Source organism: Cylas formicarius, unplaced genomic scaffold (assembly GCF_029955315.1).
Source record: "Cylas formicarius isolate icCylForm1 unplaced genomic scaffold, icCylForm1.1 PGA_scaffold_7__23_contigs__length_41026272, whole genome shotgun sequence".
NCBI classification, from domain to species: Eukaryota; Metazoa; Arthropoda; class Insecta; order Coleoptera; family Brentidae; genus Cylas; species Cylas formicarius.
In genome coordinates, this window is record NW_026844352.1 from 1,676,505 (window position 1) to 1,748,593 (window position 72,089).

Below are 72,089 nucleotides of genomic sequence, written 5' to 3' on the forward strand. Positions count from 1 at the left end.
GTACTCAGCAAGGCGGTATCGTCCGCAAACTGTAAAAGTCTTATGTTCTCAGGAATTGTTTCTTTGATTGAATTGATGTAAATATTAAATAGTAATGGAGAAAGAGGGGAACCTTGGGGAACTCCCTTGCTAGTGGTTCTGCCTGACACGAATGTATTAGTAGATGGATCTTTAACTTGTATCTTCCTGTTCATGAGAAAATCTTTAATGAGCAAAGTCAAATCTCTGGCGATTCCAATTTTGGCCAACACCGAGGTCAATAAGTCAACATTTATATTATCGTAGGCATTGGATATGTCCAAAGTCACCATTGCTGCTATTTGATTGAGAGCCAAACGGCAGAGGACCTCTGAGGAGATAACTGCAAGATTGTCGAAAGTTCCCTTACCCTTTCTGAAACCGGTTTGGCGAACGTCTATTAAACCTTGGTTCTCTACGAACCATTCCAGTCGGTTTTTGATCATAATCTCAAAAGTTTTGCTTATGCAAGAAGCTAGGTTGATGGGCCTGTAGGACGATAACGCTGAGGGGTCTCTCCCCGGTTTAGGAATTGCGATCACCATTTGGGTTTTCCACGTCTCTGGAATGGTGGTTTCCCTCCGAAGTATTTTGTTGAAAAATTTGATAAGAAAGACTGCTCCTTCAACAGGGAGATGGCTGAGCACACTGAAAGGTACTTTATCCACACCGGGACTCTTGCTCTTCCGACCTTTAACGGCCGCGACAAATTCTGAGATATGGAAGTCTTCTGTATATTCTGATGAGAAGCGACATTCGGGGATATTAGGCAACATAGAGGGAGGTTGCGTCAAAAGATCAAACATATCTTGTGGGATTGAGAAATTCAAGGGAAAATGATAATTTTGGTACCTGATACCTTTAGCAAACCTTCTAATACTGCTCCAAACTTCTTTTGCACTAGTATTTGGAGATAGATTCTCACAAAAGTTGACAAAGCCTTCCTTTTTCTTCTTACGTAGCAGCTGTCTTGTTTGTGCCCGGGTTCTTAATGATTCCAGGAAGTTGGTCTCAGAGGGGTTGTTTTTATAGTCTCTGAATGCTTGTCTTTTCCTTTTAATAGCGTTGGTGCACTCATTATCCCACCAAGGTAACCCGTAGTTTAATGAGTGTTTATGCATTGGAACAGATTCTGCAATAGATAGGAAAATTATATTCATAAAATCCTCATAATTTATAGGAGGTGAAGTTCTAAATTTCGTGGAGATTAAATCAGAAAATTTCTCCCAGTCTGCCTTGTTGAAATTATATTTGCTAGTGTAGTTTCTTGTCGAACCTGAGTTGCAACGGTTATTTCCGATGATACACAAAATAGGAAAATGATCGCTATTCACTCTATCCTGGAGAACCCTGCAGTCGGTAAGTCCAGACAGTCTCTGGGAGCAAAAAGCTACATCTGGAGCGCTGTGTACGCCTGGGCGTGTGAGCCGAGTAGCTGATCCATCATTTAGTACCCACAAATCGTGATCCTTAATGAAATCATAAAGAATGTTCCCACTTCTAATTCCCCGTGAGTAACTGACCTGGGAACCCCATATTGGATTATGGGCATTAAAGTCTCCCATAACGAGGACGGGTTTATTACGGGTTAGATCGAAAATTGAATTGAGGCTTGCCCTGACCAAACAAATATCTGGAAGGTTGTAAACACAACAAATAAAAAAATCGACAAGCTCTACAAGAATAACCTGACACCTCTCTGGTATATTAATTCTGCTTAAGATGATATTATATTTTATTTTGTTTTTCAAGAAAATTGCTATACCATCTGCACCATTAGGTTTATCTGCTCTTACAGAAGAGAACCCTGATATTTTAAAGTTAGTGTTGGGTTTGAGCAAGGTTTCATTGAGCAATAAGATCTGTAGCTTAAAATCCCTTATAACTCTAATGATAGCATCTTTATTTTTTTCAGCCCCGCAAATGTTCCAGTGAACGATATTCATTATAGCTCAACTATAAAACGCTTGTGACTAAAACTTAAACTTAGTTTTGTTACGTAAAAACTACTGTTAGATTAAAACTAGTGATAAGATTACCTTTTCTTTTTCTAACCCCTGTAGGTCAACCGCTGCCATCGCAGCCGCCCCCCCTCCGTAGGTCAAATGAACCAAAATATTGTTTGATATTGTTGACACAATTTTCATCCATACCCTTTATTGACATAACGTCTTTTTTGAAAGCTTCAAACTTGTTGCATACTTCTTCCCAGCCATTTCCTACAGGAGTTACTTCCATTTCCGACTCTGATGTCGAGTTTTCAACTACTTGTATAGATGAGACTTTTCTTCTTGCACTTGAGGGTAACAAAGTTAGTTCATGGGCTACTTTATCATACCCTTTGGTAAATTGGGTGTCAGGCCGTTTTCTTTTAAGTACTGATGTATATGAGGAACAGCCCTGAGGACTTGTTGGATGCGGAGGTTTATTCTGAGTTTTTTTATTTAAACTAGGAAAATCTTCTGGTTTTCGGGTAAAGCCTTGGTTTGCATTAATTAGCCGTGGATGCAGTTTAGCTGCTTCATAAAAAGAAAGGTTGTAGAAGCTCATGGTTTCGTTAATTTGTTTTTGCCGTTTGTATTCGGGACATCCCCAGTCAGTAGCAGTGTGGTGTCCCTTGCAATTTACGCAGCTTGGTTTTGGATTTACCTCACAATTTGGAATTTTACACGTTTTAGTCAGATTGTTAAGATGATCTGCAGGGCATTTCATTTTTTTCATTGCTTGCTCTCTTTTTTCACAAACAAACATAAGATGATCTTCTGTACAAAAACCGCAACGAGGCTTGCCTCTACAATTATTTTTGACATGTCCAAATCTGCAACAATTGACGCACATTATAACCGGGTTAACATATTTTTCCACTTCTCTTTCATTATTAAAAATATTTACAGTTTGGGGTAATGATTTGCCTTCAAATGTTACAATATAATCGTTTGTGGGGATGGTTTTCATTACTGTTTCACCAGAAATAGCAAGTATTTTCTTCCTTCTTAAGACTCTTTTTACATTTAATATCTTAATCAACCTGGCCCGGGATCCTTCTCCTGTATAAGCTACCGCTTCTGAGTAAAAATCCTCTTCCGTAATTTGGTCCCCTACATCCTTGATTAGTCCTCTACAAGTGACAAGACGTTGTGGAATGTACCTATTATAGCCTCTAGCAGAACTGAAACTTTCATTTGACAAAATCTGATTAGCATACTCTGATGTTCTGAATTCAATTCCAATTTTATTAGCCCCTTTTCTATTGATTTTTGTTATACCTTGTACTCCAGCTCTGTGCAAAATTTTTCCAATATTCATCGGGTGAATGTTTCCAACTTGAGAAGTTATTCCCTCCATTATGATAAAAAATGGTCCCTGGTCTGTAAGTTCATACTTATACTTTCGGTTAAGTGTTCTCCTTATGTTGACTGAAATTCTTGCAATTTCGTTTAGGGCATCCTGATCTTCCACGAAGACAGATTTAAGCTTTTGTAACTCTGTCTCCAATAAATCTATTTCCTCCTTAGTGGGTACTAAGAAGTATTGATGCTGAGCGATAGCATGTGCTGTTTTCTTAGCTAAAGGCGAAAGCGTCAAGGCTGATGAATAACCACTGCTAGAGGAGGTAGAAGCTTGGGACAAGTTTAGTTGAGCTTGAAAGGAATCAAAATCATTTGCAAACACTATCGGATTATTAACTACGATACGATCGTTTCTATCAGGGGGGTCTTTACCCCCCGAAGCACATGCCATGATATGAAAAGCGCTAAATTATTGCGAACTGCGACACCAAACCAAAGCAAATATTAACGGCTGACTAAATATAAAACTCACCCAGACCGAAAAATTCAGTTGAAGACTAGAATTACGTCAAAAAAATGAAAATTTTCTCGGACCGAGGTAAAATTGTGCACACCACTTCACCTGGTTGACCGAAAAAAAAAAAGAAAAAGAAAAAAAAAAAAATTTGGAGAGGTTATATTTCAATCCTCTGTCAACGCGAATGCACTCGGAGATTAGTACAGTAAAGCACTCGACCTTTGGCACACGTTCGTCTTCAATTTCGTAAGACGTTACTGTGTAATCTCATTCATGTGTGTGTAATAATTGATTATTATTGGTAATAGCGGGTAGTAGTTAGGTAATATTTAGTCTCCTTGCGTTGATTAAATTCTGTCATTATTGGTCTATTCACCCTAGTGGTGTTGGAACCGTATATTGAATTGCTTGCACCATAGTATAGGTTGGGGTTTTGTCATAGCTGGCGTCCCGGTTTCCAACCTTTGATTTATTTACTTTCTTTTTTATACCCCGCCCATATTTTGAGAAACTGAGCTGCTTGGGCCCTATACTTACTGCTTCCAATCGGTAGCAAAGTGAGCAAAGTATAGTAGGATTGCTTCGGTCTCCCCTCCACCTTCAGTGGAAAAGAGACGTGGCAATTTTTCTGGCGCCCAACGTGTAATTTTTTTTTAACGCCCAATGTGTAAATTTTCTGGGAATTTTTTAGCACCCAACGTGTAAAATTTATTATTTTTTAGGTTCGTTGTTTTTATAGGTTTTTAAATATTTCTGTCAATTTTTTATAGTTTATTGAGTTTTAAGTTAATAGGCCGTCAGTTTGGATTTGTATATTGGTTCGAACTGCAAAAAAATACTTGGCTATATTTTTGAATTTGAATTTTGAATCAATGCGGGGTCACTCACATATTTTTGCCAGCGAGTAATTTTGAATATTAGTTATTGGAGATTTTGAGTACTTAGCACTAATTATTTAATTTGTTTTTGTTTTTTTTTTCTTCATTGCTCCCTATTGGTGTATTGTCATTGACCTTTTTCTTTTTTTTTGAAGGGGGATGGGTTCGAATTTGTCTTAGAACTTATTGAGTTTGCATTTGCTGTATTTAATTTTGGGATTTTCATTTTTTTTTCTTTTATCCTTAAAAAAACAATACAACTAACAATGGTTTTTGAAAATGCAATTCTTATAAAAGAAACTATAATTAAATATTATTATAATAACAAAATCTATATTAATGAACCTATTTAACTGCAGTATTAGTTTCACACTTTTAGCAATTTTACTACAATATCTGTGAGTATTATCAAAGGCAGGACAAAAAGTATTATTGTAGGAATATAAGGATTTTTTGTTTTGCCAGTCCTAAGAAGGTTGATGTAAATAAAAGCAAATACAATGGATATTAACATTAGTAGGATGATGATGATGTCAGCATTAGGTGGTTGACCTGCTGGTTCTATCTCATTGTCTGAAACCATTTCAGCAATTTTAGATTTCTTTAATAAGGTTTGAAGGGTTTCCTTTGCAATGCAGTTATAGCAGTTTATCAAGGTTCCTTGATTCCAACATGTAAGTAGTGAGGGATTTACATTGAATCTTTCTAAAAAGTTACAAAGGTGCTCAAGTTGTTCGAAACCTCGGAATATCTGTTGTTCACTCTCATCACGAATGGTGAAATCAAGGTTTCCATTTGTTGTAAGGCAATTCTTGTTTTTCTTTAGAAAACAATTGTCCATAGTGTATTTCAACTTTTGCTTGAGTCTTGGTTTCTTTTTTGTTGTGTTCTGAGTTGGCTATCCCTTCTTTTAGAAGATTTAGAGATACTTTGTCTAACACAGTCAATGAGTCAAAGGTTTATGGGCTTGTTTTTGCTGTGTAGGAAAACCCAACTTCACCCCAAATCGCATAGCAGGTTACTTGTTTTTTTTTTCTTTCTTCAGATTTTCCTTTAACGGGGTTGGGATTTTCTTTGGTTTTCCGCCCTTTGAGCATATTCAATTGGTACGAGTGCCGGTGGATTTTGGCGGGTTTGATGCTGCATTTGGTTACAGTCTGTAGGGGGCCAGTAAACGAGGTTCCCCCGTCTTGGTTGGTGGTAACGCAATGCTGGCTAACATCCATTTTTCATCAAGAGTTGTAAGTCATTTTACTCTTTGGATGTTGCTCCCTTCTGGGTGTGCCCAGATGTCTCATTGGACTGGTCTTCTTTATTTCGGGTTTTTACTAGTATTGTTTTAGTGATTCTTGGGGAGTCATTGTTCACATCTGGTTTTGAGTTTTGCGTCCTAGTTTGGCCTGGTTTGCTTTACGGTTGTCGTCGGTTTACTTTTCTATGAAATTAAACCTCCTTCCGAAGAAGAGGGGGAGTGTAACGGGTTCAATTTGTCATTGGCTACTTCGACTTATGTTTCTCACATGTAGATTAATAATGCTCGAAGACTACCTATTAAATGTTTTATTCTCACAATTACACACTGTCTTAATCCTCAAAACTACTGGTATTGCTACTTTATTCTGTTCGAACACACGGTAACTGTTTAATTGCTTGGTGTGGTTTGCATGTCCTAAAATAAATGTAAATAAGTGTAAGTCCTTGCATTTTTGCTGCAATTTAAGATGTTACTGCGGAATGCGGTTGGATTGCACGAGACGATCGTCCTGTATTCCTTCTTATTTCCGAACTAACGACAATTTCTATTCTTGTCCCTTGCTTTCATTTATTTACACTTGTTGCTTTTTGGAGAGGTTATATTTCAATCCTCTGTCAACCCGAATGCAATCTGCCATTAGTACAGATAAGCACTCGACCTTTGGCACACGTTCGTCTTCAATTTCGTAAGACGTTACTGTGTAATCTCATTCATGTGTGTGTAATAATTGATTATTATTGGTAATAGCGGGTAGTAGTTAGGTAATATTTAGTCTCCTTGCGTTGATTAAATTCTGTCATTATTGGCCCATTGACCCTAGTGGTGTTGGAACCGTACATTGAATTGCCTGCACCATAGTATAGGTTGGGGTTTTGTCCTAGCTGGCGTCCCGGTTTCCAACCTTTGATTTATTTACTTTCTTTTTTATACCCCGCCCATATTTTGAGAAACTGAGCTGCTTGGGCCCTATACTTACTGCTTCCAATCGGTAGCAAAGTGAGCAAAGTATAGTAGGATTGCTTCGGTCTCCCCTCCACCTTTAGTGGAAAAGAGACGTGGCAATTTTTCTGGCGCCCAACGTGTAATTTTTTTTTAACGCCCAATGTGTAAATTTTCTGGGAATTTTTTAGCACCCAACGTGTAAAATTTATTATTTTTTAGGTTCGTTGTTTTTATAGGTTTTTAAATATTTCTGTCAATTTTTTATAGTTTATTGAGTTTTAAGTTAATAGGCCGTCAGTTTGGATTTGTATATTGGTTCGAACTGCAAAAAAATACTTGGCTATATTTTTGAATTTGAATTTTGAATCAATGCGGGGTCACTCACATATTTTTGCCAGCGAGTAATTTTGAATATTAGTTATTGAAGATTTTGAGTACTTAACACTAATTATTTAATTTGTTTTTGTTTTCTTCATTGCTCCCTATTGGTGTATTGCCATTGACACTTTTTCTTTTTTTTTGAAGGGGGATGGGTTCGAATTTGTCTTAGACCTTATTGAGTTTGCATTTGCTGTATTTAATTTTGGGATTTTCATTTTTTTTTCTTTTATCCTTAAAACAACACAATACAACTAACAATGGTTTTTGAAAATGCAATTCTTATAAAAGAAACTATAATTAAATATTATTATAATAACAAAATCTATATTGATGAACCTATTTAATTATTGGTTTGACACTTTTAGCAATTTTACTACAATATCTGTGAGTATTATCAAAGGCAGGACAAAAAGTATTATTGTAGGAATATAAGGATTTTTTGTTTTGCCAGTCCTAAGAAGGTTGATGTAAATAAAAGCAAATACAATGGATATTAACATTAGTACAATGATGATGATGTCAGCATTAGGTGGTTGACCTGCTGGTTCTATCTCATTGTCTGAAACCATTTCAGCAATTTTAGATTTCTTTAATAAGGTTTGAAAGGTTTCCTTTGCAATGCAGTTATAGCAGTATATCAAGGTTCCTTGATTCCAACATGTAAGTAGTGAGGGATTTACATTGGATCTTTCTAAAAAGTTACAAAGGTGCTCAAGTTGTTCGAAACCTCGGAATATCTGTTGTTCACTCTCATCACGAATGGTGAAATCAAGGTTTCCATTTGTTGTAAGGCAATTCTTGTTTTTCTTTAGAAAACAATTGTCCATAGTGTATTTCAACTTTTGCTTGAGTCTTGGTTTCTTTTTTGCTGTGTTCTGAGTTGGCTATCCCTTCTTTTAGAAGATTTAGAGATACTTTGTCTAACACAGTCAATGAGTCAAAGGTTTATGGGCTTGTTTTTGCTGTGTAGGAAAACCCAACTTCGCCCCAAATCGCAGAGCGGGTTACTTGTTTTTTTTTTCTTTCTTCAGATTTTCCTTTAACGGGGTTGGGATTTTCTTTGGTTTTCCGCCCTTTGAGCATATTCAATTGGTACGAGTGCCGGTGGATTTTGGCGGGTTTGATGCTGCATTTGGTTACAGTCTGTAGGGGGCCAGTAAACGAGGTTCCCCCGTCTTGGTTGGTGGTAACGCAATGCTGGCTAACATCCATTTTTCATCAAGAGTTTTAAGTCATTTTACTCTTTGGATGTTGCTCCCTTCTGGGTGTGCCCAGATGTCTCATTGGACTGGTCTTCTTTATTTCGGGTTTTTACTAGTATTGTTTTAGTGATTCTTGGGGAGTCATTGTTCACATCTGGTTTTGAGTTTTGCGTCCTAGTTTGGCCTGGTTTGCTTTACGGTTGTCGTCGGTTTACTTTTCTATGAAATTAAACCTCCTTCCGAAGAAGAGGGGGAGTGTAACGGGTTCAATTTGTCATTGGCTACTTCGACTTATGTTTCTCACATGTAGGTTAATAATACTCGGAGACTACCTATTAAATGTTTTATTCTCACAATTACACACTGTCTTAATCCTCAAAACTACTGGTATTGCTACTTTATTCTGTTCGAACACACGGTAACTGTTTAATTGCTTGGTGTGGTTTGCATGTCCTAAAATAAATGTAAATAAGTGTAAGTCCTTGCATTTTTGCTGCAATTTAAGATGTTACTGCGGAATGCGGTTGGATTGCACGAGACGATCGTCCTGTATTCCTTCTTATTTCCGAACTAACGACAATTTCTATTCTTGTCCCTTGCTTTCATTTATTTACACTTGTTGCTTTTTGGAGAGGTTATATCTCAATCCTCTGTCAACGCGAAAGCACTCTGCCATTAGTACAGTTAAGCACTCGACCTTTGGCACACGTTCGTCTTCAATTTCGTAAGACGTTACTGTGTAATCTCATTCATGTGTGTGTAATAATTGATTATTATTGGTAATAGCGGGTAGTAGTTAGGTAATATTTAGTCTCCTTGTGTTGAGTAAATGCTGTCATTATTGGCCTATTGACCTTTGTGAAGTCGGAACCGAACATGGTATTGCCAGCACCATAGTATAGGTTGGGGTTATGTCCTAGCTGGCGTTTGGGCGAATGATCCTGGTAGTCTTGCCCAACAGTTTTCTGCCAAACGCATTATTGAATTGAATTGAATTCTAGCTGGCGTCCCGGTTTCCAACCTTTGATTTATTTACTTTGTTTTTTATACCCCGCCCATATTTTGAGAAACTGAGCTGCTTGGGCCCTATACTTACTGCTTCCAATCGGTAGCAAAGTGAGCAAAGTATAGTAGGATTGCTTCGGTCTCCCCTCCACCTTTAGTGGAAAAGAGACGTGGCAATTTTTCTGTCGCCCAACGTGTAATTTTTTTTTTAACGCCCAATGTGTAAATTTTCTGGAAATTTTTTAGCACCCAACGTGTAAAATTTATTATTTTTTAGGTTCGTTGTTTTTATAGCTTTTTAAATAAATTTTTTATAGTTTATTGAGTTTTAAGTTAATATCCCGTCAGTTTGGATTTGTATATTGGTTCGAACTGCAAAAAAATACTTGGCTATATTTTTGAATTTGAATTTTGAATCAATGCGGGGTCACTCACATATTTTCGCCAGCGAGTAATTTTGAATATTAGTTATTGAAGATTTTGAGTACTTAGCACTAATTATTTAATTTGTTTTTTTTTTCTTCATTGCTCCCTCTTGGTGTATTGCCATTGACTCTTTTTCTTTTTTTTTAAGGGGGATGGGTTCGAATTTGTCTTAGAACTTATTGAGTTTGCATTTGCTGTATTTAATTTTGGGATTTTCATTTTTTTTTTCTTTTATCCTTAAAACAACACAATACAACTAACAATGGTTTTTGAAAATGCAATTCTTATAAAAGAAACTATAATTAAATATTATAATTGTTGCAGGGCGATAAGCACAAGCGGAATTCGTTACTTGTATCAACGTTTGCCAATAAAATAAGTACGTACAAAATAACCGGCCGTTTATTATACAGAAGTTACAACACACAATTTTTGCATGACGCGCACACGACAGTCAAGTACAGAGACAAGAGAATCAAAATATCTACGGTACTGAGAGGCAAAGATAAAGAGACGTAAACGCAATATGTATTGCATATTACTTATACAAATAAATGTACCTAACACGCAAAGTATTGTATTCCAACATTCTCCCTCAATATTTGCGTTACATAGGCGAGTACAATAAGATGCCACATTTTAGTCCCATTTTAAGCTAAATCATTGCAAGCTTAGTTTACCACATAAATATAAGTGTTTATTACTAGCCAGACCTTTTGTAAGTAAGTCGGCGGCTACCACTACCATCTCTAACTTTTTCTCGTAAGAAATGGTATTTAACATGTATATGTTTTGTACGCTTGTGAAATATTTGATTTTGGGCTAATTTTATGGCACTTTGATTGTCATTATATACTTCTACATGCCTGTGATACATTTAAAAATTGACACTCACTATTAGTAGTGAAGAGCTCATGAATCAAAGATTTTAAATACAATGCCTCTTTTGTAGCTTCACACATACCTATATATTCTGCCTCTGTTGAGCTGAGAGCTAAAGTCTTTTGTTTCCTGCTTTACCACGATATTGGGCCACTGGTTAAACAAAATACATAACCATAGTATGACTTACGATCTAGACTATTGTTGGCCCAATCAGAATCAACAAATCCTAACAAACCTGTGTGGCTTTGTCTAAACACGATACCAACATTTTTTGTGCCTTTCAAATACCTAAGTACCCTCTTAGCTGCTAGCCAATGTTCCTTAGTGTGATTTATATTAAATTGACTCAGATAAGACACAGGAAAACAAATATCTGGTCGAGTACAAACAGCCAGATACATAATAGAACCGATTAACTGTTGATAGGGAGCATGATAGTAGTCTCTACAATTAGAGAATTTTTTATTTTTCTCCAAAGGAGTGCTCACAGTACTACAGTCAGTCATTTGAAAACGTTCAAGCAATTTAGTTATATATTGCTCCTGACTTAATTTTAATTCATTTTTGGTACGATTTCTTTCTATTTTCATGCCTAGACAGTAAGATATAGGCCCCAAGTCTTTGATTTCAAAGTTTTTATGCAATTCCGATTTTAGCACTTTAATTTCTTCGAAATTATTATAGAACAAGAAAAAATCGTCAACATACAGAGCCACGATGACAATGGAGTTATCTGTAACTTTAAAATACAAACAGGGTTCAATCTCAGACTGCACAAAGTTTAATTTTTTCAAAACTCTACTGGCTTTTTCATACCACAAACGAGATGATTGCTTGAGTCCATAAATAGCTTTCTTTAACAAGCAAACTTTATTTTCTAAACCAGGCTCCTCGAAGCCATCAGGTTGACACATATATATTGTTTCATTCAGGTGACCATTAAGGAATGCAGTTTCAACGTCAAGATGATCAGCTTCAAGATTCAATTCAGCTGCCATTGCAAACAAAAGTCTCAAACTAGAAAAACGGACAACAGGGGAAAAGGTTTCAGTATAATCAACTCCATATTTTTGAGTAAACCCCTTTGCCACCAAACGAGCTCTATATGTTGCAATTTGGCCGCTCTGATCTCTTTTGATTTTAAACACCCACTTATTTCTAACAATATTGGTGTTAGCAGGCCTGTCAACTAATTCCCAAGCATTATTCTGTCTAAAAGCATTAAGCTCCCTTTGGATAGCTAGAATCCATTGATCTTTATTTGGTGCAGACAATGCTCCGGAAACAGTCTCTGGCTCTGACTCTACATTTAAAGATAACATAGCAAAATCAATATCTGAATCAGATGAGTCGGTCAAAACATATTCGTTAAAAAACGTCGGTTTACGAGAGATTCTTTTTGGGTACCTTCGGTCCTCAGTAGCATTCACATCACTATCAGGAACCTGTTGCACATCACTCATTCGCCGTTCCATAGCACCTGCCTGTCCAATTACAGCAACTGTCCCGTCATCATACGGTACACCATTTTCCTCCAATTTTTCTGGGGAACTTGCTGAAGAACTGTCTTCTTTGTCAACTAGAGTTCTCTCTGCATCTTCAAAAAGTTCGCTCTCGGAAACATCACTTGCCGCATCATTAGTCTGCCGAAGAAGTTCTACATTACCATTTTTGCGGTCCATTCCAACTTCTGCACCCTCCGGTGGCATGGTAATAACGCCGATGTTCTGAGAACTTGCTTGATATTCTAAACTCACAGTTTTCTGTTCCAAAAATATCACATCTCTTGCAATTCGAAGTTTGTGAGTAATGGGGTCAATTAATCTATATCCTGCAGTTACATCAGAATAGCCAACAAATATATATTTCTTGCTTTTCTGTTCCAGTTTCCCTCGTTTTCCATCAGGGACACGAACAAAGGCTGTACAGCCAAACACTTTAAGGTGACCAAGATCAACCTTCTTGCCTGTCCATCTTTCTTCTGGAGTTTCTCCCTTGATCCTTTTAGTTGGTGATCTATTTATAAGATAGACAGCCGTGTTCGCCGCCTCCGCCCACATCTGGCTTGGACAATTTGTATCAAACATCATTGAGCGCACCTTATCCATTATTGTGCGGTAGTAACGTTCGGCTACACCATTTTGTTCCGGTGTATAAGGAAACGTCAGCTCATGTTTTATACCTCTTTATTTTAAAAACTTGTCCAAATTCTGATTGCAGTATTCACCACCATTATCAGTTCGTAATATTTTTATTTTTCTTTCTGTTTCATTTTCGACTTGAACACAAAACTCTTTAAAGCAATCTGCAACTTCATCTTTACTTTTAAGAAAATAACAGAAAACTTTTCTTGTGTTATCGTCAATTAGTGTAAAAATATATCTAGCACCACTCCAGGACTTTATTTCTATAGGTCCCATTACATCTGAGTGGATTAAGTCTAATTTATTCGCAGCAACCCCATTATTTCTATTTTTGGGGAACGGTTTCTTCCAATGCTTACCTTTAATGCAACTTTCACACAAGGATGGAGGTTGAGTATCACAATAGCTAATTCCTGAGGCCAAACCTTCTTTCAACAACTTCATGCTAAAATGATTAAGATGACCTAACCTTTTGTGCCACAGCATTTGCGATTCCATGACTTCTGCAGTATTTGCACAGATGTCACTTTCTGGTATTGTATCAAGTCTGTACAAACCATCCACATTACTTGCTGTTGCTATCAACTCTTCCCTGTTGGTGAATTCTTTGCAATTAAATATTCGGCAACCCTGCGAATCAAAAGATACACTAAAACCCTTTGAAATTAGTGAATTAACACTTAATAGATTCACAGCCAGGTTAGGAACATATTTTATATCCGAAATGCGTCTTTCGCTACATCGGCAGCCATTTTGAATAAACGACACAAACGACAAAAAAAAAATTGGCAACGCAATAGTTCAAAGCCCTGGGCCCATAACCTGTTGCAGGGCGATAAGCACAAGCGGAATTCGTTACTTGTATCAACGTTTGCCAATAAAATAAGTACGTACAAAATAACCGGCCGTTTATTATACAGAAGTTACAACACACAATTTTTGCATGACGCGCACACGACAGTCAAGTACAGAGACAAGAGAATCAAAATATCTACGGTACTGAGAGGCAAAGATAAAGAGACGTAAACGCAATATGTATTGCATATTACTTATACAAATAAATGTACCTAACACGCAAAGTATTGTATTCCAACAATAATAACAAAATCTATATTGATGAACCTATTTAACTGCAGTATTAGTTTCACACTTTTAGCAATTTTACTACAATATCTGTGAGTATTATCAAAGGCAGGACAAAAAGTATTATTGTAGGAATATAAAGATTTTTTGTTTTGCCAGTCCTAAGAAGGTTGATGTAAATAAAAGCAAATACAATGGATTACATTACATTAGTTACGATTAGTACGATGATGATGATGTCAGCATTAGGTGGTTGACCTGCTGGTTCTACCTCATTGTCTGAAACCATTTCAGCAATTTTAGATTTCTTTAATAAGGTTTGAAGGGTTTCCTTTGCAATGCAGTTATAGCAGTTTATCAAGGTTCCTTGATTCCAACATGTAAGTAGTGAGGGATTTACATTGGATCTTTCTAAAAAGTTACAAAGGTGCTCAAGTTGTTCGAAACCTCGGAATATCTGTTGTTCACTCTCATCACGAATGGTGAAATCAAGGTTTCCATTTGTTGTAAGGCAATTCTTGTTTTTCTTTAGAACACAATTGCCCATAGTGTATTTCAATTTTTGCTTGAGTCTTGGTTTCTTTTTTGTTGTGTTCTGAGTTGGCTATCCCTTCTTTTAGAAGATTTAGAGATACTTTGTCTAACACAGTCAATGAGTCAAAGGTTTATGGGCTTGTTTTTGCTGTGTAGGAAAACCCAACTTCGCCCCAAATCGCAGAGCGGGTTACTTGTTTTTTTTTTTCTTTCTTCAGATTTTTCTTTAATGGGGTTGGGATTTTCTTTGGTTTTCCGCCCTTTGAGCATATTCAATTGGTACGAGTGCCGGTGGATTTTGGCGGGTTTGATGCTGCATTTGGTTACAGTCTGTAGGGGGCCAGTAAACGAGGTTCCCCCGTCTTGGTTGGTGGTAACGCAATGCTGGCTAACATCCATTTTTCATCAAGAGTTTTAAGTCATTTTACTCTTTGGATGTTGCTCCCTTCTGGGTGTGCCCAGATGTCTCATTGGACTGGTCTTCTTTATTTCGGGTTTTTACTAGTATTGTTTTAGTGATTCTTGGGGAGTCATTGTTCACATCTGGTTTTGAGTTTTGCGTCCTAGTTTGGCCTGGTTTGCTTTACGGTTGTCGTCGGTTTACTTTTCTATGAAATTAAACCTCCTTCCGAAGAAGAGGGGGAGTGTAACGGGTTCAATTTGTCATTGGCTACTTCGACTTATGTTTCTCACATGTAGGTTAATAATACTCGGAGACTACCTATTAAATGTTTTATTCTCACAATTACACACTGTCTTAATCCTCAAAACTACTGGTATTGCTACTTTATTCTGTTCGAACACACGGTAACTGTTTAATTGCTTGGTGTGGTTTGCATGTCCTAAAATAAATGTAAATAAGTGTAAGTCCTTGCATTTTTGCTGCAATTTAAGATGTTACTGCGGAATGCGGTTGGATTGCACGAGACGATCGTCCTGTATTCCTTCTTATTTCCGAACTAACGACAATTTCTATTCTTGTCCCTTGCTTTCATTTATTTACACTTGTTGCTTTTTGGAGAGGTTATATCTCAATCCTCTGTCAACGCGAAAGCACTCTGCCATTAGTACAGTTAAGCACTCGACCTTTGGCACACGTTCGTCTTCAATTTCGTAAGACGTTACTGTGTAATCTCATTCATGTGTGTGTAATAATTGATTATTATTGGTAATAGCGGGTAGTAGTTAGGTAATATTTAGTCTCCTTGTGTTGAGTAAATGCTGTCATTATTGGCCTATTGACCTTTGTGAAGTCGGAACCGAACATGGTATTGCCAGCACCATAGTATAGGTTGGGGTTATGTCCTAGCTGGCGTTTGGGCGAATGATCCTGGTAGTCTTGCCCAACAGTTTTCTGCCAAACGCATTATTGAATTGAATTGAATTCTAGCTGGCGTCCCGGTTTCCAACCTTTGATTTATTTACTTTGTTTTTTATACCCCGCCCATATTTTGAGAAACTGAGCTGCTTGGGCCCTATACTTACTGCTTCCAATCGGTAGCAAAGTGAGCAAAGTATAGTAGGATTGCTTCGGTCTCCCCTCCACCTTTAGTGGAAAAGAGACGTGGCAATTTTTCTGTCGCCCAACGTGTAATTTTTTTTTTAACGCCCAATGTGTAAATTTTCTGGAAATTTTTTAGCACCCAACGTGTAAAATTTATTATTTTTTAGGTTCGTTGTTTTTATAGCTTTTTAAATAAATTTTTTATAGTTTATTGAGTTTTAAGTTAATATCCCGTCAGTTTGGATTTGTATATTGGTTCGAACTGCAAAAAAATACTTGGCTATATTTTTGAATTTGAATTTTGAATCAATGCGGGGTCACTCACATATTTTCGCCAGCGAGTAATTTTGAATATTAGTTATTGAAGATTTTGAGTACTTAGCACTAATTATTTAATTTGTTTTTTTTTTCTTCATTGCTCCCTCTTGGTGTATTGCCATTGACTCTTTTTCTTTTTTTTTAAGGGGGATGGGTTCGAATTTGTCTTAGAACTTATTGAGTTTGCATTTGCTGTATTTAATTTTGGGATTTTCATTTTTTTTTTCTTTTATCCTTAAAACAACACAATACAACTAACAATGGTTTTTGAAAATGCAATTCTTATAAAAGAAACTATAATTAAATATTATAATTGTTGCAGGGCGATAAGCACAAGCGGAATTCGTTACTTGTATCAACGTTTGCCAATAAAATAAGTACGTACAAAATAACCGGCCGTTTATTATACAGAAGTTACAACACACAATTTTTGCATGACGCGCACACGACAGTCAAGTACAGAGACAAGAGAATCAAAATATCTACGGTACTGAGAGGCAAAGATAAAGAGACGTAAACGCAATATGTATTGCATATTACTTATACAAATAAATGTACCTAACACGCAAAGTATTGTATTCCAACATTCTCCCTCAATATTTGCGTTACATAGGCGAGTACAATAAGATGCCACATTTTAGTCCCATTTTAAGCTAAATCATTGCAAGCTTAGTTTACCACATAAATATAAGTGTTTATTACTAGCCAGACCTTTTGTAAGTAAGTCGGCGGCTACCACTACCATCTCTAACTTTTTCTCGTAAGAAATGGTATTTAACATGTATATGTTTTGTACGCTTGTGAAATATTTGATTTTGGGCTAATTTTATGGCACTTTGATTGTCATTATATACTTCTACATGCCTGTGATACATTTAAAAATTGACACTCACTATTAGTAGTGAAGAGCTCATGAATCAAAGATTTTAAATACAATGCCTCTTTTGTAGCTTCACACATACCTATATATTCTGCCTCTGTTGAGCTGAGAGCTAAAGTCTTTTGTTTCCTGCTTTACCACGATATTGGGCCACTGGTTAAACAAAATACATAACCATAGTATGACTTACGATCTAGACTATTGTTGGCCCAATCAGAATCAACAAATCCTAACAAACCTGTGTGGCTTTGTCTAAACACGATACCAACATTTTTTGTGCCTTTCAAATACCTAAGTACCCTCTTAGCTGCTAGCCAATGTTCCTTAGTGTGATTTATATTAAATTGACTCAGATAAGACACAGGAAAACAAATATCTGGTCGAGTACAAACAGCCAGATACATAATAGAACCGATTAACTGTTGATAGGGAGCATGATAGTAGTCTCTACAATTAGAGAATTTTTTATTTTTCTCCAAAGGAGTGCTCACAGTACTACAGTCAGTCATTTGAAAACGTTCAAGCAATTTAGTTATATATTGCTCCTGACTTAATTTTAATTCATTTTTGGTACGATTTCTTTCTATTTTCATGCCTAGACAGTAAGATATAGGCCCCAAGTCTTTGATTTCAAAGTTTTTATGCAATTCCGATTTTAGCACTTTAATTTCTTCGAAATTATTATAGAACAAGAAAAAATCGTCAACATACAGAGCCACGATGACAATGGAGTTATCTGTAACTTTAAAATACAAACAGGGTTCAATCTCAGACTGCACAAAGTTTAATTTTTTCAAAACTCTACTGGCTTTTTCATACCACAAACGAGATGATTGCTTGAGTCCATAAATAGCTTTCTTTAACAAGCAAACTTTATTTTCTAAACCAGGCTCCTCGAAGCCATCAGGTTGACACATATATATTGTTTCATTCAGGTGACCATTAAGGAATGCAGTTTCAACGTCAAGATGATCAGCTTCAAGATTCAATTCAGCTGCCATTGCAAACAAAAGTCTCAAACTAGAAAAACGGACAACAGGGGAAAAGGTTTCAGTATAATCAACTCCATATTTTTGAGTAAACCCCTTTGCCACCAAACGAGCTCTATATGTTGCAATTTGGCCGCTCTGATCTCTTTTGATTTTAAACACCCACTTATTTCTAACAATATTGGTGTTAGCAGGCCTGTCAACTAATTCCCAAGCATTATTCTGTCTAAAAGCATTAAGCTCCCTTTGGATAGCTAGAATCCATTGATCTTTATTTGGTGCAGACAATGCTCCGGAAACAGTCTCTGGCTCTGACTCTACATTTAAAGATAACATAGCAAAATCAATATCTGAATCAGATGAGTCGGTCAAAACATATTCGTTAAAAAACGTCGGTTTACGAGAGATTCTTTTTGGGTACCTTCGGTCCTCAGTAGCATTCACATCACTATCAGGAACCTGTTGCACATCACTCATTCGCCGTTCCATAGCACCTGCCTGTCCAATTACAGCAACTGTCCCGTCATCATACGGTACACCATTTTCCTCCAATTTTTCTGGGGAACTTGCTGAAGAACTGTCTTCTTTGTCAACTAGAGTTCTCTCTGCATCTTCAAAAAGTTCGCTCTCGGAAACATCACTTGCCGCATCATTAGTCTGCCGAAGAAGTTCTACATTACCATTTTTGCGGTCCATTCCAACTTCTGCACCCTCCGGTGGCATGGTAATAACGCCGATGTTCTGAGAACTTGCTTGATATTCTAAACTCACAGTTTTCTGTTCCAAAAATATCACATCTCTTGCAATTCGAAGTTTGTGAGTAATGGGGTCAATTAATCTATATCCTGCAGTTACATCAGAATAGCCAACAAATATATATTTCTTGCTTTTCTGTTCCAGTTTCCCTCGTTTTCCATCAGGGACACGAACAAAGGCTGTACAGCCAAACACTTTAAGGTGACCAAGATCAACCTTCTTGCCTGTCCATCTTTCTTCTGGAGTTTCTCCCTTGATCCTTTTAGTTGGTGATCTATTTATAAGATAGACAGCCGTGTTCGCCGCCTCCGCCCACATCTGGCTTGGACAATTTGTATCAAACATCATTGAGCGCACCTTATCCATTATTGTGCGGTAGTAACGTTCGGCTACACCATTTTGTTCCGGTGTATAAGGAAACGTCAGCTCATGTTTTATACCTCTTTATTTTAAAAACTTGTCCAAATTCTGATTGCAGTATTCACCACCATTATCAGTTCGTAATATTTTTATTTTTCTTTCTGTTTCATTTTCGACTTGAACACAAAACTCTTTAAAGCAATCTGCAACTTCATCTTTACTTTTAAGAAAATAACAGAAAACTTTTCTTGTGTTATCGTCAATTAGTGTAAAAATATATCTAGCACCACTCCAGGACTTTATTTCTATAGGTCCCATTACATCTGAGTGGATTAAGTCTAATTTATTCGCAGCAACCCCATTATTTCTATTTTTGGGGAACGGTTTCTTCCAATGCTTACCTTTAATGCAACTTTCACACAAGGATGGAGGTTGAGTATCACAATAGCTAATTCCTGAGGCCAAACCTTCTTTCAACAACTTCATGCTAAAATGATTAAGATGACCTAACCTTTTGTGCCACAGCATTTGCGATTCCATGACTTCTGCAGTATTTGCACAGATGTCACTTTCTGGTATTGTATCAAGTCTGTACAAACCATCCACATTACTTGCTGTTGCTATCAACTCTTCCCTGTTGGTGAATTCTTTGCAATTAAATATTCGGCAACCCTGCGAATCAAAAGATACACTAAAACCCTTTGAAATTAGTGAATTAACACTTAATAGATTCACAGCCAGGTTAGGAACATATTTTATATCCGAAATGCGTCTTTCGCTGCCATTTTGCTGCAACTTGACAACTGCATCTCCCGTTCCGGCAACAGACAACCTAGCATTGTCAGCAACTATAATTTCCTGTCCTTTATTTTTGTCAGACAGCACAGGTAACAATGCACTATTACCAGTCATATGAGAAGTAGCTCCACTATCAATATACCATACATTTGGTAAAATATGTCTTTCACTTATATTAAAAGCTGCAAACAAAGCTTTGTCGCTATTCATGTTTTTAACTTTTGCATGATGAAAGTTATTTTGATGGTTATATTGTTTTTGGGTACACTGATTTTTATAGTGCCCCTTAGAGTGACATCTCCAGCACCAAGGAGTCCTTTTACCTGTTTTTGATATCAGTGCTGTGTCTCCATTTGAGCATTTACCATTCTGCCATTTTTTATCTTGCAGGAGCTTGGTCTTTACAAAATCTGAGGTTATGTCAGTTCCAGAACTTTCAAGTGCCATCACCATCGGGTCACAATCTTCAGTGAGCCCTTGGAGCATAACAACACCTAAAAACTCATCATCAATAGGTCTACCCATCGAATTAAGTTGTTGCGAGAGAGACATAATTTCATTAACATAACCCTCCATTGTATCATAATTACTCAACTTAATGGAACACAGATTCCTTAAAAGGCGCAGACGTCGATGAAGTCCCTTGTCTTCAAAGGCTTTTTCGAGAGCCTTCCAAGCTTCTATCGATGTTTTCGCCTGCATCACGTGCGGGTACGTTGACTTGTCCAAGGAAAGAATTATTTTGGATAACGCTTTTTCTTCCTTACGTGCTGCCTCCCGGCGTGCTGCAACCGCTGCTGGAGCTTCGTCAGTAGTCGCGAAAGTAACCATCTGCCCCATCACACATTTCCAAAGACCATCATATTTCAACAGAGCAGTGATTTGAAATCGCCAGTCGCTATAATTTTCTCGACCTTTCAATTTTTCGATCGCAGAAAATGCGGAACCTACATCGGCAGCCATTTTGAATAAACGACACAAACGACAAAAAAAAAATTGGCAACGCAATAGTTCAAAGCCCTGGGCCCATAACCTGTTGCAGGGCGATAAGCACAAGCGGAATTCGTTACTTGTATCAACGTTTGCCAATAAAATAAGTACGTACAAAATAACCGGCCGTTTATTATACAGAAGTTACAACACACAATTTTTGCATGACGCGCACACGACAGTCAAGTACAGAGACAAGAGAATCAAAATATCTACGGTACTGAGAGGCAAAGATAAAGAGACGTAAACGCAATATGTATTGCATATTACTTATACAAATAAATGTACCTAACACGCAAAGTATTGTATTCCAACAATAATAACAAAATCTATATTGATGAACCTATTTAACTGCAGTATTAGTTTCACACTTTTAGCAATTTTACTACAATATCTGTGAGTATTATCAAAGGCAGGACAAAAAGTATTATTGTAGGAATATAAAGATTTTTTGTTTTGCCAGTCCTAAGAAGGTTGATGTAAATAAAAGCAAATACAATGGATATTAACATTAGTACGATGATGATGATGTCAGCATTAGGTGGTTGACCTGCTGGTTCTATCTCATTGTCTGAAACCATTTCAGCAATTTTAGATTTGGTTTAGGTTTGAAGGGTTTCCTTTGGAATGTAGTTATAGCAGTTTATCAAGGTTCCTTGATTCCAACATGTAAGTAGTGAGGGATTTACATTGGATCTTTCTAAAAAGTTACAAAGGTGCTCAAGTTGTTCGAAACCTCGGAATATCTGTTGTTCACTCTCATCACGAATGGTGAAATCAAGGTTTCCATTTGTTGTAAGGCAATTCTTGTTTTTCTTTAGAAAACAATTGCCCATAGTGTATTTCAATTTTTGCTTGAGTCTTGGTTTCTTTTTTGTTGTGTTCTGAGTTGGCTATCCCTTCTTTTAGAAGATTTAGAGATACTTTGTCTAACACAGTCAATGAGTCAAAGGTTTATGGGCTTGTTTTTGCTGTGTAGGAAAACCCAACTTCGCCCCAAATCGCAGAGCGGGTTACTTGTTTTTTTTTTCTTTCTTCAGATTTTCCTTTAACGGGGTTGGGATTTTCTTTGGTTTTCCGCCCTTTGAGCATATTCAATTGGTACGAGTGCCGGTGGATTTTGGCGGGTTTGATGCTGCATTTGGTTACAGTCTGTAGGGGGCCAGTAAACGAGGTTCCCCCGTCTTGGTTGGTGGTAACGCAATGCTGGCTAACATCCATTTTTCATCAAGAGTTGTAAGTCATTTTACTCTTTGGATGTTGCTCCCTTCTGGGTGTGCCCAGATGTCTCATTGGACTGGTCTTCTTTATTTCGGGTTTTTACTAGTATTGTTTTAGTGATTCTTGGGGAGTCATTGTTCACATCTGGTTTTGAGTTTTGCGTCCTAGTTTGGCCTGGTTTGCTTTACGGTTGTCGTCGGTTTACTTTTCTATGAAATTAAACCTCCTTCCGAAGAAGAGGGGGAGTGTAACGGGTTCAATTTGTCATTGGCTACTTCGACTTATGTGTCTCACATGTAGGTTAATAATACTCGGAGACTACCTATTAAATGTTTTATTCTCACAATTACACACTGTCTTAATCCTCAAAACTACTGGTATTGCTACTTTATTCTGTTCGAACACACGGTAACTGTTTAATTGCTTGGTGTGGTTTGCATGTCCTAAAATAAATGTAAATAAGTGTAAGTCCTTGCATTTTTGCTGCAATTTAAGATGTTACTGCGGAATGCGGTTGGATTGCACGAGACGATCGTCCTGTATTCCTTCTTATTTCCGAAGTAACGACAATTTCTATTCTTGTCCCTTGCTTTCATTTATTTACACTTGTTGCTTTTTGGAGAGGTTTTTTTTTTTTTATTTACGCTTTATTTAGCCACTGCTGCTAAGGCAATTCGGCCAGCTTCACGGTAGTGGTGTGCAATAAACTATTTCCATGAAGGATGCCTCCGTAAAGAGGGTCTGGGTGATACCATCATCCTACTGGACGGCTATACAGGGAAAAAAAATGGACGAAAGAATTAGAATATGTGAAAACAATATTCAAAGTTTTAATCCACATGCATCTAAAAATCGGCAAACAATTCTAGCAGCAAAATCCAACTGAGTGCGGTGAAATAAAATGGAATTAATATGCAGAGGCGAAGGAAAATTAGCACTAATGAGTGACTCATACAACTGTTGTGATTTTTCCCAATGAAGAGCACAATCAAACAGCACATGACTTAAATCGCCCAGTTCTCCACATTCACAGTCTCCGGAGAGTTTGACTTTGATTCTATTTAGGTGAGCCGGAGAACAGCAATGGTTGCTTCTCAGTCTACACATAGTTGTAATTTCTCTTCTATTCAGGTCGAGCTTATGAAACCAGGGTTTAGTTGGCGGAGTAGAATAATGTGAGGTGAAATTAACTCCTTTCCCTAATCCTATATGTTTCCATCTGTCGCTCCAAGCATTCCAGATGTTATGCTTTAATTTAGGGAAGAATTCCCTAAAGCTCAATTTTATATTTTCCTGTGGTTCGAGGCGTGCAGCATTGGCGATCTGATCCGCAATATCGTTTTCTTTTATACTGGTATGGCTTGGTATCCAGCATAATTGGATGTCCTTATTTTGCGTTTTTATTAAGGTAAATAGTTTATTCTTAACCTGCAAGGTTAGGTAGTTAGACTTTGCATCCATCCCAGTTTTATTGATATCTTCGAGGGCACTTTTGGAGTCTGAAAGGATGACTGCTTTGTTGATGTCCTTGAATTCAATCCAATCAAGAGCTTGACCAATAGCATAAATCTCGGCAGAGCAAATGGATAGTTCACTTGGTAGGCCTTGTCCCATTTTAAGGTTCGTATTGTAGTTGTAAACGCCAAAACCTACTCGGCCTTCTTTATCTTTTGAGGCGTCTGTAAAAATTAAATGAAAATCTGGGGTCCAAGTCTCGCTCTTCTTAATTTCAAATAATTTGGAGTTATTATTATCTTTCTTTAGTTTTAAGTCTTGGATTTGAACAGAGCTTAAAAGGTTCGGCAGTGGGCAAGAAAAACAGGGATAAACTGGGCTCCTGTAAAGTGTATCTAACAGTGAATCAACTCTTTCAAAAGCATCCACAAGTGCAGGAATACTCTTTTTCCGAAAAAAGTAATAGTTTTCATTATAGGTGATATATAACCATCTAACCGCAGCTAAGGTTTCACTGTCCACTAAACTGGCAGCTTTCAATAATGATTTAGTCGCTAGCATGTATCTTCTGTGTTCTAAATCCATTTCACTTGCTTCCCCTAGAAGTATGTTAGTAGGTGTGGACTTCATATATCCCAGAGCTATTCTCAGTGCCTCAAATTGAATTTTGTTAAGTTGAGCAATAGACTTTCTTGAGCTACCACCCAAAAAAGAGGCTCCATAATCCAAATGGGGTCTAACATAAGCTTTGTAAAAAGTTAGAAGGGTAGAGGGATGTGCCCCCCACCAGATTCTACTTATAAATCGCATCATATTCAACCCACCTGAAGCTTTCTGTATCATATTTCTAATTTGTGGCTCCCATGACAGTTTTGGATCAAAAATCACTCCTAGATATGTGATGGAATTTGTCCATGCAATGGTTCGAGTGTTGAGGTGAAGTCTGGGGAGATAATTAACCTTGTAATTCTTCCTGGAAAAAAATATAGCTGCAGATTTATTGGGGTTAATCTCAAGTCCTACATTCAAAGACCAAATATGTATATTTTGCAAAGTTCTATTCAAATTGTTCACTATTGTTTCGGCATCAGTCCCAGTACTCAGCAAGGCGGTATCGTCCGCAAACTGTAAAAGTCTTATGTTCTCAGGAATTGTTTCATTGATTGAATTGATGTAAATATTAAATAGTAATGGAGAAAGAGGGGAACCTTGGGGAACTCCCTTGCTAGTGGTTCTGCCTGACACGAATGTATTAGTAGATGGATCTTTAACTTGTATCTTCCTGTTCGTGAGAAAATCTTTAATGAGCAAAGTCAAATCTCTGGCGATTCCAATTTTGGCCAACACCGAGGTCAATAAGTCAACATTTATATTATCGTAGGCATTGGATATGTCCAAAGTCACCATTGCTGCTAGTTGATTGCGAGCCAAACGGCAGAGGACCTCTGAGGAGATAACTGCAAGATTGTCGAAAGTTCCCTTACCCTTTCTGAAACCGGTTTGGCGAACGTCTATTAAACCTTGGTTCTCTACGAACCATTCCAGTCGGTTTTTGATCATAATTTCAAAAGTTTTGCTTATGCAAGAAGCTAGGTTGATGGGCCTGTAGGACGATAACGCTGAGGGGTCTCTCCCCGGTTTAGGAATTGCGATCACCATTTGGGTTTTCCACGTCTCTGGAATGGTGGTTTCCCTCCGAAGTATTTTGTTGAAAAATTTGATAAGAAAGACTGCTCCTTCAACAGGGAGATGGCTGAGCACACTGAAAGGTACTTTATCCACACCGGGACTCTTGCTCTTCCGACCTTTAACGGCCGCGACAAATTCTGAGATATGGAAGTCTTCTGTATATTCTGATGAGAAGCGACATTCGGGGATATTAGGCAACCTAGAGGGAGGTTGCGTCAAAAGATCAAACATATCTTGTGGGATTGAGAAATTCAAGGGAAAATGATAATTTTGGTACCTGATACCTTTAGCAAACCTTCTAATACTGCTCCAAACTTCTTTTGCACTAGTATTTGGAGATAGATTCTCACAAAAGTTGACAAAGCCTTCCTTTTTCTTCTTACGTAGCAGCTGTCTTGTTTGTGCCCGGGTTCTTAATGATTCCAGGAAGTTGGTCTCAGAGGGGTTGTTTTTATAGTCTCTGAATGCTTGTCTTTTCCTTTTAATAGCGTTGGTGCACTCATTATCCCACCAAGGTAACCCGTAGTTTAATGAGTGTTTATGCATTGGAACAGATTCTGCAATAGATAGGAAAATTATATTCATAAAATCCTCATAATTTATAGGAGGTGAAGTTCTAAATTTCGTGGAGATTAAATCAGAAAATTTCTCCCAGTCTGCCTTGTTGAAATTATATTTGCTAGTGTAGTTTCTTGTCGAACCTGAGTTGCAACGGTTATTTCCGATGATACACAAAATAGGAAAATGATCGCTATTCACTCTATCCTGGAGAACCCTGCAGTCAGTAAGTCCAGACAGTCTCTGGGAGCAAAAAGCTACATCTGGAGCGCTGTGTACGCCTGGGCGTGTGAGCCGAGTAGCTGATCCATCGTTTAGTACCCACAAATCGTGATCCTTAATGAAATCATAAAGAATGTTCCCACTTCTAATTCCCCGTGAGTAACTGACCTGGGAACCCCATATTGGATTATGGGCATTAAAGTCTCCCATAACGAGGACGGGTTTATTACGGGTTAGATCGAAAATTGAATCGAGGCTTGCCCTGACCAAACAAATATCTGGAGGGTTGTAAACACAACAAATAAAAAAATCGACAAGCTCTACAAGAATAACCTGACACCTCTCTGGTATATTAATTCTGCTTAAGTCGATGATATTATATTTTATTTTGTTTTTCAAGAAAATTGCTATACCATCTGCACCATTAGGTTTATCTGCTCTTACAGAAGAGAACCCTGATATTTTAAAGTTAGTGTTGGGTTTGAGCAAGGTTTCATTGAGCAATAAGATCTGTAGCTTAAAATCCCTTATAACTCTAATGATAGCATCTTTATTTTTTTCAGCCCCGCAAATGTTCCAGTGAACGATATTCATTATAGCTCAACTATAAAACGCTTGTGACTAAAACTTAAACTTAGTTTTGTTACGTAAAAACTACTGTTAGATTAAAACTAGTGATAAGATTACCTTTGCTTTTTCTAACCCCTGTAGGTCAACCGCTGCCATCGCAGCCGCCCCCCCTCCGTAGGTCAAATGAACCAAAATATTGTTTGATATTGTTGACACAATTTTCATCCATACCCTTTATTGACATAACGTCTTTTTTGAAAGCTTCAAACTTGTTGCATACTTCTTCCCAGCCATTTCCTACAGGAGTTACTTCCATTTCCGACTCTGATGTCGAGTTTTCAACTACTTGTATAGATGAGACTTTTCTTCTTGCACTTGAGGGTAACAAAGTTAGTTCATGGGCTACTTTATCATACCCTTTGGTAAATTGGGTGTCAGGCCGTTTTCTTTTAAGTACTGATGTATATGAGGAACAGCCCTGAGGACTTGTTGGATGAGGAGGTTTATTCTGAGTTTTTTTATTTAAACTAGGAAAATCTTCTGGTTTTCGGGTAAAGCCTTGGTTTGCATTAATTAGCCGTGGATGCAGTTTAGCTGCTTCATAAAAAGAAAGGTTGTAGAAGCTCATGGTTTCGTTAATTTGTTTTTGCCGTTTGTATTCGGGACATCCCCAGTCAGTAGCAGTGTGGTGTCCCTTGCAATTTACGCAGCTTGGTTTTGGATTTACTTCACAATTTGGAATTTTACACGTTTTAGTCAGATTGTTAAGATGATCTGCAGGGCATTTCATTTTTTTCATTGCTTGCTCTCTTTTTTGACAAACAAACATAAGATGATCTTCTGTACAAAAACCGCAACGAGGCTTGCCTCTACAATTATTTTTGACATGTCCAAATCTGCAACAATTGACGCACATTATAACCGGGTTAACATATTTTTCCACTTCTCTTTCATTATTAAAAATATTTACAGTTTGGGGTAATGATTTGCCTTCAAATGTTACAATATAATCGTTTGTGGGGATGGTTTTCATTACTGTTTCACCAGAAATAGCAAGTATTTTCTTCCTTCTTAAGACTCTTTTTACATTTAATATCTTAATCAACCTGGCCCGGGATCCTTCTCCTGTATAAGCTACCGCTTCTGAGTAAAAATCCTCTTCCGTAATTTGGTCCCCTACATCCTTGATTAGTCCTCTACAAGTGACAAGACGTTGTGGAATGTACCTATTATAGCCTCTAGCAGAACTGAAACTTTCATTTGACAAAAACTGATTAGCATACTCTGATGTTCTGAATTCAATTCCAATTTTATTAGCCCCTTTTCTATTGATTTTTGTTATACCTTGTACTCCAGCTCTGTGCAAAATTTTTCCAATATTCATCGGGTGAATGTTTCCAACTTGAGAAGTTATTCCCTCCATTATGATAAGAAATGGTCCCTGGTCTGTAAGTTCATACTTATACTTTCGGTTAAGTGTTCTCCTTATGTTGACTGAAATTCTTGCAATTTCGTTTAGGGCATCCTGATCTTCCACGAAGACAGATTTAAGCTTTTGTAACTCTGTCTCCAATAAATCTATTTCCTCCTTAGTGGGTACTAAGAAGTATTGATGCTGAGCGATAGCATGTGCTGTTTTCTTAGCTAAAGGCGAAAGCGTCAAGGCTGATGAATAACCACTGCTAGAGGAGGTAGAAGCTTGGGACAAGTTTAGTTGAGCTTGAAAGGAATCAAAATCATTTGCAAACACTATCGGATTATTAACTACGATACGATCGTTTCTATCAGGGGGGTCTTTACCCCCCGAAGCACATGCCATGATATGAAAAGCGCTAAATTATTGCGAACTGCGACACCAAACCAAAGCAAATATTAACGGCTGACTAAATATAAAACTCACCCAGACCGAAAAATTCAGTTGAAGACTAGAATTACGTCAAAAAAATGAAAATTTTCTCGGACCGAGGTAAAATTGTGCACACCACTTCACCTGGTTGACCGAAAAAAAAAAAAAGTTTGGAGAGGTTATATCTCAATCCTCTGTCAACGCGAAAGCACTCTGCCATTAGTACAGTTGAGCACTCGACCTTTGGCACACGTTCGTCTTCAATTTCGTAAGACGTTACTGTGTAATCTCATTCATGTGTGTGTAATAATTGATTATTATTGGTAATAGCGGGTAGTAGTTAGGTAATATTTAGTCTCCTTGCGTTTATTAAATTCTGTCATTATTGGCCCATTGACCCTAGTGATGTTGCAAACGAACATCGTATTGCCAGCACCATAGTATAGGTTGGGGTTTTGTCATAGCTGGCGTCCCGGTTTCCAACCTTTGATTTATTTACTTTCTTTTTTATACCCCGCCCATATTTTGAGAAACTGAGCTGCTTGGGCCCTATACTTACTGCTTCCAATCGGTAGCAAAGTGTGCAAAGTATAGTAGGATTGCTTCGGTCTCCCCTCCACCTTCAGTGGAAAAGACGTGGCAATTTTTCTGGCGCCCAACGTGTAATTTTTTTTTAACGCCCAATGTGTAAATTTTCTGGGAATTTTTTAGCACCCAACGTGTAAAATTTATTATTTTTTAGGTTCGTTGTTTTTATAGGTTTTTAAATATTTCTGTCAATTTTTTATAGTTTATTGAGTTTTAAGTTAATAGGCCGTCAGTTTGGATTTGTATATTGGTTCGAACTGCAAAAAAATACTTGGCTATATTTTTGAATTTGAATTTTGAATCAATGCGGGGTCACTCATATATTTTTGCCAGCGAGTAATTTTGAATATTAGTTATTGAAGATTTTGAGTACTTAACACTAATTATTTAATTTGTTTTTTTTCTTCATTGCTCCCTATTGGTGTATTGCCATTGACACTTTTTCTTTTTTTTTGAAGGGGGATGGGTTCGAATTTGTCTTAGACCTTATTGAGTTTGCATTTGCTGTATTTAATTTTGGGATTTTCATTTTTTTTTCTTTTATCCTTAAAACAACACAATACAACTAACAATGGTTTTTGAAAATGCAATTCTTATAAAAGAAACTATAATTAAATATTATTATAATAACAAAATCTATATTGATGAACCTATTTAATTATTGGTTTGACACTTTTAGCAATTTTACTACAATATCTGTGAGTATTATCAAAGGCAGGACAAAAAGTATTATTGTAGGAATATAAGGATTTTTTGTTTTGCCAGTCCTAAGAAGGTTGATGTAAATAAAAGCAAATACAATGGATATTAACATTAGTACAATGATGATGATGTCAGCATTAGGTGGTTGACCTGCTGGTTCTATCTCATTGTCTGAAACCATTTCAGCAATTTTAGATTTCTTTAATAAGGTTTGAAGGGTTTCCTTTGCAATGCAGTTATAGCAGTATATCAAGGTTCCTTGATTCCAACATGTAAGTAGTGAGGGATTTACATTGGATCTTTCTAAAAAGTTACAAAGGTGCTCAAGTTGTTCGAAACCTCGGAATATCTGTTGTTCACTCTCATCACGAATGGTGAAATCAAGGTTTCCATTTGTTGTAAGGCAATTCTTGTTTTTCTTTAGAAAACAATTGTCCATAGTGTATTTCAACTTTTGCTTGAGTCTTGGTTTCTTTTTTGCTGTGTTCTGAGTTGGCTATCCCTTCTTTTAGAAGATTTAGAGATACTTTGTCTAACACAGTCAATGAGTCAAAGGTTTATGGGCTTGTTTTTGCTGTGTAGGAAAACCCAACTTCGCCCCAAATCGCAGAGCGGGTTACTTGTTTTTTTTTTCTTTCTTCAGATTTTCCTTTAACGGGGTTGGGATTTTCTTTGGTTTTCCGCCCTTTGAGCATATTCAATTGGTACGAGTGCCGGTGGATTTTGGCGGGTTTGATGCTGCATTTGGTTACAGTCTGTAGGGGGCCAGTAAACGAGGTTCCCCCGTCTTGGTTGGTGGTAACGCAATGCTGGCTAACATCCATTTTTCATCAAGAGTTGTAAGTCATTTTACTCTTTGGATGTTGCTCCCTTCCGGGTGTGCCCAGATGTCTCATTGGACTGGTCGGATTCATGCGGGTTCCGCTTCATTGGAGAATCTTCAAAGTCGTTGTTTTTTAATTTCGGGTTTTTACTAGTATTGTTTTGGTGATTTTTGCGGAGTCATTGTTCACATCTGGTTTTGAGTTTTGCGAGTATTGCGTCCTAGTTTGACCTGGTTGGCTTTACGGTTGTCGTCGGTTTACTTTTCTATGAAATTAAACTTCCTTCCGAAGAAGAGGGGGAGTGTAACGGGTTCAATTTGTCATTGGCTATTTCGACTTATGTTTCTCACATGTAGGTTAATAATGCTCAGAGACTACCTATTAAATGTTTTATTCTCACAATTACACACTGTCTTAATCCTCAAAACTACTGGTATTGCTACTTCATTCTGTTCGAACACACGGTAACTGTTTAATTGCTTGGTGTGGTTTGCATGTCCTAAAATAAATGTAAATAAGTGTAAGTCCTTGCATTTTTGCTGCAATTTAAGATGTTACTGCGGAATGCGGTTGGATTGCACGAGACGATCGTCCTGTATTCCTTCTTATTTCCGAACTAACGACAATTTCTATTCTTGTCCCTTGCTTTCATTTATTTACACTTGTTGCTTTTTGGAGAGTTTTTTTTTTACGCTTTATTTGGCCAATTTGGAGAGGTTTTTTTTTTTTATTTACGCTTTATTTGGCCACTGCTGCTAAGGCAATTCGGCCAGCTTCTCGGTAGTGGTGTGCAATAAACTATTTCCATGAAGGATGCCTCCGTAAAGAGGGTCTGGGTGATACCATCATCCTACTGGACGGCTATACAGGAAAAAAAATGGACGAAAGAATTAGAAAATGTGAAAACAATATTCAAAGTTTTAATCCACATGCATCTAAAAAGCGGCAAACAATTCTAGCAGCAAAATCCAAATGAGTGCGGTGAAATAAAATGGAATTAATATGCAGAGGCGAAGGAAAATTAGCACTAATGAGTGACTCATACAACTGTTGTGATTTTTCCCAATGAAGAGCACAATCAAACAGCACATGACTTAAATCGCCCAGTTCTCCACATTCACAGTCTCCGGAGAGTTTGACTTTGATTCTATTTAGGTGAGCCGGAGAACAGCAATGGTTGCTTCTCAGTCTACACATAGTTGTGATTTCTTTTCTATTCAGGTCGAGCTTATGAAACCGGGGTTTAGTTGGCGGAGTAGAATAATGTGAGGTGAAATTAACTCCTTTCCCTAATCCTATATGTTTCCATCTGTCGCTCCAAGCATTCCAGATGTTATGCTTTAATTTAGGGAAGAATTCCCTAAAGCTCAATTTTATATTTTCCTGTGGTTCCAGGCGCGCAGCATTGGCGATCTGGTCCGCAATATCGTTTTCTTTTATACTGGTATGGCTTGGTATCCAGCATAATTGGATGTCCTTATTTTGCGTTTTTATTAAGGTAAATAGTTTATTCTTAACCTGCAAGGTTAGGTAGTTAGACTTTGCATCCATCCCAGTTTTATTGATATCTTCGAGGGCACTTTTGGAGTCTGAAAGGATGACTGCTTTGTTGATGTCCTTGAATTCAATCCAATCAAGAGCTTGACCAATAGCATAAATCTCGGCAGAGCAAATGGATAGTTCACTTGGTAGGCCTTGTCCCATTTTAAGGTTCGTATTGTAGTTGTAAACGCCAAAACCTACTCGGCCTTCTTTATCTTTTGAGGCGTCTGTAAAAATTAAATGAAAATCTGGGGTCCAAGTCTCGCTCTTCTTAATTTCAAATAATTTGGAGTTATTATTATCTTTCTTTAGTTTTAAGTCTTGGATTTGAACAGAGCTTAAAAGGTTCGGCAGTGGGTAAGAAAAACAGGGATAAACTGGGCTCCTGTAAAGTGTATCTAACAGTGAATCAACTCTTTCAAAAGCATCCACAAGTGCAGGAATACTCTTTTTCCGAAAAAAGTAATAGTTTTCATTATAGGTGATATATAACCATCTAACCGCAGCTAAGGTTTCACTGTCCACTAAACTGGCAGCTTTCAATAATGATTTAGTCGCTAGCATGTATCTTCTGTGTTCTAAATCCATTTCACTTGCTTCCCCTAGAAGTATGTTAGTAGGTGTGGACTTCATATATCCCAGAGCTATTCTCAGTGCCTCAAATTGAATTTTGTTAAGTTGAGCAATAGACTTTCTTGAGCTACCACCCAAAAAAGAGGCTCCATAATCCAAATGGGGTCTAACATAAGCTTTGTAAAAAGTTAGAAGGGTAGAGGGATGTGCCCCCCACCAGATTCTACTTATAAATCGCATCATATTCAACCCACCTGAAGCTTTCTGTATCATATTTCTAATTTGTGACTCCCATGACAGTTTTGGATCAAAAATCACTCCTAGATATGTGATGGAATTTGTCCATGCAATGGTTCGAGTGTTGAGGTGAAGTCTGGGGAGATAATTAACCTTGAAATTCTTCCTGGAAAAAAATATAGCTGCAGATTTATTGGGGTTAATCTCAAGTCCTACATTCAAAGACCAAATATGTATATTTTGCAAAGTTCTATTCAAATTGTTCACTATTGTTTGGGCATCAGTCCCAGTACTCAGCAAGGCGGTATCGTCCGCAAACTGTAAGTCTTATGTTCTCAGGAATTGTTTCTTTGATTGAATTGATGTAAATATTAAATAGTACTGGAGAAAGAGGGGAACCTTGGGGAACTCCCTTGCTAGTGGTTCTGCCTGACACGAATGTATTAGTAGATGGATGTTTAACTTGTATCTTCCTGTTCGTGAGAAAATCTTTAATGAGCAAAGTCAAATCTCTGGCGATTCCAATTTTGACCAACACCGAGGTCAATAAGTCAACATTTATATTATCGTAGGCATTGGATATGTCCAAAGTCACCATTGCTGCTATTTGATTGAGAGCCAAACGGCAGAGGACCTCTGAGGAGATAACTGCAAGATTGTCGAAAGTTCCCTTGCCCTTTCTGAAACCGGTTTGGCGAACGTCTATTAAACCTTGGTTCTCTACGAACCATTCCAGTCGGTTTTTGATCATAATTTCAAAAGTTTTGCTTATGCAAGAAGCTAGGTTGATGGGCTTGTAGGACGATAACGCTGAGGGGTCTCTCCCCGGTTTAGGAATTGCGATCACCATTTGGGTTTTCCACGTCTCTGGAATGGTGGTTTCCCTCCGAAGTATTTTGTTGAAAAATTTGATAAGAAAGACTGCTCCTTCAACAGGGAGATGGCTGAGCACACTGAAAGGTACTTTATCCACACCGGGACTCTTGCTCTTCCGACCTTTAACGGCCGCGACAAATTCTGAGATATGGAAGTCTTCTGTATATTCTGATGAGAAGCGACATTCGGGGATATTAGGCAACATTGAGGGAGGTTGCGTCAAAAGATCAAACATATCTTGTGGGATTGAGAAATTCAAGGGAAAATGATAATTTTGGTACCTGATACCTTTAGCAAACCTTCTAATACTGCTCCAAACTTCTTTTGCACTAGTATTTGGAGATAGATTCTCACAAAAGTTGACAAAGCCTTCCTTTTTCTTCTTACGTAGCAGCTGTCTTGTTTGTGCCCGGGTTCTTAATGATTCCAGGAAGTTGGTCTCAGAGGGGTTGTTTTTATAGTCTCTGAATGCTTGTCTTTTCCTTTTAATAGCGTTGGTGCACTCATTATCCCACCAAGGTAACCCGTAGTTTAATGAGTGTTTATGCATTGGAACAGATTCTGCAATAGATAGGAAAATTATATTCATAAAATCCTCATAATTTATAGGAGGTGAAGTTCTAAATTTCGTGGAGATTAAATCAGAAAATTTCTCCCAGTCTGCCTTGTTGAAATTATATTTGCTAGTGTAGTTTCTTGTCGAACCTGAGTTGCAACGGTTATTTCCGATGATACACAAAATAGGAAAATGATCGCTATTCACTCTATCCTGGAGAACCCTGCAGTCGGTAAGTCCAGACAGTCTCTGGGAGCAAAAAGCTACATCTGGAGCGCTGTGTACGCCTGGGCGTGTGAGCCGAGTAGCTGATCCATCATTTAGTACCCACAAATCGTGATCCTTAATGAAATCATAAAGAATGTTCCCACTTCTAATTCCCCGTGAGTAACTGACCTGGGAACCCCATATTGGATTATGGGCATTAAAGTCTCCCATAACGAGGACGGGTTTATTACGGGTTAGATCGAAAATTGAATTGAGGCTTGCCCTGACCAAACAAATATCTGGAAGGTTGTAAACACAACAAATAAAAAAATCGACAAGCTCTACAAGAATAACCTGACACCTCTCTGGTATATTAATTCTGCTTAAGTCGATGATATTATATTTTATTTTGTTTTTCAAGAAAATTGCTATACCATCTGCACCATTAGGTTTATCTGCTCTTACAGAAGAGAACCCTGATATTTTAAAGTTAGTGTTGGGTTTGAGCAAGGTTTCATTGAGCAATAAGATCTGTAGCTTAAAATCCCTTATAACTCTAATGATAGCATCTTTATTTTTTTCAGCCCCGCAAATGTTCCAGTGAACGATATTCATTATAGCTCAACTATAAAACGCTTGTGACTAAAACTTAAACTTAGTTTTGTTACGTAAAAACTACTGTTAGATTAAAACTAGTGATAAGATTACCTTTTCTTTTTCTAACCCCTGTAGGTCAACCGCTGCCATCGCAGCCGCCCCCCCTCCGTAGGTCAAATGAACCAAAATATTGTTTGATATTGTTGACACAATTTTCATCCATACCCTTTATTGACATAACGTCTTTTTTGAAAGCTTCAAACTTGTTGCATACTTCTTCCCAGCCATTTCCTACAGGAGTTACTTCCATTTCCGACTCTGATGTCGAGTTTTCAACTACTTGTATAGATGAGACTTTTCTTCTTGCACTTGAGGGTAACAAAGTTAGTTCATGGGCTACTTTATCATACCCTTTGGTAAATTGGGTGTCAGGCCGTTTTCTTTTAAGTACTGATGTATATGAGGAACAGCCCTGAGGACTTGTTGGATGCGGAGGTTTATTCTGAGTTTTTTTATTTAAACTAGGAAAATCTTCTGGTTTTCGGGTAAAGCCTTGGTTTGCATTAATTAGCCGTGGATGCAGTTTAGCTGCTTCATAAAAAGAAAGGTTGTAGAAGCTCATGGTTTCGTTAATTTGTTTTTGCCGTTTGTATTCGGGACATCCCCAGTCAGTAGCAGTGTGGTGTCCCTTGCAATTTACGCAGCTTGGTTTTGGATTTACTTCACAATTTGGAATTTTACACGTTTTAGTCAGATTGTTAAGATGATCTGCAGGGCATTTCATTTTTTTCATTGCTTGCTCTCTTTTTTCACAAACAAACATAAGATGATCTTCTGTACAAAAACCGCAACGAGGCTTGCCTCTACAATTATTTTTGACATGTCCAAATCTGCAACAATTGACGCACATTATAACCGGGTTAACATATTTTTCCACTTCTCTTTCATTATTAAAAATATTTACAGTTTGGGGTAATGATTTGCCTTCAAATGTTACAATATAATTGTTTGTGGGGATGGTTTTCATTACTGTTTCACCAGAAATAGCAAGTATTTTCTTCCTTCTTAAGACTCTTTTTACATTTAATATCTTAATCAACCTGGCCCGGGATCCTTCTCCTGTATAAGCTACCGCTTCTGAGTAAAAATCCTCTTCCGTAATTTGGTCCCCTACATCCTTGATTAGTCCTCTACAAGTGACAAGACGTTGTGGAATGTACCTATTATAGCCTCTAGCAGAACTGAAACTTTCATTTGACAAAAACTGATTAGCATACTCTGATGTTCTGAATTCAATTCCAATTTTATTAGCCCCTTTTCTATTGATTTTTGTTATACCTTGTACTCCAGCTCTGTGCAAAATTTTTCCAATATTCATCGGGTGAATGTTTCCAACTTGAGAAGTTATTCCCTCCATTATGATAAGAAATGGTCCCTGGTCTGTAAGTTCATACTTATACTTTCGGTTAAGTGTTCTCCTTATGTTGACTGAAATTCTTGCAATTTCGTTTAGGGCATCCTGATCTTCCACGAAGACAGATTTAAGCTTTTGTAACTCTGTCTCCAATAAATCTATTTCCTCCTTAGTGGGTACTAAGAAGTATTGATGCTGAGCGATAGCATGTGCTGTTTTCTTAGCTAAAGGCGAAAGCGTCAAGGCTGATGAATAACCACTGCTAGAGGAGGTAGAAGCTTGGGACAAGTTTAGTTGAGCTTGAAAGGAATCAAAATCATTTGCAAACACTATCGGATTATTAACTACGATACGATCGTTTCTATCAGGGGGGTCTTTACCCCCCGAAGCACATGCCATGATATGAAAAGCGCTAAATTATTGCGAACTGCGACACCAAACCAAAGCAATTATTAACGGCTGACTAAATATAAAACTCACCCAGACCGAAAAATTCAGTTGAAGACTAGAATTACGTCAAAAAAATGAAAATTTTCTCGGACCGAGGTAAAATTGTGCACACCACTTCACCTGGTTGACCGAAAAAAAAAAGAAAAAGAAAAAAAAAAAATTTGGAGAGGTTATATTTCAAACCTCTGTCAACGCGAATGCACTCGGCCATTAGTACAGTTAAGCACTCGACCTTTGGCACACGTTCGTCTTCAATTTCGTAAGACGTTACTGTGTAATCTCATTCATGTGTGTGTAATAATTGATTATTATTGGTAATAGCGGGTAGTAGTTAGGTAATATTTAGTCTCCTTGCGTTGATTAAATTCTGTCATTATTGGTCTATTCACCCTAGTGGTGTTGGAACCGTACATTGAATTGCTTGCACCATAGTATAGGTTGGGGTTTTGTCATAGCTGGCGTCCCGGTTTCCAACCTTTGATTTATTTACTTTCTTTTTTATACCCCGCCCATATTTTGAGAAACTGAGCTGCTTGGGCCCTATACTTACTGCTTCCAATCGGTAGCAAAGTGAGCAAAGTATTGTAGGATTGCTTCGGTCTCCCCTCCACCTTCAGTGGAAAAGAGACGTGGCAATTTTTCTGGCGCCCAACGTGTAATTTTTTTTTAACGCCCAATGTGTAAATTTTCTGGGAATTTTTTAGCACCCAACGTGTAAAATTTATTATTTTTTAGGTTCGTTGTTTTTATAGGTTTTTAAATATTTCTGTCAATTTTTTATAGTTTATTGAGTTTTAAGTTAATAGGCCGTCAGTTTGGATTTGTATATTGGTTCGAACTGCAAAAAAATACTTGGCTATATTTTTGAATTTGAATTTTGAATCAATGCGGGGTCACTCACATATTTTTGCCAGCGAGTAATTTTGAATATTAGTTATTGGAGATTTTGAGTACTTAGCACTAATTATTTAATTTGTTTTTGTTTTTTTTTTCTTCATTGCTCCCTATTGGTGTATTGTCATTGACCTTTTTCTTTTTTTTTTTGAAGGGGGATGGGTTGGAATTTGTCTTAGAACTTATTGAGTTTGCATTTGCTGTATTTAATTTTGGGATTTTCATTTTTTTTTCTTTTATCGTTAAAACAACACAATACAACTAACAATGGTTTTTGAAAATGCAATTCTTATAAAAGAAACTATAATTAAATATTATTATAATAACAAAATCTATATTAATGAACCTATTTAACTGCAGTATTAGTTTCACACTTTTAGCAATTTTACTACAATATCTGTGAGTATTATCAAAGGCAGGACAAAAAGTATTATTGTAGGAATATAAGGATTTTTTGTTTTGCCAGTCCTAAGAAGGTTGATGTAAATAAAAGCAAATACAATGGATATTAACATTAGAACGATGATGACGATGTCAGCATTAGGTGGTTGACCTGCTGGTTCTATCTCATTGTCTGAAACCATTTCAGCAATTTTAGATTTCTTTAATAAGTTCTGAAGAGTTTCCTTTGCAATGCAGTTATAGCAGTTTATCAAGGTTCCTTGATTCCAACATGTAAGTAGTGAGGGATTTACATTGGATTTTTCTAAAAAGTTACAAAGGTGCTCAAGTTGTTCGAAACCTCGGAATATCTGTTGTTCACTCTCATCACGAATGGTGAAATCAAGGTTTCCATTTGTTGTAAGGCAATTCTTGTTTTTCTTTAGAAAACAATTGCCCATAGTGTATTTCAATTTTTGCTTGAGTCTTGGTTTCTTTTTTGTTGTGTTCTGAGTTGGCTATCCCTTCTTTTAGAAGATTTAGAGATACTTTGTCTAACACAGTCAATGAGTCAAAGGTTTATGGGCTTGTTTTTGCTGTGTAGGAAAACCCAACTTCGCCCCAAATCGCAGAGCGGGTTACTTGTTTTTTTTTTCTTTCTTCAGATTTTTCTTTAACGGGGTTGGGATTTTCTTTGGTTTTCCGCCCTTTGAGCATATTCAATTGGTACGAGTGCCGGTGGATTTTGGCGGGTTTGATGCTGCATTTGGTTACAGTCTGTAGGGGGCCAGTAAACGAGGTTCCCCCGTCTTGGTTGGTGGTAACGCAATGCTGGCTAACATCCATTTTTCATCAAGAGTTGTAAGTCATTTTACTCTTTGGATGTTGCTCCCTTCTGGGTGTGCCCAGATGTCTCATTGGACTGGTCTTCTTTATTTCGGGTTTTTACTAGTATTGTTTTAGTGATTCTTGGGGAGTCATTGTTCACATCTGGTTTTGAGTTTTGCGTCCTAGTTTGGCCTGGTTTGCTTTACGGTTGTCGTCGGTTTACTTTTCTATGAAATTAAACCTCCTTCCGAAGAAGAGGGGGAGTGTAACGGGTTCAATTTGTCATTGGCTACTTCGACTTATGTGTCTCACATGTAGGTTAATAATACTCGGAGACTACCTATTAAATGTTTTATTCTCACAATTACACACTGTCTTAATCCTCAAAACTACTGGTATTGCTACTTTATTCTGTTCGAACACACGGTAACTGTTTAATTGCTTGGTGTGGTTTGCATGTCCTAAAATAAATGTAAATAAGTGTAAGTCCTTGCATTTTTGCTGCAATTTAAGATGTTACTGCGGAATGCGGTTGGATTGCACGAGACGATCGTCCTGTATTCCTTCTTATTTCCGAAGTAACGACAATTTCTATTCTTGTCCCTTGCTTTCATTTATTCACACTTGTTGCTTTTTGGAGAGGTTTTTTTTTTTTTTTTTTTTTTTATTTACGCTTTATTTAGCCACTGCTGCTAAGGCAATTCGGCCAGCTTCACGGTAGTGGTGTGCAATAAACTATTTCCATGAAGGATGCCTCCGTAAAGAGGGTCTGGGTGATACCATCATCCTACTGGACGGCTATACAGGGAAAAAAAATGGACGAAAGAATTAGAATATGTGAAAACAATATTCAAAGTTTTAATCCACATGCATCTAAAAATCGGCAAACAATTCTAGCAGCAAAATCCAACTGAGTGCGGTGAAATAAAATGGAATTAATATGCAGAGGCGAAGGAAAATTAGCACTAATGAGTGACTCATACAACTGTTGTGATTTTTCCCAATGAAGAGCACAATCAAACAGCACATGACTTAAATCGCCCAGTTCTCCACATTCACAGTCTCCGGAGAGTTTGACTTTGATTCTATTTAGGTGAGCCGGAGAACAGCAATGGTTGCTTCTCAGTCTACACATAGTTGTAATTTCTCTTCTATTCAGGTCGAGCTTATGAAACCAGGGTTTAGTTGGCGGAGTAGAATAATGTGAGGTGAAATTAACTCCTTTCCCTAATCCTATATGTTTCCATCTGTCGCTCCAAGCATTCCAGATGTTATGCTTTAATTTAGGGAAGAATTCCCTAAAGCTCAATTTTATATTTTCCTGTGGTTCGAGGCGTGCAGCATTGGCGATCTGATCCGCAATATCGTTTTCTTTTATACTGGTATGGCTTGGTATCCAGCATAATTGGATGTCCTTATTTTGCGTTTTTATTAAGGTAAATAGTTTATTCTTAACCTGCAAGGTTAGGTAGTTAGACTTTGCATCCATCCCAGTTTTATTGATATCTTCGAGGGCACTTTTGGAGTCTGAAAGGATGACTGCTTTGTTGATGTCCTTGAATTCAATCCAATCAAGAGCTTGACCAATAGCATAAATCTCGGCAGAGCAAATGGATAGTTCACTTGGTAGGCCTTGTCCCATTTTAAGGTTCGTATTGTAGTTGTAAACGCCAAAACCTACTCGGCCTTCTTTATCTTTTGAGGCGTCTGTAAAAATTAAATGAAAATCTGGGGTCCAAGTCTCGCTCTTCTTAATTTCAAATAATTTGGAGTTATTATTATCTTTCTTTAGTTTTAAGTCTTGGATTTGAACAGAGCTTAAAAGGTTCGGCAGTGGGCAAGAAAAACAGGGATAAACTGGGCTCCTGTAAAGTGTATCTAACAGTGAATCAACTCTTTCAAAAGCATCCACAAGTGCAGGAATACTCTTTTTCCGAAAAAAGTAATAGTTTTCATTATAGGTGATATATAACCATCTAACCGCAGCTAAGGTTTCACTGTCCACTAAACTGGCAGCTTTCAATAATGATTTAGTCGCTAGCATGTATCTTCTGTGTTCTAAATCCATTTCACTTGCTTCCCCTAGAAGTATGTTAGTAGGTGTGGACTTCATATATCCCAGAGCTATTCTCAGTGCCTCAAATTGAATTTTGTTAAGTTGAGCAATAGACTTTCTTGAGCTACCACCCAAAAAAGAGGCTCCATAATCCAAATGGGGTCTAACATAAGCTTTGTAAAAAGTTAGAAGGGTAGAGGGATGTGCCCCCCACCAGATTCTACTTATAAATCGCATCATATTCAACCCACCTGAAGCTTTCTGTATCATATTTCTAATTTGTGGCTCCCATGACAGTTTTGGATCAAAAATCACTCCTAGATATGTGATGGAATTTGTCCATGCAATGGTTCGAGTGTTGAGGTGAAGTCTGGGGAGATAATTAACCTTGTCATTCTTCCTGGAAAAAAATATAGCTGCAGATTTATTGGGGTTAATCTCAAGTCCTACATTCAAAGACCAAATATGTATATTTTGCAAAGTTCTATTCAAATTGTTCACTATTGTTTCGGCATCAGTCCCAGTACTCAGCAAGGCGGTATCGTCCGCAAACTGTAAAAGTCTTATGTTCTCAGGAATTGTTTCATTGATTGAATTGATGTAAATATTAAATAGTAATGGAGAAAGAGGGGAACCTTGGGGAACTCCCTTGCTAGTGGTTCTGCCTGACACGAATGTATTAGTAGATGGATCTTTAACTTGTATCTTCCTGTTCGTGAGAAAATCTTTAATGAGCAAAGTCAAATCTCTGGCGATTCCAATTTTGGCCAACACCGAGGTCAATAAGTCAACATTTATATTATCGTAGGCATTGGATATGTCCAAAGTCACCATTGCTGCTAGTTGATTGCGAGCCAAACGGCAGAGGACCTCTGAGGAGATAACTGCAAGATTGTCGAAAGATCCCTTACCCTTTCTGAAACCGGTTTGGCGAACGTCTATTAAACCTTGGTTCTCTACGAACCATTCCAGTCGGTTTTTGATCATAATTTCAAAAGTTTTGCTTATGCAAGAAGCTAGGTTGATGGGCCTGTAGGACGATAACGCTGAGGGGTCTCTCCCCGGTTTAGGAATTGCGATCACCATTTGGGTTTTCCACGTCTCTGGAATGGTGGTTTCCCTCCGAAGTATTTTGTTGAAAAATTTGATAAGAAAGACTGCTCCTTCAACAGGGAGATGGCTGAGCACACTGAAAGGTACTTTATCCACACCGGGACTCTTGCTCTTCCGACCTTTAACGGCCGCGACAAATTCTGAGATATGGAAGTCTTCTGTATATTCTGATGAGAAGCGACATTCGGGGATATTAGGCAACCTAGAGGGAGGTTGCGTCAAAAGATCAAACATATCTTGTGGGATTGAGAAATTCAAGGGAAAATGATAATTTTGGTACCTGATACCTTTAGCAAACCTTCTAATACTGCTCCAAACTTCTTTTGCACTAGTATTTGGAGATAGATTCTCACAAAAGTTGACAAAGCCTTCCTTTTTCTTCTTACGTAGCAGCTGTCTTGTTTGTGCCCGGGTTCTTAATGATTCCAGGAAGTTGGTCTCAGAGGGGTTGTTTTTATAGTCTCTGAATGCTTGTCTTTTCCTTTTAATAGCGTTGGTGCACTCATTATCCCACCAAGGTAACCCGTAGTTTAATGAGTGTTTATGCATTGGAACAGATTCTGCAATAGATAGGAAAATTATATTCATAAAATCCTCATAATTTATAGGAGGTGAAGTTCTAAATTTCGTGGAGATTAAATCAGAAAATTTCTCCCAGTCTGCCTTGTTGAAATTATATTTGCTAGTGTAGTTTCTTGTCGAACCTGAGTTGCAACGGTTATTTCCGATGATACACAAAATAGGAAAATGATCGCTATTCACTCTATCCTGGAGAACCCTGCAGTCAGTAAGTCCAGACAGTCTCTGGGAGCAAAAAGCTACATCTGGAGCGCTGTGTACGCCTGGGCGTGTGAGCCGAGTAGCTGATCCATCGTTTAGTACCCACAAATCGTGATCCTTAATGAAATCATAAAGAATGTTCCCACTTCTAATTCCCCGTGAGTAACTGACCTGGGAACCCCATATTGGATTATGGGCATTAAAGTCTCCCATAACGAGGACGGGTTTATTACGGGTTAGATCGAAAATTGAATCGAGGCTTGCCCTGACCAAACAAATATCTGGAGGGTTGTAAACACAACAAATAAAAAAATCGACAAGCTCTACAAGAATAACCTGACACCTCTCTGGTATATTAATTCTGCTTAAGTCGATGATATTATATTTTATTTTGTTTTTCAAGAAAATTGCTATACCATCTGCACCATTAGGTTTATCTGCTCTTACAGAAGAGAACCCTGATATTTTAAAGTTAGTGTTGGGTTTGAGCAAGGTTTCATTGAGCAATAAGATCTGTAGCTTAAAATCCCTTATAACTCTAATGATAGCATCTTTATTTTTTTCAGCCCCGCAAATGTTCCAGTGAACGATATTCATTATAGCTCAACTATAAAACGCTTGTGACTAAAACTTAAACTTAGTTTTGTTACGTAAAAACTACTGTTAGATTAAAACTAGTGATAAGATTACCTTTGCTTTTTCTAACCCCTGTAGGTCAACCGCTGCCATCGCAGCCGCCCCCCCTCCGTAGGTCAAATGAACCAAAATATTGTTTGATATTGTTGACACAATTTTCATCCATACCCTTTATTGACATAACGTCTTTTTTGAAAGCTTCAAACTTGTTGCATACTTCTTCCCAGCCATTTCCTACAGGAGTTACTTCCATTTCCGACTCTGATGTCGAGTTTTCAACTACTTGTATAGATGAGACTTTTCTTCTTGCACTTGAGGGTAACAAAGTTAGTTCATGGGCTACTTTATCATACCCTTTGGTAAATTGGGTGTCAGGCCGTTTTCTTTTAAGTACTGATGTATATGAGGAACAGCCCTGAGGACTTGTTGGATGAGGAGGTTTATTCTGAGTTTTTTTATTTAAACTAGGAAAATCTTCTGGTTTTCGGGTAAAGCCTTGGTTTGCATTAATTAGCCGTGGATGCAGTTTAGCTGCTTCATAAAAAGAAAGGTTGTAGAAGCTCATGGTTTCGTTAATTTGTTTTTGCCGTTTGTATTCGGGACATCCCCAGTCAGTAGCAGTGTGGTGTCCCTTGCAATTTACGCAGCTTGGTTTTGGATTTACTTCACAATTTGGAATTTTACACGTTTTAGTCAGATTGTTAAGATGATCTGCAGGGCATTTCATTTTTTTCATTGCTTGCTCTCTTTTTTGACAAACAAACATAAGATGATCTTCTGTACAAAAACCGCAACGAGGCTTGCCTCTACAATTATTTTTGACATGTCCAAATCTGCAACAATTGACGCACATTATAACCGGGTTTTTTTTTTTTTATTTACGCTTTATTTAGCCACTGCTGCTAAGGCAATTCGGCCAGCTTCACGGTAGTGGTGTGCAATAAGCTATTTCCATGAAGGATGCCTCCGTAAAGAGGGTCTGGGTGATACCATCATCCTACTGGACGGCTATACAGGGAAAAAAAATGGACGAAAGAATTAGAATATGTGAAAACAATATTCAAAGTTTTAATCCACATGCATCTAAAAATCGGCAAACAATTCTAGCAGCAAAATCCAACTGAGTGCGGTGAAATAAAATGGAATTAATATGCAGAGGCGAAGGAAAATTAGCACTAATGAGTGACTCATACAACTGTTGTGATTTTTCCCAATGAAGAGCACAATCAAACAGCACATGACTTAAATCGCCCAGTTCTCCACATTCACAGTCTCCGGAGAGTTTGACTTTGATTCTATTTAGGTGAGCCGGAGAACAGCAATGGTTGCTTCTCAGTCTACACATAGTTGTAATTTCTCTTCTATTCAGGTCGAGCTTATGAAACCAGGGTTTAGTTGGCGGAAAAAAAAAAATAGGTTTTTTTTTTTTTTTTTATTTACGCTTTATTTAGCCACTGCTGCTAAGGCAATTCGGCCAGCTTCACGGTAGTGGTGTGCAATAAACTATTTCCATGAAGGATGCCTCCGTAAAGAGGGTCTGGGTGATACCATCATCCTACAGGACGGCTATACAGGGAAAAAAAATGGACGAAAGAATTAGAATATGTGAAAACAATATTCAAAGTTTTAATCCACATGCATCTAAAAATCGGCAAACAATTCTAGCAGCAAAATCCAACTGAGTGCGGTGAAATAAAATGGAATTAATATGCAGAGGCGAAGGAAAATTAGCACTAATGAGTGACTCATACAACTGTTGTGATTTTTCCCAATGAAGAGCACAATCAAACAGCACATGACTTAAATCGCCCAGTTCTCCACATTCACAGTCTCCGGAGAGTTTGACTTTGATTCTATTTAGGTGAGCCGGAGAACAGCAATGGTTGCTTCTCAGTCTACACATAGTTGTAATTTCTCTTCTATTCAGGTCGAGCTTATGAAACCAGGGTTTAGTTGGCGGAGTAGAATAATGTGAGGTGAAATTAACTCCTTTCCCTAATCCTATATGTTTCCATCTGTCGCTCCAAGCATTCCAGATGTTATGCTTTAATTTAGGGAAGAATTCCCTAAAGCTCAATTTTATATTTTCCTGTGGTTCGAGGCGTGCAGCATTGGCGATCTGATCCGCAATATCGTTTTCTTTTATACTGGTATGGCTTGGTATCCAGCATAATTGGATGTCCTTATTTTGCGTTTTTATTAAGGTAAATAGTTTATTCTTAACCTGCAAGGTTAGGTAGTTAGACTTTGCATCCATCCCAGTTTTATTGATATCTTCGAGGGCACTTTTGGAGTCTGAAAGGATGACTGCTTTGTTGATGTCCTTGAATTCAATCCAATCAAGAGCTTGACCAATAGCATAAATCTCGGCAGAGCAAATGGATAGTTCACTTGGTAGGCCTTGTCCCATTTTAAGGTTCGTATTGTAGTTGTAAACGCCAAAACCTACTCGGCCTTCTTTATCTTTTGAGGCGTCTGTAAAAATTAAATGAAAATCTGGGGTCCAAGTCTCGCTCTTCTTAATTTCAAATAATTTGGAGTTATTATTATCTTTCTTTAGTTTTAAGTCTTGGATTTGAACAGAGCTTAAAAGGTTCGGCAGTGGGCAAGAAAAACAGGGATAAACTGGGCTCCTGTAAAGTGTAACTAACAGTGAATCAACTCTTTCAAAAGCATCCACAAGTGCAGGAATACTCTTTTTCCGAAAAAAGTAATAGTTTTCATTATAGGTGATATATAACCATCTAACCGCAGCTAAGGTTTCACTGTCCACTAAACTGGCAGCTTTCAATAATGATTTAGTCGCTAGCATGTATCTTCTGTGTTCTAAATCCATTTCACTTGCTTCCCCTAGAAGTATGTTAGTAGGTGTGGACTTCATATATCCCAGAGCTATTCTCAGTGCCTCAAATTGAATTTTGTTAAGTTGAGCAATAGACTTTCTTGAGCTACCACCCAAAAAAGAGGCTCCATAATCCAAATGGGGTCTAACATAAGCTTTGTAAAAAGTTAGAAGGGTAGAGGGATGTGCCCCCCACCAGATTCTACTTATAAATCGCATCATATTCAACCCACCTGAAGCTTTCTGTATCATATTTCTAATTTGTGGCTCCCATGACAGTTTTGGATCAAAAATCACTCCTAGATATGTGATGGAATTTGTCCATGCAATGGTTCGAGTGTTGAGGTGAAGTCTGGGGAGATAATTAACCTTGTAATTCTTCCTGGAAAAAAATATAGCTGCAGATTTATTGGGGTTAATCTCAAGTCCTACATTCAAAGACCAAATATGTATATTTTGCAAAGTTCTATTCAAATTGTTCACTATTGTTTCGGCATCAGTCCCAGTACTCAGCAAGGCGGTATCGTCCGCAAACTGTAAAAGTCTTATGTTCTCAGGAATTGTTTCATTGATTGAATTGATGTAAATATTAAATAGTAATGGAGAAAGAGGGGAACCTTGGGGAACTCCCTTGCTAGTGGTTCTGCCTGACACGAATGTATTAGTAGATGGATCTTTAACTTGTATCTTCCTGTTCGTGAGAAAATCTTTAATGAGCAAAGTCAAATCTCTGGCGATTCCAATTTTGGCCAACACCGAGGTCAATAAGTCAACATTTATATTATCGTAGGCATTGGATATGTCCAAAGTCACCATTGCTGCTAGTTGATTGCGAGCCAAACGGCAGAGGACCTCTGAGGAGATAACTGCAAGATTGTCGAAAGTTCCCTTACCCTTTCTGAAACCGGTTTGGCGAACGTCTATTAAACCTTGGTTCTCTACGAACCATTCCAGTCGGTTTTTGATCATAATTTCAAAAGTTTTGCTTATGCAAGAAGCTAGGTTGATGGGCCTGTAGGACGATAACGCTGAGGGGTCTCTCCCCGGTTTAGGAATTGCGATCACCATTTGGGTTTTCCACGTCTCTGGAATGGTGGTTTCCCTCCGAAGTATTTTGTTGAAAAATTTGATAAGAAAGACTGCTCCTTCAACAGGGAGATGGCTGAGCACACTGAAAGGTACTTTATCCACACCGGGACTCTTGCTCTTCCGACCTTTAACGGCCGCGACAAATTCTGAGATATGGAAGTCTTCTGTATATTCTGATGAGAAGCGACATTCGGGGATATTAGGCAACCTAGAGGGAGGTTGCGTCAAAAGATCAAACATATCTTGTGGGATTGAGAAATTCAAGGGAAAATGATAATTTTGGTACCTGATACCTTTAGCAAACCTTCTAATACTGCTCCAAACTTCTTTTGCACTAGTATTTGGAGATAGATTCTCACAAAAGTTGACAAAGCCTTCCTTTTTCTTCTTACGTAGCAGCTGTCTTGTTTGTGCCCGGGTTCTTAATGATTCCAGGAAGTTGGTCTCAGAGGGGTTGTTTTTATAGTCTCTGAATGCTTGTCTTTTCCTTTTAATAGCGTTGGTGCACTCATTATCCCACCAAGGTAACCCGTAGTTTAATGAGTGTTTATGCATTGGAACAGATTCTGCAATAGATAGGAAAATTATATTCATAAAATCCTCATAATTTATAGGAGGTGAAGTTCTAAATTTCGTGGAGATTAAATCAGAAAATTTCTCCCAGTCTGCCTTGTTGAAATTATATTTGCTAGTGTAGTTTCTTGTCGAACCTGAGTTGCAACGGTTATTTCCGATGATACACAAAATAGGAAAATGATCGCTATTCACTCTATCCTGGAGAACCCTGCAGTCAGTAAGTCCAGACAGTCTCTGGGAGCAAAAAGCTACATCTGGAGCGCTGTGTACGCCTGGGCGTGTGAGCCGAGTAGCTGATCCATCGTTTAGTACCCACAAATCGTGATCCTTAATGAAATCATAAAGAATGTTCCCACTTCTAATTCCCCGTGAGTAACTGACCTGGGAACCCCATATTGGATTATGGGCATTAAAGTCTCCCATAACGAGGACGGGTTTATTACGGGTTAGATCGAAAATTGAATCGAGGCTTGCCCTGACCAAACAAATATCTGGAGGGTTGTAAACACAACAAATAAAAAAATCGACAAGCTCTACAAGAATAACCTGACACCTCTCTGGTATATTAATTCTGCTTAAGTCGATGATATTATATTTTATTTTGTTTTTCAAGAAAATTGCTATACCATCTGCACCATTAGGTTTATCTGCTCTTACAGAAGAGAACCCTGATATTTTAAAGTTAGTGTTGGGTTTGAGCAAGGTTTCATTGAGCAATAAGATCTGTAGCTTAAAATCCCTTATAACTCTAATGATAGCATCTTTATTTTTTTCAGCCCCGCAAATGTTCCAGTGAACGATATTCATTATAGCTCAACTATAAAACGCTTGTGACTAAAACTTAAACTTAGTTTTGTTACGTAAAAACTACTGTTAGATTAAAACTAGTGATAAGATTACCTTTGCTTTTTCTAACCCCTGTAGGTCAACCGCTGCCATCGCAGCCGCCCCCCCTCCGTAGGTCAAATGAACCAAAATATTGTTTGATATTGTTGACACAATTTTCATCCATACCCTTTATTGACATAACGTCTTTTTTGAAAGCTTCAAACTTGTTGCATACTTCTTCCCAGCCATTTCCTACAGGAGTTACTTCCATTTCCGACTCTGATGTCGAGTTTTCAACTACTTGTATAGATGAGACTTTTCTTCTTGCACTTGAGGGTAACAAAGTTAGTTCATGGGCTACTTTATCATACCCTTTGGTAAATTGGGTGTCAGGCCGTTTTCTTTTAAGTACTGATGTATATGAGGAACAGCCCTGAGGACTTGTTGGATGAGGAGGTTTATTCTGAGTTTTTTTATTTAAACTAGGAAAATCTTCTGGTTTTCGGGTAAAGCCTTGGTTTGCATTAATTAGCCGTGGATGCAGTTTAGCTGCTTCATAAAAAGAAAGGTTGTAGAAGCTCATGGTTTCGTTAATTTGTTTTTGCCGTTTGTATTCGGGACATCCCCAGTCAGTAGCAGTGTGGTGTCCCTTGCAATTTACGCAGCTTGGTTTTGGATTTACTTCACAATTTGGAATTTTACACGTTTTAGTCAGATTGTTAAGATGATCTGCAGGGCATTTCATTTTTTTCATTGCTTGCTCTCTTTTTTGACAAACAAACATAAGATGATCTTCTGTACAAAAACCGCAACGAGGCTTGCCTCTACAATTATTTTTGACATGTCCAAATCTGCAACAATTGACGCACATTATAACCGGGTTAACATATTTTTCCACTTCTCTTTCATTATTAAAAATATTTACAGTTTGGGGTAATGATTTGCCTTCAAATGTTACAATATAATCGTTTGTGGGGATGGTTTTCATTACTGTTTCACCAGAAATAGCAAGTATTTTCTTCCTTCTTAAGACTCTTTTTACATTTAATATCTTAATCAACCTGGCCCGGGATCCTTCTCCTGTATAAGCTACCGCTTCTGAGTAAAAATCCTCTTCCGTAATTTGGTCCCCTACATCCTTGATTAGTCCTCTACAAGTGACAAGACGTTGTGGAATGTACCTATTATAGCCTCTAGCAGAACTGAAACTTTCATTTGACAAAAACTGATTAGCATACTCTGATGTTCTGAATTCAATTCCAATTTTATTAGCCCCTTTTCTATTGATTTTTGTTATACCTTGTACTCCAGCTCTGTGCAAAATTTTTCCAATATTCATCGGGTGAATGTTTCCAACTTGAGAAGTTATTCCCTCCATTATGATAAGAAATGGTCCCTGGTCTGTAAGTTCATACTTATACTTTCGGTTAAGTGTTCTCCTTATGTTGACTGAAATTCTTGCAATTTCGTTTAGGGCATCCTGATCTTCCACGAAGACAGATTTAAGCTTTTGTAACTCTGTCTCCAATAAATCTATTTCCTCCTTAGTGGGTACTAAGAAGTATTGATGCTGAGCGATAGCATGTGCTGTTTTCTTAGCTAAAGGCGAAAGCGTCAAGGCTGATGAATAACCACTGCTAGAGGAGGTAGAAGCTTGGGACAAGTTTAGTTGAGCTTGAAAGGAATCAAAATCATTTGCAAACACTATCGGATTATTAACTACGATACGATCGTTTCTATCAGGGGGGTCTTTACCCCCCGAAGCACATGCCATGATATGAAAAGCGCTAAATTATTGCGAACTGCGACACCAAACCAAAGCAAATATTAACGGCTGACTAAATATAAAACTCACCCAGACCGAAAAATTCAGTTGAAGACTAGAATTACGTCAAAAAAATGAAAATTTTCTCGGACCGAGGTAAAATTGTGCACACCACTTCACCTGGTTGACCGAAAAAGAGTTTTGGAGAGGTTATATCTCAATCCTCTGTCAACGCGAAAGCACTCTGCCATTAGTACAGTTAAGCACTCGACCTTTGGCACACGTTCGTCTTCAATTTCGTAAGACGTTACTGTGTAATCTCATTCATGTGTGTGTAATAATTGATTATTATTGGTAATAGCGGGTAGTAGTTAGGTAATATTTAGTCTCCTTGCGTTTATTAAATTCTGTCATTATTGGCCGATTGACCCTAGTGATGTTGCAAACGAACATCGTATTGCCAGCACCATAGTATAGGTTGGGGTTTTGTCCTAGCTGGCGTCCCGGTTTCCAACCTTTGATTTATTTACTTTCTTTTTTATACCCCGCCCATATTTTGAGAAACTGAGCTGCTTGGGCCCTATACTTACTGCTTCCAATCGGTAGCAAAGTGTGCAAAGTATAGTAGGATTGCTTCGGTCTCCCCTCCACCTTCAGTGGAAAAGAGACGTGGCAATTTTTCTGGCGCCCAACGTGTAATTTTTTTTTAACGCCCAATGTGTAAATTTTCTGGGAATTTTTTAGCACCCAACGTGTAAAATTTATTATTTTTTAGGTTCGTTGTTTTTATAGGTTTTTAAATATTTCTGTCAATTTTTTATAGTTTATTGAGTTTTAAGTTAATAGGCCGTCAGTTTGGATTTGTATATTGGTTCGAACTGCAAAAAAATACTTGGCTATATTTTTGAATTTGAATTTTGAATCAATGCGGGGTCACTCACATATTTTTGCCAGCGAGTAATTTTGAATATTAGTTATTGGAGATTTTGAGTACTTAGCACTAATTATTTAATTTGTTTTTGTTTTTTTTTCTTCATTGCTCCCTATTGGTGTATTGTCATTGACCTTTTTCTTTTTTTTTTTGAAGGGGGATGGGTTCGAATTTGTCTTAGAACTTATTGAGTTTGCATTTGCTGTATTTAATTTTGGGATTTTCATTTTTTTTTCTTTTATCCTTAAAACAACACAATACAACTAACAATGGTTTTTGAAAATGCAATTCTTATAAAAGAAACTATAATTAAATATTATAATTGTTGCAGGGCGATAAGCACAAGCGGAATTCGTTACTTGTATCAACGTTTGCCAATAAAATAAATACGTACAAAATAACCGGCCGTTTATTATACAGAAGTTACAACACACAATTTTTGCATGACGCGCACGCGACAGTCAAGTACAGAGACAAGAGAATCAAAATATCTACGGTACTGAGAGGCAAAGATAAAGAGACGTAAACGCAATATGTATTGCATATTACTTATACAAATAAATGTACCTAACACGCAAAGTATTGTATTCCAACATTCTCCCTCAATATTTGCGTTACATAGGCGAGTACAATAAGATACCACATTTTAGTCCCATTTTAAGCTAAATTACAGCTAAATCATTGCAAGCTTAGTTTACCACATAAATATAAGTGTTTATTAGTAGCCAGACCTTTTGTAAGTAAGTCGGCGGCTACCAAGTCGTTAGTTGACATGTATAGAAAAGTAACACTACCATCTCTAACTTTTTCTCGTAAGAAATGGTATTTAACATGTATATGTTTTGTACGCTTGTGAAATATTTGATTTTGGGCTAATTTTATGGCACTTTGATTGTCATTATATACTTCTACATGCCTGTGATACATTTAAAAATTGACACTCACTATTAGTAGTGAAGAGCTCATGAATCAAAGATTTTAAATACAATGCCTCTTTTGTAGCTTCACACATACCTATATATTCTGCCTCTGTTGAGCTGAGAGCTAAAGTCTTTTGTTTCCTGCTTTACCACGATATTGGGCCACTGGTTAAACAAAATACATAACCATAGTATGACTTACGATCTAGACTATTGTTGGCCCAATCAGAATCAACAAATCCTAACAAACCTGTGTGGCTTTGTCTAAACACGATACCAACATTTTTTGTGCCTTTCAAATACCTAAGTACCCTCTTAGCTGCTAGCCAATGTTCCTTAGTGTGATTTATATTAAATTGACTCAGATAAGACACAGGAAAACAAATATCTGGTCGAGTACAAACAGCCAGATACATAATAGAACCGATTAACTGTTGATAGGGAGCATGATAGTAGTCTCTACAATTAGAGAATTTTTTATTTTTCTCCAAAGGAGTGCTCACAGTACTACAGTCAGTCATTTGAAAACGTTCAAGCAATTTAGTTATATATTGCTCCTGACTTAATTTTAATTCATTTTTGGTACGATTTCTTTCTATTTTCATGCCTAGACAGTAAGATATAGGCCCCAAGTCTTTGATTTCAAAGTTTTTATGCAATTCCGATTTTAGCACTTTAATTTCTTCGAAATTATTATAGAACAAGAAAAAATCGTCAACATACAGAGCCACGATGACAATGGAGTTATCTGTAACTTTAAAATACAAACAGGGTTCAATCTCAGACTGCACAAAGTTTAATTTTTTCAAAACTCTACTGGCTTTTTCATACCACAAACGAGATGATTGCTTGAGTCCATAAATAGCTTTCTTTAACAAGCAAACTTTATTTTCTAAACCAGGCTCCTCGAAGCCATCAGGTTGACACATATATATTGTTTCATTCAGGTGACCATTAAGGAATGCAGTTTCAACGTCAAGATGATCAGCTTCAAGATTCAATTCAGCTGCCATTGCAAACAAAAGTCTCAAACTAGAAAAACGGACAACAGGGGAAAAGGTTTCAGTATAATCAACTCCATATTTTTGAGTAAACCCCTTTGCCACCAAACGAGCTCTATATGTTGCAATTTGGCCGCTCTGATCTCTTTTGATTTTAAACACCCACTTATTTCTAACAATATTGGTGTTAGCAGGCCTGTCAACTAATTCCCAAGCATTATTCTGTCTAAAAGCATTAAGCTCCCTTTGGATAGCTAGAATCCATTGATCTTTATTTGGTGCAGACAATGCTCCGGAAACAGTCTCTGGCTCTGACTCTACATTTAAAGATAACATGGCAAAATCAATATCTGAATCAGATGAGTCGGTCAAAACATATTCGTTAAAAAACGTCGGTTTACGAGAGATTCTTTTTGGGTACCTTCGGTCCTCAGTAGCATTCACATCACTATCAGGAACCTGTTGCACATCACTCATTCGCCGTTCCATAGCACCTGCCTGTCCAATTACAGCAACTGTCCCGTCATCATACGGTACACCATTTTCCTCCAATTTTTCTGGGGAACTTGCTGAAGAACTGTCTTCTTTGTCAACTAGAGTTCTCTCTGCATCTTCAAAAAGTTCGCTCTCGGAAACATCACTTGCCGCATCATTAGTCTGCTGAAGAAGTTCTACATTACCATTTTTGCGGTCCATTCCAACTTCTGCACCCTCCGGTAATAACGCCGATGTTCTGAGAACTTGCTTGATATTCTAAACTCACAGTTTTCTGTTCCAAAAATATCACATCTCTTGCAATTCGAAGTTTGTGAGTAATGGGGTCAATTAATCTATATCCTGCAGTTACATCAGAATAGCCAACAAATATATATTTCTTGCTTTTTGTTCCAGTTTCCCTCGTTTTCCATCAGGGACACGAACAAAGGCTGTACAGCCAAACACTTTAAGGTGACCAAGATCAACCTTCTTGCCTGTCTATCTTTCTTCTGGAGTTTCTCCCTTGATCCTTTTAGTTGGTGATCTATTTATAAGATAGACAGCCGTGTTCGCCGCTTCCGCCCACATCTGGCTTGGACAATTTGTATCAAACATCATTGAGCGCACCTTATCCATTATTGTGCGGTTGTAACGTTCGGCTACACCATTTTGTTCCGGTGTATAAGGAAACGTCAGCTCATGTTTTATACCTCTTTGTTTTAAAAACTTGTCCAAATTCTGATTGCAGTATTCACCACCATTATCAGTTCGTAATATTTTTATTTTTCTTTCTGTTTCATTTTCGACTTGAACACAAAACTCTTTAAAGCAATCTGCAACTTTATCTTTACTTTTAAGAAAATAACAGAAAACTTTTCTTGTGTTATCGTCAATTAGTGTAAAAATATATCTAGCACCACTCCAGGACTTTATTTCTATAGGTCCCATTACATCTGAGTGGATTAAGTCTAATTTATTCGCAGCAACCCCATTATTTTTATTTTTGGGGAACGGTTTCTTCCAATGCTTACCTTTAATGCAACTTTCACACAAGGATGGAGGTTGAGTATCACAATAGCTAATTCCTGAGGCCAAACCTTCTTTCAACAACTTCATGCTAAATTGATTAAGATGACCTAACGTTTTGTGCCACAGCATTTGCGATTCCATGACTTCTGCAGTATTTGCACAGATGTCACTTTCTGGTATTGTATCAAGTCTGTACAAACCATCCACATTACTTGCTGTTGCTATCAACTCTTCCCTGTTGGTGAATTCTTTGCAATTAAATATTCGGCAACCCTGCGAATCAAAAGATACACTAAAACCCTTTGAAATTAGTGAATTAACACTTAATAGATTCACAGCCAGGTTAGGAACATATTTTATATCCGAAATGCGTCTTTCGTTGCCATTTTGCTGCAACTTGACAACTGCATCTCCCGTTCCGGCAACAGACAACCTAGCATTGTCAGCAACTATAATTTCCTGTCCTTTATTTTTGTCAGACAGCACAGGTAACAATGCACTATTACCAGTCATATGAGAAGTAGCTCCACTATCAATATACCATACATTTGGTAAAATATGTCTTTCACTTATATTAAAAGCTGCAAACAAAGCTTTGTCGCTATTCATGTTTTTAACTTTTGCATGATGAAAGTTATTTTGATGGTTATATTGTTTTTGGGTACACTGATTTTTATAGTGCCCCTTAGAGTGACATCTCCAGCACCAAGGAGTCCTTTTACCTGTTTTTGATATCAGTGCTGTGTCTCCATTTGAGCATTTACCATTCTGCCATTTTTTATCTTGCAGGAGCTTGGTCTTTACAAAATCTGAGGTTATGTCAGTTCCAGAACTTTCAAGTGCCATCACCATCGGGTCACAATCTTCAGTGAGCCCTTGGAGCATAACAACACCTAAAAACTCATCATCAATAGGTCTACCCATCGAATTAAGTTGTTGCGAGAGAGACATAATTTCATTAACATAACCCTCCATTGTATCATAATTACTCAACTTAATGGAACACAGATTCCTTAAAAGGCGCAGACGTCGATGAAGTCCCTTGTCTTCAAAGGCTTTTTCGAGAGCCTTCCAAGCTTCTATCGATGTTTTCGCCTGCATCACGTGCGGGTACGTTGACTTGTCCAAGGAAAGAATTATTTTGGATAACGCTTTTTCTTCCTTACGTGCTGCCTCCCGGCGTGCTGCAACCGCTGCTGGAGCTTCGTCAGTAGTCGCGAAAGTAACCATCTGCCCCATCACACATTTCCAAAGACCATCATATTTCAACAGAGCAGTGATTTGAAATCGCCAGTCGCTATAATTTTCTCGACCTTTCAATTTTTCGATCGCAGAAAATGCGGAACCTACATCGGCAGCCATTTTGAATAAACGACACAAACGACAAAAAAAAAATTGGCAACGCAATAGTTCAAAGCCCTGGGCCCTTAACCTGTTGCAGGGCGATAAGCACAAGCGGAATTCGTTACTTGTATCAACGTTTGCCAATAAAATAAGTACGTACAAAATAACCGGCCGTTTATTATACAGAAGTTACAACACACAATTTTTGCATGACGCGCACACGACAGTCAAGTACAGAGACAAGAGAATCAAAATATCTACGGTACTGAGAGGCAAAGATAAAGAGACGTAAACGCAATATGTATTGCATATTACTTATACAAATAAATGTACCTAACACGCAAAGTATTGTATTCCAACAATAATAACAAAATCTATATTGATGAACCTATTTAACTGCAGTATTAGTTTCACACTTTTAGCAATTTTACTACAATATCTGTGAGTATTATCAAAGGCAGGACAAAAAGTATTATTGTAGGAATATAAAGATTTTTTGTTTTGCCAGTCCTAAGAAGGTTGATGTAAATAAAAGCAAATACAATGGATATTAACATTAGTACGATGATGATGATGTCAGCATTAGGTGGTTGACCTGCTGGTTCTATCTCATTGTCTGAAACCATTTCAGCAATTTTAGATTTGGTTTAGGTTTGAAGGGTTTCCTTTGGAATGTAGTTATAGCAGTTTATCAAGGTTCCTTGATTCCAACATGTAAGTAGTGAGGGATTTACATTGGATCTTTCTAAAAAGTTACAAAGGTGCTCAAGTTGTTCGAAACCTCGGAATATCTGTTGTTCACTCTCATCACGAATGGTGAAATCAAGGTTTCCATTTGTTGTAAGGCAATTCTTGTTTTTCTTTAGAAAACAATTGCCCATAGTGTATTTCAATTTTTGCTTGAGTCTTGGTTTCTTTTTTGTTGTGTTCTGAGTTGGCTATCCCTTCTTTTAGAAGATTTAGAGATACTTTGTCTAACACAGTCAATGAGTCAAAGGTTTATGGGCTTGTTTTTGCTGTGTAGGAAAACCCAACTTCGCCCCAAATCGCAGAGCGGGTTACTTGTTTTTTTTTTCTTTCTTCAGATTTTCCTTTAACGGGGTTGGGATTTTCTTTGGTTTTCCGCCCTTTGAGCATATTCAATTGGTACGAGTGCCGGTGGATTTTGGCGGGTTTGATGCTGCATTTGGTTACAGTCTGTAGGGGGCCAGTAAACGAGGTTCCCCCGTCTTGGTTGGTGGTAACGCAATGCTGGCTAACATCCATTTTTCATCAAGAGTTGTAAGTCATTTTACTCTTTGGATGTTGCTCCCTTCTGGGTGTGCCCAGATGTCTCATTGGACTGGTCTTCTTTATTTCGGGTTTTTACTAGTATTGTTTTAGTGATTCTTGGGGAGTCATTGTTCACATCTGGTTTTGAGTTTTGCGTCCTAGTTTGGCCTGGTTTGCTTTACGGTTGTCGTCGGTTTACTTTTCTATGAAATTAAACCTCCTTCCGAAGAAGAGGGGGAGTGTAACGGGTTCAATTTGTCATTGGCAACTTCGACTTATGTGTCTCACATGTAGGTTAATAATACTCGGAGACTACCTATTAAATGTTTTATTCTCACAATTACACACTGTCTTAATCCTCAAAACTACTGGTATTGCTACTTTATTCTGTTCGAACACACGGTAACTGTTTAATTGCTTGGTGTGGTTTGCATGTCCTAAAATAAATGTAAATAAGTGTAAGTCCTTGCATTTTTGCTGCAATTTAAGATGTTACTGCGGAATGCGGTTGGATTGCACGAGACGATCGTCCTGTATTCCTTCTTATTTCCGAAGTAACGACAATTTCTATTCTTGTCCCTTGCTTTCATTTATTTACACTTGTTGCTTTTTGGAGAGGTTATATCTCAATCCTCTGTCAACGCGAAAGCACTCTGCCATTAGTACAGTTGAGCACTCGACCTTTGGCACACGTTCGTCTTCAATTTCGTAAGACGTTACTGTGTAATCTCATTCATGTGTGTAATAATTGATTATTATTGGTAATAGCGGGTAGTAGTTAGGTAATATTTAGTCTCCTTGCGTTTATTAAATTCTGTCATTATTGGCCCATTGACCCTAGTGATGTTGCAAACGAACATCGTATTGCCAGCACCATAGTATAGGTTGGGGTTTTGTCCTAGCTGGCGTCCCGGTTTCCAACCTTTGATTTATTTACTTTCTTTTTTATACCCCGCCCATATTTTGAGAAACTGAGCTGCTTGGGCCCTATACTTACTGCTTCCAATCGGTAGCAAAGTGTGCAAAGTATAGTAGGATTGCTTCGGTCTCCCCTCCACCTTCAGTGGAAAAGAGACGTGGCAATTTTTCTGGCGCCCAACGTGTAATTTTTTTTTAACGCCCAATGTGTAAATTTTCTGGGAATTTTTTAGCACCCAACGTGTAAAATTTATTATTTTTTAGGTTCGTTGTTTTTATAGGTTTTTAAATATTTCTGTCAATTTTTTATAGTTTATTGAGTTTTAAGTTAATAGGCCGTCAGTTTGGATTTGTATATTGGTTCGAACTGCAAAAAAATACTTGGCTATATTTTTGAATTTGAATTTTGAATCAATGCGGGGTCACTCATATATTTTTGCCAGCGAGTAATTTTGAATATTAGTTATTGAAGATTTTGAGTACTTAACACTAATTATTTAATTTGTTTTTTTCTTCATTGCTCCCTATTGGTGTATTGCCATTGACACTTTTTCTTTTTTTTTGAAGGGGGATGGGTTCGAATTTGTCTTAGACCTTATTGAGTTTGCATTTGCTGTATTTAATTTTGGGATTTTCATTTTTTTTTCTTTTATCCTTAAAACAACACAATACAACTAACAATGGTTTTTGAAAATGCAATTCTTATAAAAGAAACTATAATTAAATATTATTATAATAACAAAATCTATATTGATGAACCTATTTAATTATTGGTTTGACACTTTTAGCAATTTTACTACAATATCTGTGAGTATTATCAAAGGCAGGACAAAAAGTATTATTGTAGGAATATAAGGATTTTTTGTTTTGCCAGTCCTAAGAAGGTTGATGTAAATAAAAGCAAATACAATGGATATTAACATTAGTACAATGATGATGATGTCAGCATTAGGTGGTTGACCTGCTGGTTCTATCTCATTGTCTGAAACCATTTCAGCAATTTTAGATTTCTTTAATAAGGTTTGAAGGGTTTCCTTTGCAATGCAGTTATAGCAGTATATCAAGGTTCCTTGATTCCAACATGTAAGTAGTGAGGGATTTACATTGGATCTTTCTAAAAAGTTACAAAGGTGCTCAAGTTGTTCGAAACCTCGGAATATCTGTTGTTCACTCTCATCACGAATGGTGAAATCAAGGTTTCCATTTGTTGTAAGGCAATTCTTGTTTTTCTTTAGAAAACAATTGTCCATAGTGTATTTCAACTTTTGCTTGAGTCTTGGTTTCTTTTTTGCTGTGTTCTGAGTTGGCTATCCCTTCTTTTAGAAGATTTAGAGATACTTTGTCTAACACAGTCAATGAGTCAAAGGTTTATGGGCTTGTTTTTGCTGTGTAGGAAAACCCAACTTCGCCCCAAATCGCAGAGCGGGTTACTTGTTTTTTTTTTCTTTCTTCAGATTTTCCTTTAACGGGGTTGGGATTTTCTTTGGTTTTCCGCCCTTTGAGCATATTCAATTGGTACGAGTGCCGGTGGATTTTGGCGGGTTTGATGCTGCATTTGGTTACAGTCTGTAGGGGGCCAGTAAACGAGGTTCCCCCGTCTTGGTTGGTGGTAACGCAATGCTGGCTAACATCCATTTTTCATCAAGAGTTTTAAGTCATTTTACTCTTTGGATGTTGCTCCCTTCTGGGTGTGCCCAGATGTCTCATTGGACTGGTCGGATTCATGCGGGTTCCGCTTCATTGGAGAATCTTCAAAGTCGTTGTTTTTTAATTTCGGGTTTTTACTAGTATTGTTTTGGTGATTTTTGCGGAGTCATTGTTCACATCTGGTTTTGAGTTTTGCGAGTATTGCGTCCTAGTTTGACCTGGTTGGCTTTACGGTTGTCGTCGGTTTACTTTTCTATGAAATTAAACTTCCTTCCGAAGAAGAGGGGGAGTGTAACGGGTTCAATTTGTCATTGGCTATTTCGACTTATGTTTCTCACATGTAGGTTAATAATGCTCAGAGACTACCTATTAAATGTTTTATTCTCACAATTACACACTGTCTTAATCCTCAAAACTACTGGTATTGCTACTTCATTCTGTTCGAACACACGGTAACTGTTTAATTGCTTGGTGTGGTTTGCATGTCCTAAAATAAATGTAAATAAGTGTAAGTCCTTGCATTTTTGCTGCAATTTAAGATGTTACTGCGGAATGCGGTTGGATTGCACGAGACGATCGTCCTGTATTCCTTCTTATTTCCGAACTAACGACAATTTCTATTCTTGTCCCTTGCTTTCATTTATTTACACTTGTTGCTTTTTGGAGAGTTTTTTTTTTACGCTTTATTTGGCCAATTTGGAGAGGTTTTTTTTTTTTATTTACGCTTTATTTGGCCACTGCTGCTAAGGCAATTCGGCCAGCTTCTCGGTAGTGGTGTGCAATAAACTATTTCCATGAAGGATGCCTCCGTAAAGAGGGTCTGGGTGATACCATCATCCTACTGGACGGCTATACAGGAAAAAAAATGGACGAAAGAATTAGAAAATGTGAAAACAATATTCAAAGTTTTAATCCACATGCATCTAAAAAGCGGCAAACAATTCTAGCAGCAAAATCCAAATGAGTGCGGTGAAATAAAATGGAATTAATATGCAGAGGCGAAGGAAAATTAGCACTAATGAGTGACTCATACAACTGTTGTGATTTTTCCCAATGAAGAGCACAATCAAACAGCACATGACTTAAATCGCCCAGTTCTCCACATTCACAGTCTCCGGAGAGTTTGACTTTGATTCTATTTAGGTGAGCCGGAGAACAGCAATGGTTGCTTCTCAGTCTACACATAGTTGTGATTTCTTTTCTATTCAGGTCGAGCTTATGAAACCGGGGTTTAGTTGGCGGAGTAGAATAATGTGAGGTGAAATTAACTCCTTTCCCTAATCCTATATGTTTCCATCTGTCGCTCCAAGCATTCCAGATGTTATGCTTTAATTTAGGGAAGAATTCCCTAAAGCTCAATTTTATATTTTCCTGTGGTTCCAGGCGCGCAGCATTGGCGATCTGGTCCGCAATATCGTTTTCTTTTATACTGGTATGGCTTGGTATCCAGCATAATTGGATGTCCTTATTTTGCGTTTTTATTAAGGTAAATAGTTTATTCTTAACCTGCAAGGTTAGGTAGTTAGACTTTGCATCCATCCCAGTTTTATTGATATCTTCGAGGGCACTTTTGGAGTCTGAAAGGATGACTGCTTTGTTGATGTCCTTGAATTCAATCCAATCAAGAGCTTGACCAATAGCATAAATCTCGGCAGAGCAAATGGATAGTTCACTTGGTAGGCCTTGTCCCATTTTAAGGTTCGTATTGTAGTTGTAAACGCCAAAACCTACTCGGCCTTCTTTATCTTTTGAGGCGTCTGTAAAAATTAAATGAAAATCTGGGGTCCAAGTCTCGCTCTTCTTAATTTCAAATAATTTGGAGTTATTATTATCTTTCTTTAGTTTTAAGTCTTGGATTTGAACAGAGCTTAAAAGGTTCGGCAGTGGGTAAGAAAAACAGGGATAAACTGGGCTCCTGTAAAGTGTATCTAACAGTGAATCAACTCTTTCAAAAGCATCCACAAGTGCAGGAATACTCTTTTTCCGAAAAAAGTAATAGTTTTCATTATAGGTGATATATAACCATCTAACCGCAGCTAAGGTTTCACTGTCCACTAAACTGGCAGCTTTCAATAATGATTTAGTCGCTAGCATGTATCTTCTGTGTTCTAAATCCATTTCACTTGCTTCCCCTAGAAGTATGTTAGTAGGTGTGGACTTCATATATCCCAGAGCTATTCTCAGTGCCTCAAATTGAATTTTGTTAAGTTGAGCAATAGACCTTCTTGAGCTACCACCCAAAAAAGAGGCTCCATAATCCAAATGGGGTCTAACATAAGCTTTGTAAAAAGTTAGAAGGGTAGAGGGATGTGCCCCCCACCAGATTCTACTTATAAATCGCATCATATTCAACCCACCTGAAGCTTTCTGTATCATATTTCTAATTTGTGACTCCCATGACAGTTTTGGATCAAAAATCACTCCTAGATATGTGATGAAATTTGTCCATGCAATGGTTCGAGTGTTGAGGTGAAGTCTGGGGAGATAATTAACCTTGAAATTCTTCCTGGAAAAAAATATAGCTGCAGATTTATTGGGGTTAATCTCAAGTCCTACATTCAAAGACCAAATATGTATATTTTGCAAAGTTCTATTCAAATTGTTCACTATTGTTTGGGCATCAGTCCCAGTACTCAGCAAGGCGGTATCGTCCGCAAACTGTAAGTCTTATGTTCTCAGGAATTGTTTCTTTGATTGAATTGATGTAAATATTAAATAGTAATGGAGAAAGAGGGGAACCTTGGGGAACTCCCTTGCTAGTGGTTCTGCCTGACACGAATGTATTAGTAGATGGATGTTTAACTTGTATCTTCCTGTTCGTGAGAAAATCTTTAATGAGCAAAGTCAAATCTCTGGCGATTCCAATTTTGACCAACACCGAGGTCAATAAGTCAACATTTATATTATCGTAGGCATTGGATATGTCCAAAGTCACCATTGCTGCTATTTGATTGAGAGCCAAACGGCAGAGGACCTCTGAGGAGATAACTGCAAGATTGTCGAAAGTTCCCTTGCCCTTTCTGAAACCGGTTTGGCGAACGTCTATTAAACCTTGGTTCTCTACGAACCATTCCAGTCGGTTTTTGATCATAATTTCAAAAGTTTTGCTTATGCAAGAAGCTAGGTTGATGGGCTTGTAGGACGATAACGCTGAGGGGTCTCTCCCCGGTTTAGGAATTGCGATCACCATTTGGGTTTTCCACGTCTCTGGAATGGTGGTTTCCCTCCGAAGTATTTTGTTGAAAAATTTGATAAGAAAGACTGCTCCTTCAACAGGGAGATGGCTGAGCACACTGAAAGGTACTTTATCCACACCGGGACTCTTGCTCTTCCGACCTTTAACGGCCGCGACAAATTCTGAGATATGGAAGTCTTCTGTATATTCTGATGAGAAGCGACATTCGGGGATATTAGGCAACATTGAGGGAGGTTGCGTCAAAAGATCAAACATATCTTGTGGGATTGAGAAATTCAAGGGAAAATGATAATTTTGGTACCTGATACCTTTAGCAAACCTTCTAATACTGCTCCAAACTTCTTTTGCACTAGTATTTGGAGATAGATTCTCACAAAAGTTGACAAAGCCTTCCTTTTTCTTCTTACGTAGCAGCTGTCTTGTTTGTGCCCGGGTTCTTAATGATTCCAGGAAGTTGGTCTCAGAGGGGTTGTTTTTATAGTCTCTGAATGCTTGTCTTTTCCTTTTAATAGCGTTGGTGCACTCACTATCCCACCAAGGTAACCCGTAGTTTAATGAGTGTTTATGCATTGGAACAGATTCTGCAATAGATAGGAAAATTATATTCATAAAATCCTCATAATTTATAGGAGGTGAAGTTCTAAATTTCGTGGAGATTAAATCAGAAAATTTCTCCCAGTCTGCCTTGTTGAAATTATATTTGCTAGTGTAGTTTCTTGTCGAACCTGAGTTGCAACGGTTATTTCCGATGATACACAAAATAGGAAAATGATCGCTATTCACTCTATCCTGGAGAACCCTGCAGTCGGTAAGTCCAGACAGTCTCTGGGAGCAAAAAGCTACATCTGGAGCGCTGTGTACGCCTGGGCGTGTGAGCCGAGTAGCTGATCCATCATTTAGTACCCACAAATCGTGATCCTTAATGAAATCATAAAGAATGTTCCCACTTCTAATTCCCCGTGAGTAACTGACCTGGGAACCCCATATTGGATTATGGGCATTAAAGTCTCCCATAACGAGGACGGGTTTATTACGGGTTAGATCGAAAATTGAATTGAGGCTTGCCCTGACCAAACAAATATCTGGAAGGTTGTAAACACAACAAATAAAAAAATCGACAAGCTCTACAAGAATAACCTGACACCTCTCTGGTATATTAATTCTGCTTAAGTCGATGATATTATATTTTATTTTGTTTTTCAAGAAAATTGCTATACCATCTGCACCATTAGGTTTATCTGCTCTTACAGAAGAGAACCCTGATATTTTAAAGTTAGTGTTGGGTTTGAGCAAGGTTTCATTGAGCAATAAGATCTGTAGCTTAAAATCCCTTATAACTCTAATGATAGCATCTTTATTTTTTTCAGCCCCGCAAATGTTCCAGTGAACGATATTCATTATAGCTCAACTATAAAACGCTTGTGACTAAAACTTAAACTTAGTTTTGTTACGTAAAAACTACTGTTAGATTAAAACTAGTGATAAGATTACCTTTTCTTTTTCTAACCCCTGTAGGTCAACCGCTGCCATCGCAGCCGCCCCCCCTCCGTAGGTCAAATGAACCAAAATATTGTTTGATATTGTTGACACAATTTTCATCCATACCCTTTATTGACATAACGTCTTTTTTGAAAGCTTCAAACTTGTTGCATACTTCTTCCCAGCCATTTCCTACAGGAGTTACTTCCATTTCCGACTCTGATGTCGAGTTTTCAACTACTTGTATAGATGAGACTTTTCTTCTTGCACTTGAGGGTAACAAAGTTAGTTCATGGGCTACTTTATCATACCCTTTGGTAAATTGGGTGTCAGGCCGTTTTCTTTTAAGTACTGATGTATATGAGGAACAGCCCTGAGGACTTGTTGGATGCGGAGGTTTATTCTGAGTTTTTTTATTTAAACTAGGAAAATCTTCTGGTTTTCGGGTAAAGCCTTGGTTTGCATTAATTAGCCGTGGATGCAGTTTAGCTGCTTCATAAAAAGAAAGGTTGTAGAAGCTCATGGTTTCGTTAATTTGTTTTTGCCGTTTGTATTCGGGACATCCCCAGTCAGTAGCAGTGTGGTGTCCCTTGCAATTTACGCAGCTTGGTTTTGGATTTACTTCACAATTTGGAATTTTACACGTTTTAGTCAGATTGTTAAGATGATCTGCAGGGCATTTCATTTTTTTCATTGCTTGCTCTCTTTTTTCACAAACAAACATAAGATGATCTTCTGTACAAAAACCGCAACGAGGCTTGCCTCTACAATTATTTTTGACATGTCCAAATCTGCAACAATTGACGCACATTATAACCGGGTTAACATATTTTTCCACTTCTCTTTCATTATTAAAAATATTTACAGTTTGGGGTAATGATTTGCCTTCAAATGTTACAATATAATTGTTTGTGGGGATGGTTTTCATTACTGTTTCACCAGAAATAGCAAGTATTTTCTTCCTTCTTAAGACTCTTTTTACATTTAATATCTTAATCAACCTGGCCCGGGATCCTTCTCCTGTATAAGCTACCGCTTCTGAGTAAAAATCCTCTTCCGTAATTTGGTCCCCTACATCCTTGATTAGTCCTCTACAAGTGACAAGACGTTGTGGAATGTACCTATTATAGCCTCTAGCAGAACTGAAACTTTCATTTGACAAAAACTGATTAGCATACTCTGATGTTCTGAATTCAATTCCAATTTTATTAGCCCCTTTTCTATTGATTTTTGTTATACCTTGTACTCCAGCTCTGTGCAAAATTTTTCCAATATTCATCGGGTGAATGTTTCCAACTTGAGAAGTTATTCCCTCCATTATGATAAGAAATGGTCCCTGGTCTGTAAGTTCATACTAATACTTTCGGTTAAGTGTTCTCCTTATGTTGACTGAAATTCTTGCAATTTCGTTTAGGGCATCCTGATCTTCCACGAAGACAGATTTAAGCTTTTGTAACTCTGTCTCCAATAAATCTATTTCCTCCTTAGTGGGTACTAAGAAGTATTGATGCTGAGCGATAGCATGTGCTGTTTTCTTAGCTAAAGGCGAAAGCGTCAAGGCTGATGAATAACCACTGCTAGAGGAGGTAGAAGCTTGGGACAAGTTTAGTTGAGCTTGAAAGGAATCAAAATCATTTGCAAACACTATCGGATTATTAACTACGATACGATCGTTTCTATCAGGGGGGTCTTTACCCCCCGAAGCACATGCCATGATATGAAAAGCGCTAAATTATTGCGAACTGCGACACCAAACCAAAGCAATTATTAACGGCTGACTAAATATAAAACTCACCCAGACCGAAAAATTCAGTTGAAGACTAGAATTACGTCAAAAAAATGAAAATTTTCTCGGACCGAGGTAAAATTGTGCACACCACTTCACCTGGTTGACCGAAAAAAAAAAGAAAAAAAAAAAATTTGGAGAGGTTATATTTCAATCCTCTGTCAACGCGAATGCACTCGGCCATTAGTACAGTTAAGCACTCGACCTTTGGCACACGTTCGTCTTCAATTTCGTAAGACGTTACTGTGTAATCTCATTCATGTGTGTGTAATAATTGATTGATTGATTCTGTCATTATTGGGCCATTAACCCTAGTGGTGTCGGAACCGAACATCGTATTCACCAGAAATAGCAAGTATTTTCTTCCTTCTTAAGACTCTTTTTACATTTAATATCTTAATCAACCTGGCCCGGGATCCTTCTCCTGTATAAGCTACCGCTTCTGAGTAAAAATCCTCTTCCGTAATTTGGTCCCCTACATCCTTGATTAGTCCTCTACAAGTGACAAGACGTTGTGGAATGTACCTATTATAGCCTCTAGCAGAACTGAAACTTTCATTTGACAAAAACTGATTAGCATACTCTGATGTTCTGAATTCAATTCCAATTTTATTAGCCCCTTTTCTATTGATTTTTGTTATACCTTGTACTCCAGCTCTGTGCAAAATTTTTCCAATATTCATCGGGTGAATGTTTCCAACTTGAGAAGTTATTCCCTCCATTATGATAAGAAATGGTCCCTGGTCTGTAAGTTCATACTAATACTTTCGGTTAAGTGTTCTCCTTATGTTGACTGAAATTCTTGCAATTTCGTTTAGGGCATCCTGATCTTCCACGAAGACAGATTTAAGCTTTTGTAACTCTGTCTCCAATAAATCTATTTCCTCCTTAGTGGGTACTAAGAAGTATTGATGCTGAGCGATAGCATGTGCTGTTTTCTTAGCTAAAGGCGAAAGCGTCAAGGCTGATGAATAACCACTGCTAGAGGAGGTAGAAGCTTGGGACAAGTTTAGTTGAGCTTGAAAGGAATCAAAATCATTTGCAAACACTATCGGATTATTAACTACGATACGATCGTTTCTATCAGGGGGGTCTTTACCCCCCGAAGCACATGCCATGATATGAAAAGCGCTAAATTATTGCGAACTGCGACACCAAACCAAAGCAATTATTAACGGCTGACTAAATATAAAACTCACCCAGACCGAAAAATTCAGTTGAAGACTAGAATTACGTCAAAAAAATGAAAATTTTCTCGGACCGAGGTAAAATTGTGCACACCACTTCACCTGGTTGACCGAAAAAAAAAAGAAAAAGAAAAAAAAAAAATTTGGAGAGGTTATATTTCAATCCTCTGTCAACGCGAATGCACTCGGCCATTAGTGCAGTTAAGCACTCGACCTTTGGCACACGTTCGTCTTCAATTTCGTAAGACGTTACTGTGTAATCTCATTCATGTGTGTGTAATAATTGATTGATTGATTCTGTCATTATTGGGCCATTAACCCTAGTGGTGTCGGAACCGAACATCGTATTGCCAGCACCATCGGTCTCTTTTTTTGGAACTTTGTAAAACTTCATCGGTCTTTTTTTCTTTGGCTGTACGATTTCCGCCGGTGCAAGTGGTGGCAAGATTTCAATCCGAATAAGTTTATGGCATCTCGTAGTTTTCGAGGATTAAACCGGATTGAAATCGTATAGAAGTTGCGGATCGTCGTCTTGTTGGTAGTATTTTACTTGGACGTCCCCAACATTACAGCTTAGGCTGGATTAAAGCTAACCAACGTAGCACCTGGCACTCTTCACCGCACCCACGATCGTCAGGCGGTTTTTTGGTTCTGGTTTTTGGTTTTGATTTTGGTTTTGGATTTGGTTTTCCTTTTGGAACCAGTTTTTGATTGTTGGACTGGTTTTGGCTTCCCATTTGGTACTGGCTTCCCCAGTTCCGGTTCAATTGGATTTGGTGCCTCCTTACATCGTGGACGGCACGTGTTATGAATTCTGCAACCCAAGAATTCTTCAAATCTTCAAGTTAGCTCGGTTCAGGATGTTGCAGTGCATATCTCCTCGTCCAAGAGTGATAAGCATTCGTGCCTATCCCACTGACTGGTGAACCGGTAGGCAGTATACAGGACAACCATCTTAGAGCTTGCCCGACTCGTTCGTTGCTGGTAACTGGAGGATCACAGATAAGCCTCTATTTACGTTTCGGTTAATTTTATTCCTATTAAATACAAATTTCAATTTTTAAATATCAATATAAATTAAAGAGCTCATTTAAGGTAAAGATAAAGTACCCAATTATAGAAACATTTGTTTGTAAGAGTTATTTGTAAACGATCGATCGTAACCAAGCTTCCTGTGCTTAGTGTGTACTTGAGCCAATATATAGAGATTTAAACTGACGTGCCGGTTTATTTATTAATTATTAATTTGGTTTTTGGTTATTTGGATTCAAACTTTGTTAACTTTGTGAGTTTGTTGGGTGGCTAGTGAGCAATGACACTAGTCACTATCAGTAACTTATAGTATAGGTTGGGGTTTTGTCCTAGATGGCGTCCCGGTTTCCAACCTTTGATTTATTTACTTTCTTTTTTATACCCCGCCCATATTTTGAGAAACTGAGCTGCTTGGACCCTATACTTACTGCTTCCAATCGGTAGCAAAGTGAGCAAAGTATAGTAGGATTGCTTCGGTCTCCCCTCCACCTTCAGTGGAAAAGAGACGTGTCAATTTTTCTGGCGCCCAACGTGTAATTTTTTTTTTTAACGCCCAATGTGTAAATTTTCTGGGAATTTTTTAGCACCCAACGTGTAAAATTATTATATATAGTATATTATTATATATAGTATTATTTTTTAGGTTCGTTGTTTTTATAGCTTTTTAAATATTTCTGTCAATTTTTTATAGTTTATTGAGTTTTAAGCTAATAGGCCGTCAGTTTGGATTTGTATATTGGTTCGAACTGCAAAAAAATACTTGGCTATATTTTTGAATTTTCAATCAATGCGGGGTCACTCACATATTTTTGCCAGCGAGTAATTTTGAATATTAGTTATTGGAGATCTTGAATACTTAGCACTAATTATTTATTTTGTTTTTGTTTTTTTTTTCTTCATTGCTCCCTATTGGTGTATTGCCATTGACACATTTTCTTTTTTTTTTTTAAGGGGGATGGGTTCGAATTTGTCGTAGAACTTATTGAGTTTGCATTTGCTGTATTTAATTTTGGGATTTTCATTTTTTTTTCTTTTATCCTTAAAACAACACAATACAACTAACAATGGTTTTTGAAAATGCAATTCTTATAAAAGAAACTATAATTAAATATTATTATAATAACAAAATCTATATTGATGAACCTATTTAATTATTGGTTTGACACTTTTAGCAATTTTACTACAATATCTGTGAGTATTATCAAAGGCAGGACAAAAAGTATTATTGTAGGAATATAAGGATTTTTTGTTTTGCCAGTCCTAAGAAGGTTGATGTAAATAAAAGCAAATACAATGGATATTAACATTAGAACGATGATGACGATGTCAGCATTTCAGCAATTTTAGATTTCTTTAATAAGTTCTGAAGAGTTTCCTTTGCAATGCAGTTATAGCAGTTTATCAAGGTTCCTTGATTCCAACATGTAAGTAGTGAGGGATTTACATTGGATTTTTCTAAAAAGTTACAAAGGTGCTCAAGTTGTTCGAAACCTCGGAATATCTGTTGTTCACTCTCATCACGAATGGTGAAATCAAGGTTTCCATTTGTTGTAAGGCAATTCTTGTTTTTCTTTAGAAAACAATTGCCCATAGTGTATTCCAATTTTTGCTTGAGTCTTGGTTTCTTTTTTGTTGTGTTCTGAGTTGGCTATCCCTTCTTTTAGAAGATTTAGAGATACTTTGTCTAACACAGTCAATGAGTCAAAGGTTTATGGGCTTGTTTTTGCTGTGTAGGAAAACCCAACTTCGCCCCAAATCGCAGAGCGGGTTACTTGTTTTTTTTTTCTTTCTTCAGATTTTTCTTTAACGGGGTTGGGATTTTCTTTGGTTTTCCGCCCTTTGAGCATATTCAATTGGTACGAGTGCCGGTGGATTTTGGCGGGTTTGATGCTGCATTTGGTTACAGTCTGTAGGGGGCCAGTAAACGAGGTTCCCCCGTCTTGGTTGGTGGTAACGCAATGCTGGCTAACATCCATTTTTCATCAAGAGTTGTAAGTCATTTTACTCTTTGGATGTTGCTCCCTTCCGGGTGTGCCCAGATGTCTCATTGGACTGGTCGGATTCATGTGGGTTCCGCTTCATTGGAGAATCTTCAAAGTCGTTGTTTTTTAATTTCGGGTTTTTACTAGTATTGTTTTGGTGATTTTTGCGGAGTCATTGTTCACATCTGGTTTTGAGTTTTGCGAGTATTGCGTCCTAGTTTGACCTGGTTGGCTTTACGGTTGTCGTCGGTTTACTTTTCTATGAAATTAAACCTCCTTCCGAAGAAGAGGGGGAGTGTAACGGGTTCAATTTGTCATTGGCTACTTCGACTTATGGTTCTCACATGTAGATTAATAATGCTCGAAGACTACCTATTAAATGTTTTATTCTCACAATTACACACTGTCTTAATCCTCAAAACTACTGGTATTGCTACTTCATTCTGTTCGAACACACGGTAACTGTTTAATTGCTTGGTGTGGTTTGCATGTCCTAAAATAAATGTAAATAAGTGTAAGTCCTTGCATTTTTGCTGCAATTTAAGATGTTACTGCGGAATGCGGTTGGATTGCACGAGACGATCGTCCTGTATTCCTTCTTATTTCCGAACTAACGACAATTTCTATTCTTGTCCCTTGCTTTCATTTATTTACACTTGTTGCTTTTTGGAGAGTTTTTTTTTTACGCTTTATTTGGCCACTTTGGAGAGGTTATATTTCAATCCTCTGTCAACGTGAAAGCACTCTGCCATTAGTACAGTTAAGCACTCGACCTTTGGCACACGTTCGTCTTCAATTTCGTAAGACGTTACTGTGTA

At 37.7% G+C, this 72,089-nt stretch overlaps 2 protein-coding genes across 2 annotated transcripts; both read right to left on the minus strand.

Moving 5' to 3' along the window:
* Window positions 1-31,977: 31,977 nt before the first annotated feature.
* On the minus strand, window positions 31,978-49,384 carry LOC132704382 (uncharacterized). Its single transcript, XM_060674348.1, has 5 exons — window positions 48,195-49,384; window positions 42,842-43,114; window positions 34,347-34,619; window positions 33,565-34,178; window positions 31,978-32,019 (listed from the first exon to the last, which is right to left on the minus strand). The coding sequence occupies exons 1-5, from the start codon at window positions 49,282-49,284 to the stop codon at window positions 31,978-31,980; spliced, it is 2,292 nt and encodes a 763-aa protein (XP_060530331.1). The 5' UTR covers window positions 49,285-49,384.
* On the minus strand, window positions 38,533-42,337 carry LOC132704334 (uncharacterized). The gene is made up of 2 exons (XM_060674270.1): window positions 39,906-42,337; window positions 38,533-39,846 (listed from the first exon to the last, which is right to left on the minus strand). Exon 1 carries the CDS (start codon window positions 42,273-42,275, stop codon window positions 40,236-40,238), a length of 2,040 nt encoding a protein of 679 aa, XP_060530253.1. The 5' UTR covers window positions 42,276-42,337; the 3' UTR covers window positions 38,533-39,846; window positions 39,906-40,235.
* Window positions 49,385-72,089: the final 22,705 nt, after the last annotated feature.

Excerpts from the sequence above, each read along its gene's own strand:
- LOC132704334 (XM_060674270.1), bottom strand. The coding sequence starts at position 42,275 with ATGGTGACTTTGGACATATCCAATGCCTACGATAATATAAATGTTGAC.
- LOC132704382 (XM_060674348.1), bottom strand. The coding sequence starts at position 49,284 with ATGAATATCGTTCACTGGAACATTTGCGGGGCTGAAAAAAATAAAGAT. Across the intron at positions 34,620-42,841 it reads TATTAGAAGGTTTGCTAAAG|AATCTGTTCCAATGCATAAA; the intron begins GTATCAGGTACC and ends TATCTATTGCAG. Across the intron at positions 34,179-34,346 it reads TATTAGAAGGTTTGCTAAAG|GTCGGAAGAGCAAGAGTCCC; the intron begins GTATCAGGTACC and ends CGGCCGTTAAAG.